The 63,857-nt window shown below is 37.4% G+C and overlaps 1 protein-coding gene, 2 long non-coding RNA genes and 1 pseudogene across 4 annotated transcripts; 1 reads left to right on the top strand and 3 right to left on the bottom strand.

The window, feature by feature from the left end:
* Nucleotides 1-19,642: 19,642 nt before the first annotated feature.
* On the top strand, nucleotides 19,643-22,436 carry LOC113275677. Of its 2 annotated transcripts, XR_003323718.1 has the most exons (4): nucleotides 19,643-20,984; nucleotides 21,362-21,801; nucleotides 21,942-22,057; nucleotides 22,146-22,436. It is a non-coding gene; the product is annotated as an uncharacterized LOC113275677 (long non-coding RNA). The 2 variants fall into 2 exon arrangements; XR_003323717.1 differs by having other exon boundaries at nucleotides 21,362-22,057.
* On the bottom strand, nucleotides 21,207-26,410 carry LOC113275676 (annotated as a pseudogene).
* A 2,007-nt stretch (nucleotides 26,411-28,417) lies between these two features.
* On the bottom strand, nucleotides 28,418-29,035 carry LOC113272597. The gene has a single exon (XM_026522410.1). It carries the CDS (start codon nucleotides 29,033-29,035, stop codon nucleotides 28,418-28,420), a length of 618 nt encoding a protein of 205 aa, XP_026378195.1.
* A 2,986-nt stretch (nucleotides 29,036-32,021) lies between these two features.
* On the bottom strand, nucleotides 32,022-32,740 carry LOC113273925. Its single transcript, XR_003322676.1, has 2 exons — nucleotides 32,643-32,740; nucleotides 32,022-32,532 (listed from the first exon to the last, which is right to left on the bottom strand). It is a non-coding gene; the product is annotated as an uncharacterized LOC113273925 (long non-coding RNA).
* Nucleotides 32,741-63,857: the final 31,117 nt, after the last annotated feature.

Genomic DNA, 63,857 nt, shown 5'->3' with positions numbered 1-63,857 from the left:
ACCCTTTCGCCAAATTCTTCAAGCCAATCTGATGTTCTTCTTTCAAGTAAATCTAGCCTGCCATTATCTTCAGAAACAATAGGAATATCAAGGCCATCACAACCCATGTCAATGGTCATACTGCAAGATCATCATACTCCTCCAGTTGATCAAACGTACCTGGTAGTTCTTCGTCGATCATCATGCCATTAGAACCCATTTCTAATGCAAACTTTCTAAATACAATGCATGCTCACAGGAAAATATCTTAAGAGAGAAAGAAATTGATGTGATTTTCAATTGAGTTGTTATAGAAATAGGTTCGTTGAGACTTGTGAAAGCAAAAGATTCCAGATTTAATTTTAAGACTAAAAATATAGCAAACTTAAATAAAGTGATATGAAAAATATGGAGAAGACTAGGGCTATGGAATCCATTATTTACCAATATCAAAGTGATTTATATTCTCTAATTATAATCATGCAAATCATGCATTCAAATTGATTCTTAATATTGCAATAGTTGATTTTTTTAGAAATAACAATTGTAGATCGAAAGTATGGGAAATCAAAACCCTAGGCTAGCATGCTCCATCAATTGAAATGACAATTGTTTAACAAAAACCATTTTATCAATTTATTTATCTAGGCAAATAAACATATAATAATTGCATAAATTAGAGATTACCGCTTGTCATTGGTGAAATAGCTTCCTCTTTCGCCCTAGAGGATGGGTTTAGCTCATCATTGTGTAAACACGCTCAAAATATTTGTTCATTGCTTCAAAAATTGTTTACAAAGATGAAATGGAGAGAAAATGATGAAAATCGGGTGTTTGCAACGTTTTTAATTGTTGCAAAACACTGTTACAGAGAACGATAAAAGGAAACTGTCGCTGTTACTGTAGATTCTAAGACCCACACCTATGTGTCGTTAACAATGTTGATAAACGACTGTCTTGGTTGGTCTGTTCTTCGTGTTCTTCAGCTGTGCAGCAACAGAAATGGTAGCTCTGCAACTCGATTTTTCTTTGCACTGTGGTCTTCTAAACTCTCCTAAACTCTCCATAATCCTTCTATGATATCCCAACACCTATTTATAACCCAACAACAACAAATTCTCACGTAATAACTTCATATAATTCTCCATTACTCGGCATTATTCTTCACGGCCAGTTTAGGAAATAATTCCGATTTTTGATCTCTACACGTGTTCTGAAGCTTCCAAATTGCCATATTTAACTCCTTCACACTCCAAATAGTTATTAGGGTCTTCCAAACACGTGCAAACTCCTCTGCTGCTCGCGCAATCTTGTGAATATCTCCTCCGGTGAGTATCTCCCTGATTTCTTCGGATCTTGGTATTCAACCCAACTGGATCGAAACCAGCACATATATAATCCCTGTCTAGCCCATTGGAGTAGACCCAATTAATTCCAGCCCTTTAGTCTCACTGTAACAATTTCAAATCCCAAACCTTATTTCTGGCAGTTGAAACTTGGTTTTCCCGCAATTTTTCAGAATTCAAACGAAGAAGGACCCTTTCGACGTTGAACAAAAGCCATGACTTTCCGTTCAGCTAGCACTAAAAAGGCGACTCCCAATACAAGTTCTCGTACAAGGTTTTAGAATAGAACTTCGATAGGCGAGAGGTGTAAGCATCGCGAGGTGTTCAGCCATCTCGGGGTACGGGAATTCCCATAGAGAACGTGAAACTGTATCGGTTACTAGTGAAGCAACTACGTCAAATGGGTCAGTTAGTTAAGAAAGTGAAACTAGATCGAGTGATCGTGGAAGTAGGTTCCATGTCTCGGAAGAAGGAGGTTAGCCCTTATCCAACATCTTGGGTGCCAGATAACCAGTGGGTGCTATAGACAAATGGGCTACACATAGACATGGGTTCCCCTTAGAAAATGTGGGGGTCCGTATAGCAATTGTCCTCCGGGGGTACTCCGTGCAACTTTTCGAGCCGAATTTTTCCATCAATATTTATTCCAAAAAATACCTACAAACACACAAAACACCATAATAAGTACGAAAACGAGTACTAACAATACGGAACATTGAGGAAAAATTAGACACATAAATGCGTCTATCAAATACCTCCAAACTTATTATTTGCTAGTCCTCGAGCAAAACTAATCTAGAAAATAAAATGACTACACTTAGCACGTGCAGCAAGTCGTTAAACCGCTAGGTGGCCCTAGCGGCGGAGTGTTGTCTCCGGCGGGTTTACCAGAGATGTACCCATAAAACCTTTACTCCAGACCCTAGCTATCTACGCAGAACCTTGGAAGGAACTAAAGAATCTCTTTGGTTGACATACTCTCATTGACTACAAGAGGAAGTACCCTGATGCGAAATTCCAATTGTTGTACACGAGTTTGCACTCAGCATACTAAAATTCATATATAAGTGACAGAGCTCTACTCAGATAGTTTCTGGACATCATAACCGGAGTCACCCAATCACATGGAAAGATTAAGAAGATGGATAAAGAGAAAAAATCGATGGTTTAAAGTGAACGGTGTTTCCCATATATGTCTGAAGGCCTCTGCCAAGATGAACCTATCCTAATGGACTGAGATACCGGTCTGACTAATATCAACACAACTGGCATATACAAGGGGACCAGTGGTCGATAAACCTAACTCTAGGTCAACACAACTGGCATATACAAGGGCACCAGTGGTCGACTTTATTGAATTTATTCCGGTTGGTCTGATGGTCTGGTCACCATTTTTTTTTTATATCTCAATCACTCTATTTCACCTAGCAATGGTAACAACTTGAATCGTGTGCCCCACCAAATCACTTAAGAAATAAAAACAGAAGGGATTAGGATTCAACGAGATATGGCGAACTACCATGTTTTTTTTAATTCTAACACCTGAACTCTGTGCTTTTATGAATAGACTCTTTAGATGTTTCCATCTAATCAGATTAGTTCGTCAACTCCTACAACCAAGATGTTCTCATCCACTTAGATTGGTTAGTGCCAATCTTAATAAGCATAAATTTCTAGGCTCTGGAGTTTATTAATTGCAACTAAAAGCTAAAAAAAAGTTTCTTCCCCACCCCCAAACTTAAATCTAACATTGTCCTTAATGTTTCTAATGAAAGAGCAATATCAAAAAGTAAAGTAACATGAGGAATCAGTAAAAAGAGAAGTCGTAAAGATAGTACATGGGTGAAGAGAGAAATCAAAAACTAATATACAACATACAATCGCCTCGATGGTCAATCAAGGGTAAACAGGGTCCTCCAGAGGGACCTCCTCAACATCACCTATAGGAAAGGGATCTAAAAAGGGTTTCAATCTCTGACCGTTAACCTTCGAAGAACTACTACCATCCGGTGTCTCGATCTCAACAGCTCCATGAGGAAAGACAGTGCGAACAATAAAAGGACCCGTACACCGAGAGCGTAACTTCCCAGGGAAAAGATGCAAGCGGGTATCATACAGAAGAACTTTTTGACCTGAAGAAAATGACTTTCTTAAAATATTATTATCATGCACAAGTTTCATTTTGTTCTTATACTCCTTAGCACTATCGTATGCATCTCTACGAATTTCTTCCAACTCATTGAGCTGGAGTTTCCTATGGGCTCCTGCCTTGTCGAGTGAAAATTTTTTAGCTGCTTAACAGCCCAATATGCTCTATGTTCTAACTCAACAAGTACGTGACATGCCTTGCCATACACAAGTCGATAAGGTGACATTCCAATGGGGGTCTTAAACGCAGTACGTTAAGCCCATAAGGCATCAGTAAGCCTAGACGACAAGTCTTTCCGATTAGGATTAACTGTTTTCTCTAATATACGTTTTATCTCCCTATTGGACACCTCTACTTGACCACTAGTCTGTGGATGATACGGGGTAGCTACCTTATGTGTAATACCATATTTCTTCATCAAAAGCCTAAAAGGTTCATTACAAAAGTGCGACCCTCCATCACTAATTATAGCACGCGGTGTACCAAAACGTGTAAGTATATTATTTTCAAGAACTCAACACAACCCTATGGTCATTGGTTTTACACGCAACCGCCTCAATCCACTTAGAGACATAGTCTACAGCGACAAGGATGTATAAGGTTACCAAAAGAATTAGGAAACGGACCCATAAAGTCAATACCCCACACATCAAAGACCTCAACAATAAAATAGGGTTCAAGGGCATCATGTTCCTACGGAAATGGTTCCTAATTTCTGGCAACGCTCACAAGTAACACAGTGACTATGGGAGTCTTTAAACAACGAAGGCCAATAGAATCCACACTGCAATATCTTAGCAGCAGTCTTCTTAGCACTAAAGTGACCCCCACAAGCATGATCATGACAAAAGGAAATAATACTGGACTGGTCACTCTCAGGTATACATCTCCTAATAATCTGGTCTGGACAATACTTAAAAAATAAGGATCATCCCAAAAGAAGTGCTTCACCTCGGCTAAAAACCTAGAACGATCTTGTTTACCCCAATGTTGGGGCATTCGACCAGTAACAAGATAGTTCACTATATTTGCATACCAAGGTTGGGTAACAAAGAACAGTTGTTCATCAGGAAAACTATCCCTAACAGGAAGGAATCATCAGGGGATCAACAACTAGCCTAGACAAGTGGTCTGCTACTACATTTTCTGCACCTTTTTGTCTCTAATGTCTGGAGAAAACTCTGCAACAAAGGATCCACTAATCAATCTAGGTTTCGTATCCTTTTGAAGAAGATATTCAAAGCAGCATGATCAGTATTATTACGATCTTAGAACCTAAGAGATAGGCTAAACTTGTCTAAGGAAACACAATGCTAACAGTTCCTTCTCGTAGTGGTATAGTTCAACTGGGCATCATTCAGAGTTTTCTAGCATAGTAAATCACATGAAGTAATTTTTTTCTCGCTGACCTAGCACAACACCAATAGCATAATCTGAAGCATCACACATGATCTCAAAGGGTAGGTTCCAGTTGGGTGCCTGGACTATGGGGGCGGTAGTGAGTAAATTCTTAAGCTTCTCAAAAGCCTCTAAACAAGCATCATCAAAGACAAACTTAACGTCTTTTGCAAGCAAATTGCAAAGAGGTCTAGAAATCAAGCTAAAATCCTTAATGAATCGACGATAAAAACCTGCATGCCCTAAGAATGACCTAATATCTCTTACGGTTTTTGGGACCTGTAAAGTTTTAATAAGGTCAACTTTGGCTATCTATCTACCTCTATACCCTTCGAAGATACGATATGCCCTAGAACAATTCCTGAACGAACCATGAAGTGACATTTCTCCCAATTAAGCACTAAATTCTTTTCCTTACACCTAGTCAAAACTAATGACAAATGATGCAAGCACTCATCGAAAGACGAACCAAACACTGAAAAATCATCCATAAAGACCTCTAAGAACCGTTCTACCATGTCAGAAAATATGCTCAGCATACAACGCTGAAAGGTCGCAGGGGCATTACATAGCCCGAAAGGCATGCGTCTATACGCAAAGGTACCAAAGGGACAGGTAAAAGTGGTTTTCTCTTGGTCTTCTGGGGCTATGAAACTGATTATAACCGCAGTATCCATCTAAAAGCAATAATGGCTACGTCCAGCTAATCTCTCTAGCATTTGGTCGATGAAGGGAAGGGGAAAGTGGTCCTTCCTAGTGACCTTGTTCAATTTCCTATAGTCAATACAGACACGCCAACCCGTGGTCACCCGGGTTGGGATTAACTCATTGTTATCATTCTGGACTACAGTAATACCGGATTTCTTGGGAACAACCTGAACGGGGCTGACCCACTTACTGTCTGAAATGGGTAGATAATGCCTGCATCTAACAGCTTAAGAACCTCGGTTCGAACTACTTCTTTCATATTAGGGTTCAGTCGACGTTGCATCTCCCTAGAAGGTTTGGTGTCACTCTCTAAATAGATGATACAATCAGTAGGACTTATACCCTTAATGTCTGCTATGGTCCACCCTAAAGCTTCCTTGTTATTCTGAAGGACGGTCACTAGCCTACTTTCCTGATCACTATCCAAGTCGGATGCTATAATCACAGGTAAAGTTTCAGATGGGCCTAAAAACACATACTTCAGGGAATCTGGTAATGGTTTAAGGTCCAACTTAGGAGGCTTTTCTAACGAAGGAACTAGGGTAGACTTAGAAACGGGTAGAGGTTCGAACTTAGGTTTCCAGCCATTACTAGTGTCTATCAAAGGGGTTGAATCTAACAAAGCATTCACCTCATTAATCACATCGTCATCATCAAAATCAATCCCAAAGTGGGCTAGGCATTTCTCTAATGGATCTTCTAACAAAGTGTTTGGTAATGACTCCTCGACTAATGTTCCTATCATGTTCACCTCTTCTATGCTTGAGTCATCTAGTTCAGAGGGTAGCTTACTAATATTAAAAATGTTCAGCTCAATAGTCATATTACCAAAAGACAAATTCATAATACCATTTCGACAGTTAATGATCGCATTGGATGTAGCTAAAAACGGGCGACCTAAAATCACTGGTATTTGGTTCTCTGGGTCAGGGACAGGTTGGGTATCTAGGATAACAAAATCCACTGGATAAATAAACTTGTCGACCTCAATAAGAACGTCCTCGATCACACCACGAGGAATTTTAACGGACCTATCAGCTAACTGAAGTGTCATCTGGGTAGGTTTCATCTCACCAAGTCCTAGCTTAAGGTACACATGGTATGGGAGTAAGTTCACACTGGCTCCTAAGTCAAGCAAAGCTTTCTCGACACGGTATTTACCTATTGTGCAAGAAATAGTAGGGGACCCTGGGTCTTTATACTTAGGAGTAGTGGTATTCTGAATAATAGAACTCACATGACTAGCTAGGAAGGCTTTCTTCTGGACACTAAGTTTTCGCTTTCGCGTACACATATCCTTAAGAAACTTGGCATAAGCGGGAATCTGCTTAATCGCATCTAACAATGGGAGGTTGATAGTAACCTGCTTAAAAACCTCCAATATATCATTAAAGTTGGACTCCCTCTTAGTTGGAACTAGCAGCTGGGGGAACGGGGCTCTGGGAACAAAGCCGGGCTCAGCAGGACCCTCATTGGTCTCTTTGGAGACTCTAGTCTCCTCATTTTCTGGCTCAGAAGGGTGAACTACAACATGTTCACTATCAGGCATGGCAACCTTATTGTCAACTTTCTTTCCACTCCTAAGGGTTGTTATAGAATTCACATGATTGTACGATTTCTCTCCTTTAGGGTTAGGATCAGTTTGACTAGGGAACCTTCCATCTTCTCTTTCACTAAGAAACTTAGCTATTTGGGACTTGAAGTTCTAATTCAAGAGACTGGGAATTATTCTTAAAATTCTGCCTGGTTTCTTCTTGAAAACCATAGTGGTTCTTTGATAACATCTCATGGTTCTTTGCTAACATAGTAAGGGTTTCTTCTAAGGTGGAGATCTTTTTCTCATTCTGAAACTGGGGTTGACCTGAAGAGTTCTTAGCATAACCAAAACCTGGGGGAGGCTGAGAATTACTAGACTGTCCTTGATTCTGACCCTTAGACCAAGAAAAATTAGGATGGTTTCTCCAACCAGGGTTGTAAGTCTCTGAGTATGGGTCAAACTTTTGACGGTTCTCAAACCTAGCATTGTTATAGACAACATGGGCTTGCTCTTCACTAACCTGACCTTCCCAAAACGAGTTATTGGGTTCTACTCCACAACTAGACACTTGAGAGGCTCTAAACCTATCATCAGGTTCAACAAGAGACCTATGTTTAGGATGATTCAATTCCAAAGCTTCTAACCTTCTAGACAAAGCAGCAAACTTAGCATCAGACCCGAAGCTTGTATCTACCACATTGGTGCTACTTCTATTGACCAAGAGTCTTTTGGGGGGTTCAACACAAGACTCCCACTGTTGGGATTTTTCAGCGACAGCTCCTAAGAAGGTAAAAGCATCATCAACACTTTTACTAGTGAACTCACCAGCGCACATAGACTCAACCATGGCTTTGGTTGAATAGTCTAAACCATCATAAATAATCTCTACGAGTTTCATCTTATCAAATCCATGGTGAGGACACTGGGATAGGAGATCATTGAATCTCTCTAAAAACCTATAAAGAGACTCCCTCTTGTTGCACACTAGCACTAATTTTCTGCCTAACAGACGCAGTTTTATGCTTAGGGTAGAATTTCATATAGAAAGCAGCAATAAGTTCCTGCCATGTTTCAATGGATTCAGATGGTAGGTTGTTCAGCCAGGTCTTGGCTTTATCTCTCAAGGAAAAGGGAAACATCTTAAGTTTCAAGACTTCATCAGTAAGGTCTTTTATTCTAATTGTCCCACAAATTTCCTCAAAGTCCCTAATATGAAAATAAGGGTTCTCATCATCTTTCCCTAAGAATATAGGGATCATCTGAAGAATACTAGGTTTTATCTCGAAATTAGCCGTAGTGGCTGGCAATTTAATGCACGAAGCTCGGGTGGACCTAGTTGGGAACATGTAATCTTTCAAAGTTGCCATCGCTGGCACAACTGAAGTACTAGGGGTATTTTCCTCACGAAGAGACAGATTCTCAAAACTGAAGTTTCCAAAAACAGGGCTCTCAAAAGAAGAGTCTTCGAGCTCCCCGCTTCCACAAGAAGAACTACTAGGTTTTTCACTAATCAATCGACCTAGATTATCTCTTTTCCAAGCCCGTTTTCTAATACCTCGGGCATACACTAGAAAAACAAATAAAAAATCCTAAAAGGAAGGGAGTTCTAAGCAAACACAAAGCAGGCTGACTCCACCAAAAAACCTAAAGATTTCTAGCAAACAAAAAGCATGATGGCTCCACTTAGATTGTTTCTAGACCAGCTTCTATTCTTCGAAAGGAATCGTTACAATTTAGCAAACCTCTGGAATCAATCCGAGTTAAATAAGTTGAATAGAGACGAGGGAAGCTCGTGGAGCTTTGATACCCAAGGCCTCACCGGCGTTACAAGGCGGCGTATTCAACTCACAGAAACCATCATGAACTTTGAAGTATGCTTAAAAGAGTAACCAATATTTTTCGAACGACTTTCCTATTAAGCTCGTTACCCTATAGGTCTCGTTCTAGTCAAATTTTAGGCTTAGGTTCGCGTTTGGTTTCGTTTTCCTAAGGCGGGCAAGAGAACGGTGATGAAATCCGAACCCTTATCTTGTATGGCCAGTCCTTGCCCTTTACTAGGAAATTAAAGCAGCCGTTTTCAATCCTCAGCATATATGCAAACGAAGGATACTCGTAAATGACAGGAGAAACTTACCTCCCGTACCAGACGGGGATGAACCGCTGAAGTCGACTCGGGCCACGACTCCTATGTCATGTACGAACCCGAGGGGCCGAGGCGATATCGTAATCGCCGTCCTTCTCTGCAAACAATTTATATTTAAACTACCCTTCCGTAGGGTTTAAAAAAAATAAAGTCCCAAAGTCCACAGTCCAAAGTCCAAAAATAAAGTGCAAAAGAAAAGATAATCTAAAAAAATTCTAAAAAAAAAAGTCTCTCTCTCTCTCTTTTTTAATTAATTTTTATTCTTCTTTTCTTTCGCTCCTTTCGCTTTGCTTTCCCAAATCTTTAAGTATTCACCAAAAGCTTTGGCAAATTTTTCTTTCGCTCCAAATTCCAAAATCTGTAAGGAAAAGACAAAAACCCAAAACGTAAAGAAGAACAAATAAAAATGAAACAAATAAAAACCTAAAAAAAAATAATCTAAAAACTCTAGCCTAAAGACAAGTCCCGTCGGCGGCGCCAAAAATTGATGTGATTTTCAATTGAGTTGTAGAATAGGTTCGTTGAGACTTGTGAAAGCAAAGATTTAGATTTAATTTTAAGACTAAAAATATAGCAAACTTAAATAAAGTGATATGAAAATATGGAGAAGACTGGGGCTATGGAATCCACTATTTACCAATATCAAAGTGTTTATATTCTCTAATTATATCATGCAAATCATGCATTCAAATTGATTCTTAATATTGCAATAGTTGATTTTTTAGAAATAACAATTATAGATCGAAAGTATGGGACATCAAAACCCTAGGCTAGCATGCTCCATCAATTGAAATGACAATTGTTTAACAAAAACCATTTTATCAATTTATTTATCTAGGCAAATAATCATATAATAATTGCATAAATTAGAGATTACCACTTTCATTGGTGAAATAGCTTCCTCCTTCGCCCCATAGGATGGGTTTAGCTCATCATTGTGTAAACACGCTCAAAATATTTGTTCATTGCTTCAAAAATTGTTTACAAAGATGAAATGGAGAGAAAATGATGAAAATCGTGTTTGCAACGTTTTTAATTTTGCAAAACACTGTTACAGAGAACGATAAAAGGAAACTGTCGCTGTTACTGTAGCTTCTAAGACCCACACCTCTGTGTCGTTAACACTGTTGATAAATGACTGTCTTGGTTGGTCTGTTCTTCGTGTTCTTCAGCTATGCAGCAACAGAAATGGTAGCTCTGCAACTCGATTTTTCTTTGGAATATGGTCTTCTAAACTCTCCCAAACTCTCTGTAATCCTTCTATGATATCCCATCACCTATTTATAACCCAACAACAACAAATTCTCACGTAATAACTTAATATAATTCTCCATCACTCGGCATTATTCTTTACGGCCAGTTTAGGAAATAATTCAGATTTTTGATCTCTACATGTGTTCTGAAGCTTCCAAATTTCCATATTTAACTCCTTCACACTCCAAATAGTTGCTAGGGTCTTCCAAACACGTGCAAACTCCTCTGCTGCTCGCGCAATCTTGTGAATATCTCCTCCGGTGAGTATCTCCCTGATTTCTTCGAATCTTGGTATTTAGCCCAACTGGATCGAAACCAACACATACATAATCTCTGTCTAGCCCATTGGAGTAGACCCAATTAATTCCAGCCCTTAAGTCTCACTGCAACAAGTTCAAATCACAAACCCTATTTCCGGCAGTTGAAATTTGGTTTTCCCGCCATTTTTCTGAATTCAAACGAAGAAGGAGGTTAGCCCTTATCCAACGTCTTGGGTGCCAGATAACCAGTGGGTGCTATAGACAAATGGGATACACATAGACGTGGGTTCCCCTTAGAAAAAGTGGGGGTCCGTATAGCAATTGTCCTCTGGGGGTACTCCGCGCAACTTTTCGAGCCGAATTTTTCCAACAATATTTATTTCCAAAAAATACCTACAAACACACAAAACACCATAATAAGTACGAAAACGAGTACTAACAATACAGAACATTGAGGAAAAATTAGACTCACAAATGCGTCTATCAGAAATACCAGCGTATTATCCAACAAATACACTTGAATTGTGTACCAAACACAGCTCTGATACCCGAATTGCCACACCTTCAAATGCCCCAGAAAAATTTCTGCGAAAGTGTAACCCGGCAGCACAGTGGTTCTATGAATCAAGCTTCACCCACCTGCACTTCAGCCTTATAATTTTGCACTAATGCAAAAATCCAACTCTACTGAGTTATTCAATGGAAGTCTTTAGCCTTCTTTCTATTCACTTAACTTCTCAAATGCACCCCATAATGCATTCAAACATTGCCATACAATATCAACAACAATCATCCAACCAAGAACACTTAGAACATGACACAGTCAACTCTTTTTATTTCATGAAAGAGAAAAAATACAAAACTTACCCACTTAGGGACTTACACAGACTTGTTCATCTTGAACCAAGCCTTAGCCTTACAAAAACTCTATTTTTTTGAGTCTTGCACTCTCCTATGTAAGCCTGCCAAATTTCCTATCCCTTAGGACTATTTATACAATAGATTTTCTTGGATAAAACCGTGCACAAACGTTGCACACGCAAGGGATAGCCATCTTTCCCATGAATCAGTTCTGTAACCGCCACTAATTGTGTTAACTGGCTAGTTTCTTTCTAAACTAGGGCTGCACATGGGCGGGTATAAGCTAAAACCAACCTCGCACCCACAGACTGCGGGTTTTTTTTTTCATAACCAACCTCGCACCCACAAACAGCGGGCGGGTTTTGTTACCCGCCCGCTACCGGTTGGGCGGGTATGGGTTTAAACGGGTTTAAACCTGCTTTATATTCAAGTATTTAGAGTAACTTCTATTCTCCTTGATTAAGTGAGAAAAAAAAAACCAAAACCCCCAAAATATTCATATCTAGGAAGTTCACAGATGAAGATTAAGTGTTGAATCTGTTGATTTTTCGATTGTTGTCGATTTCTGGTGAAGATTCGAAGTTGTTGTTGTCGATTTCTGGTGAAGATTTCTGGTAATTGTCGTTCGTAGGTGAAGAAGGAGAACTGAGGAGGAAGAAGAGGAGATGTCGAACAGAGAGAAGAGTGTAGAAAGTGAATGAGGGTTATCAGTTATCCTATCTACTAGTATTAGGGTTTCATAATGGACGACTAGGATTAGTTTTATCTAATGGTATATAATCTGCGGGTTTTTTGGGCGGGTATGGGCGGGTATTAGCTTAAACCAACCTCGCACCCACAGACAGCGTTTTTTTTTTTCATAACCAACCCCGCACCCACAACGGGCGGGTATGGATTAAAAACCCACGGATTTAGCGGGTACGGATGGGTTTGGGTATCGTGGGCGGGTCTTGTGCAGCCCTACTCTAAACTGACGCCATCACCCGACACCTGTCCTCTAGCAGTTAAGAACCTTCTCACATGCTTATAAACTACCTTTATAACCGTTCTACTTTGTCTCGCGTCATTGGCATGCTTGTGAAGCTCGTAACCAACTCCTAACCGTCACTTGAGCCGTATTGCATAACTGTTGTGCTTTACTGAATTCTGCCTTGATCCGATACTCATCCATATTAGAAACTGCATGTTTAATTCTCTAAGATAATGCACAGAAAATACTTGTACTTCAATCATCAAATCCAAATCCTTAAGCTCATCCTAGTTATTCATGCGTCATATGCTTCATTTAACCAATTTGCTTGACAATACAATGCCACTCTTGCATTACTAGATTGTTTGCGCTCTTCAAGCTTTGTCCCTGCCTTGAACTAATGCATAGACCCACTCTTGGCCTATTATACCTTCTTGCATCATTCTTGAGTTTGGTACAACTCAATTCTACGGATATGCCTAAATGTCAACATCGCATGTTGCATCTGACAACTTTGGCCATGTATTTCCAATCCCTCAATGAAGTACCATTGTGTCGTCCAATAAGCTTCATTACTTATACAAATGTATTTACATTGTATCACTAACTTTGTGCGTCATTGTCCTTGCAGGGTCTTTTCTATCTCAGCATTTGACAGTCTTCGCAGTGTCGCACCATCATGGCTGCACAGTAACTTGGCCTGCAACTCTGTAATGCACAATCATTGTGCGCCACTTACCTGGCACGTCATAGTAATCCATTATGGAGGTGAGGAAGGTTGTAGCTGGTGTTGTGTTAGGTTCGTGGGTGAATTTGGCAGGACCCCTAGAAACCTAAATACCTCTCTTTAGTCCTGAATTTGATCCCTCCAAGCATGCTAATATTTTGACAGTCCGTGACTTAACACTCTTCATCGTTTTCACATCAAACATCCATTATATAATTTCTTTCATTAATTCTTATCAATCATCCCTGATTCTATGTAACATCTTCAAACCGCCTAATGGATTAATTGTTTTTATTTCCAAATAGATTTCAGTCAGTTCTTTTCTCCATACTGTTCTAGTGCAAATATAGGTTAGGGCTTCGATTCTTAAAGTTCTTAGTAAATCCCATCCCCTGGGATCCTTACTGATTTCTTTAGGAATCCCATTCTTCCTTCATCTGCTATTATCCATTCTTTGTTCTTCCCATCTTCATATCTAGCCTTGAATCTTGTTGGTTAGTCAGTTACATCTTTAAAAACTGCCAATAACTACCGTAAACCACCTTCTCATCGGTTTTATTTTCGAACCTTTTCTACGATTAACCTAAACAACCACTTTCCAGGGTCCAAACTTAATCACCAGAATTGTTTGGTCCTAAAAGTAATCACTGCAAAAACTCCACAAATTACCACCTTAAGAGATATCCTACAAAAAAACCTGGAAGACAAACCATGCATACTATGTTTCAATCTTCACAGATGATACGTTCTTGGTAAAGTTCGAATCTCATGCAGTTTGTAATGATTATGGAAGGTATTCCTTGGATCATAAAAGAAGATCTCTATGCTCTTGAAAGATGCGTCCATGGAAAACTTCCAAGTGATTATAAGTTTGAAACCGCGGAATTTGGGATTCAAATTCATGGCCTTCCGGTTGAAAATTTATCAGCAATGTTTATCTTCGAGTATGTCTCTCAAATAGGGAAAACACGTCCCATTCCAGTGTATGAAGCAACTACTTAGGGTAAATTTTCTGGAACCAAAACTCACATCAACATCAATAAACCTCTTCCACAAGAGCTGGCTTTTCCCCTGGAAAACAATCCTGAGTATGCAGTGAGTGTTAAATATGATAGGCTTCCAAAAATTTTCCTAATTTGTGGATTAATTGGTCATTCGATGAGTTTGTCCCCAACTGAAAGATCACAAGGATTATGTCTTCAACAATTTTCCAGAACATCTACATGATCAGCCTTGGAAATGATTCAACGAAATTATTCGCCTTCAATAAATGATGCTGCTAGGAATCATTCTTCTGAAGTGCCGGTATTCAAGGATATATTTGTTGTAGAGGATTATCAAAGAACTTCTTCTTCTGCAATGACCGAATTGCTTCAACAAGGGTACATACTGCATCAAAAAATTCTTTTCACACAACTGCTCAACCAGATCTTCATCGTCTACATTCTAATATTCACAATGTGACCAACTCTTCGCAACCAAGGTTAAGATCACAAATAGTTGTTCCTGATAGTGTTGTTGTAGAAACAAGTTCACTGGATTTCTATAACATTGAAAGTGGACCATATAGAGCATCTCTTATCCAATGTTCTGAGAATCATAGGAGTGTCTTTCTCAATAGAGGCTAACAGATTATTAGTGATGGCAATGCTGCATCAACAAACTTTCAAGTTACTCTGCATTTGTTCTTGTTGCACATACTATCCAAACTATCACGGAAAATCCAGACTGCCTCAATCCTATTATGATGTGCACAAGGTTGAATGGGGTGGACATGGGTAAGAAAGTTGTTGCAAAGCCACCAGCAAATCCTTATGGCAATAACTGGAAAAACATGACATGCTCTCAAAATTAGAATAATACTCTCTCGATTGAACAACCGTTGGAAGTTAAAACTCCTAAGAGAAGACAAGATGAAGTTTATATAAGAAATAATTCTCCACATCCAAAATCTCAAAGGAAATTAGCACCATGGTTTTCTTCAAAACAATGGTACTGCGGCAAATCCTAAACAACCGCATGATAAATGCTAATCCCAGCATGGAATTGTTGGGGTCTGGGGAATCCCCCAATAATTAGAACCTTAAAATCATTGCTCAGAGGTACTAGTCTTTCCACCCCTTTTCTTTCTGAAACTAAAATGTCAGAAAAAATCTCGATCTTTGCTCAATGGGTTTTCAAAATATTACATTATTCCTTCTGTGGGACGAAGTGGTGGTTTATGGTTGTTGTGGAAGGAAGAATTCAAATAGAGATCATCTCCAAGTCTTCTAATTACATCATGTTGTTGTGAATCATGTTGGTTCTACAAACTCGTGTCACCTGTCTGCATTTATGGCCCACCAATTACTTCTCAGAGAGCTAGGTTTTGGAAAAATATGACACATTATGTTCAGAACTTTGATGGTTGTAAATATTTTATAGAACATTTTAATGCCATTTGTTTTAACAATGAGAAATTTGGAGGTCTTCCAGTATTGAATTCTAATATCTCGTACTTCAATAACTTCATTCAACAAAACCATCTAATTAATCTTGGATATAAGGGTCTGGCATACACCTGGACTAATGGCCGTAATATGGAAGGCTTAATTCGCCAACATCTGGATAGAGTTCTGGCTAATCCAGAATGGTGCATTGATTTTTCTTATGCAGGAGTTCTTCATCTCCCTAGGTTGGCAAGTGATCATGCACCAATTCTCTTGAACACATGCAGGAATGTTTCAAGATCTCCTTTTGACTACAAATTTGAGGCAATGTGGTTGTCACATCCTGAATTCTTTGATAAGGTAAGAGAATGTTGGCCTGAGGATGAAGATGAAGATGAATATGCTCAATCTAAGTTGAGAAAACTGGGAGGATTTCTTACTGCATGGAGCCGTGGAAGAATAGGTTGTGTCAAACAAAAGATTTCTTTTCTAAAAACTAAGCTGTTAAGAATTCAGTCTTGGAGACCTACAACAGCAAATATCCAAAGGGAAAAACTGGTGATGGCTGAACTTAATGAATATCTTATCATGGAAGCTACATACTGGGGCCAACATATGAAACACCAGTGGGCTAAGGATGGTGATAGAAACACGAGGCACTTTCATCTTTCTGTTCAACAAAGGAGAAGAAAAAAAAATACAATTAGTCATCTAAGGATTGAAAACCAAGGTTGGATAACTGAACAAGGTGAAAATTCTCATGCGTTGGTGAACCACTTTCAATCTCTTTTCCAACAACCTGCTATGTCAGATCCGCCTCAATTCTCGGTTCAACCTGATTCTGTTTTCGTAGTACATAATGATGCTTGTGTAGGGTTCCATCAATTGAGGAAATATGGGCAGTTGTATCTCAAATGGGCTCTTTCACCTCACCGGGGCCAGATGGTTATTCTCCCCTGTTTTACAAATAGTGTTGGTCCACTGTATGTAAATATGTAATGATGTTTACAGAGCAATCAAAAAAATATTTCTTTCTGCTTATTTGCCGGATCTTCTGAATCATACACATATAACTTTGATTCCAAAGATAAAAAAAACCCAGAATCTCCTTATGACTTTCGTCCAATCTCTTTGTGTAACGTGTTATACAAGATTGTAACTAAGATCCTCTCTAATAGACTTAAACCATATTTGGAGGATTTTATTTGTTGGTCGCAAAATGCATTTGTTCCAGGACGGAAAATTCTAGACAATATCATCGTTGCAAAGGAGTTACTACACTCAATGAATAACTCGAAGGCAATTAATGGGCACATTACTTTAAAGGTGGACATGGCTAAGGCGTATGACAAAGTAAATTGGAATTTTCTGGGAGATATGTTAGAATTCATGGGTGTTGCAGGTATGGAACATTCTCTTATAATGGCGTATGTATTGCCAACTTCTTTCTCAGTTAATTTGAATGCTTATCCTCAGGTTTTTTCAGAAGTGAAAGGGGTATTCGTCAGGGTTGTCCACTTTATCCTACTTTGTTTATAATATGTTCTCAGGGATTATCATTACTTATGCATCAGTTCGAGATCCAGGGTTTATATCAAGGTTACAAGTTGAATAGATGGGCTCCTACAGTCACTCACCTAATATTTGCAGATGATCTTTTCTTCTTCGGTGAAAATACAAGAACAAACGTGAAAAACTTGATGAAGCTTCTTGAGGAATATGCGAAGATGTCTGGTCAAATGTTAACTATGAAAAATATTCAATCCATTTTAGTAAGGGAATTCCTATATGGATGAGACAAACAACAATTCAGGATATGGGCGTACGTGAGATGACTGTTGAAGACAAATACCTTGGGATTTATCCCCTGAAGTCAGATTACAAAATCTCCAGTTTTGATTTTCTCATGGATAAAATAACTTCAAAGCTGCCGGGCTGGAGAATCCATTTCGTTAACTCAGGAGGTATAATAGTGCTATCAAAATCAACCACCTCCACAATTTCATTATATTTTATGGGGTTCTTCCTGCTACCTAAAGGCATTACTCAAGAAATTGAAAAAAAATTCAAAGATGTTTCTGGTGGGGACACTCAACTGAAGAAAGAAAACTGCATTTTATAAATTGGATCCAGATGGAGTTAAGAAAGGAATGTGGAGGTCTTGGTATTAAGAATATGGAACTGATGAATATTGCTCTTATCTGTAAACTCGCTTTGAGATTTTTGGAAAATGAGGATGCGATGTGGGTGCAGCTGTTAAGTGCCAAATATCTACAAGATAATTCTTTCTGGAAAGTGGAGAAACCATTAAAATGTACAACAACTTGGAGAAGTCTACCGGAAGTGTGCATATTCTCGAGAATAAAGTTTTCTGGCAAGTATCAGAAGGAGAAAAGATTCGTATCTGGGATGATCCATGGTTACACCAAAGTTTAGACCATCTTATCAATAAACCTGCCTCTTTGCCTGACAACATCAATAAAGTTTCTGATTTGATCTCTCCCATCCCAAGAGATTGGAATATTCCTCTTCTCAATGAATTATTCCCCCAGAAACAGTTGAGCATATAACTTTGATCTATTTAAGCTCGGAAGTGGAATCAAAAGACTCCTTAGTTTGGTCTTGTTCTCCATCAGGTAAAATCTCAACGAAGTCATGCTATCATTTTCTGATTAATAATGTTCCATCATCCTCGAGATTAAGTGAGTTTCCCTGGAAGAAGTTTTGGTCGTTTTCAAATATTCTACCAAAGATCCAAATTTTCATCTGGAAAATGATTCACAATGGAATTGCTGTCAAGAGTAATATTCACAGGTTTGTTTCTAGTGTTGAGACTTCCTGTACGTTCTGTCAACAAGAGGAAGAATCTATTTCTCATCTCCTCTTTGATTGTGCTCGTGCAAGATTAGTTTTTCAAATAGCTAATCTGAACGTGTGTTACACTTCTCCGGGGATAATATACAGCAGTTACTAAATCATTGGATGGAAGTTGATACGAATAATGAGTTCATTAAGAGGATATGTATTATGTGGAATCTATGGAAATTAAGAAATGACATGATTTTTTCTCAAGTTAATTTCTCAGAAAATTTGGTGATTAAGAGAGCATTCCAGGATGTTGATCTGTGCTCGACTGGAAAATCAGGTAATAGTAACTGTAGCCCATATGACTCTCAACCCCGTACCTGGTCTCCTCCACAACTTCACTACATTAAAATCAATGTAGATGCAGCTTTAGTGTCGAATAAGGTTGCGGCTGGAGCCATTGCTTGTGATCACATGGGAAAGTTTCTAGGTTGTGGATCATGTATTTTTGATGCTACCTCTCCTCTGTTGGCTGAATCTGTAGCCTGCAAACTTGGAATGGAATTAGGTAGGAAGCTTATGCTTGATAAAATCGTTATTGAAGGAGATGCGACCAATGTTACTGCGGCGATTATGGGCGACGTTGCTGACATCCCTTGGAATATAAAATCAGTGATTTTAAAAATTAGAGATAATGTCTCGTATTTTTCTGATGTAAGTTTTCAATCTGTTCCTAAGAGTGCTAACAATCTGACACATCTTTTGTGTCAACATGCTATGCATGAGAATGTAAATATGTGGTGGAATGCTGATTCTCCACCTCGTTGTATCCTTTCAAACCTCAATATTTTAGGTAGTCGGTAGTCTAATAAAATTTGGCTCTGTAAGAGCCTTTTAACTTCAAAAGAATAAATAAAATAAAAATACAATGGCATGTCAGTAAAACGCGCAATTACGGGCTAAAACCGGTCCATTACCAGTAAATATCGGTCACGATCCTATTATACCTGTACCCATCCCTCTGTGATAAACTGCATAGAAACTCTTTTTTTTTTTGTACAAAAAAAAAACTTCTTCATCTCGTAAAATCAAAATTACTGCCCTGATTCACAATCGACAAGATGAAATTGGGTTCTTCTTCATCTCGTAAGAAAAAATCTACAAAGACACAACTTGGAGAGGATGTATTGCTTGAAATATTTACTTTACTACCTTTCAATTCGATCTTTAAATTCAGGTGCGTCTCAAGGAGATGGGCTTCTCTTCTATCGGACTGTCGTTTCATGAACAAATGGAGTCAGGTCAATGGCTCTCAATCTTTCCCGTGGCTCGTTTATCACTCTATGGAATTTGGGATTTCATATTCAAAATCATCAGTGAATTCAGAACTCATATCAGGTAATCAACATGGGTTTTCCTTTAAGTTTTTGAATCCAAACCCCAATTTAGAAAACAACAACAGAATAGACCTGTTAGGTTGTAGTAACGGCTTCGTTTTTATGTTGTTCATCAAGTAATCTGAAATCAAATTCCAGACCAAAAGAGTATTTTGTTTGTAATCCGCTTACAGAACAATGGGTTTCACTTCCTCCAACTCCTACTATGTCCACCACCACCACCATTGCTGCTTTTACTAGTGAGTCTATTTCATCCAATACTTGTTATAAGGTTGTGCTTATACCAATGTCTGGTAAGAAGAAATTGAGGAAATTGAACATTCAAGTTTTCTCTTCTGATGTGGGTAAATGGAATGTCTATCAAGTATCACACCCTGAGCCTAGGGGTTATTTCTCTGACTTCAAGAGTTTAGTTGTCATAAATGGACAAATGTATTGGATTGACAAGAAAGATATACTATCTTGCAATCTAAACAATAACAATAGCATTCAAACCAGTGGCCAACAATGCAGGTTGATAAACTACCCTGACTTCGAGTCAGAAGATTATGATGATGAAACCAACATTTTTTGTCTAAAGGAGTACAAAGGTTCGCTATGTTTTGTTACAATTTCGACAAGCCCGAAGTATTTGTTTGTCTCGGTGTTTAAGGAGGATTGGGAGTTGCTGCACGAGGATATTGATTTGCTTGAGTTCGCAGCGGAAATGTTTAGAAGATGCAATAAGGAGGAGTATGAAGGTTTAACTGAAGATGAAAGTGAAAGTCAAAATAACTATTGCGACAAAGAAAATGGGGCTATTGAAGACGTTAAGGTTATAGGTTTTAGTCCGGTGGACGCAAATGTCATTTTGTTCGGTTTTAATGATGGAGTATGGGCCTACAACATTGAAAATACAACATCCGAAGATCTTTCATGGATACGATGCATACAGTTGGAACTCGTTATTGTGTCTACAACCCCTTTACTCTAAAGGCGATGACAACAATACTTCCATCACATTCGTGGAAAAACACATCAGGTAATGCTACTGAATCCAGTTGTTCTCTTCATTTTACAAACATAGTTAAGAGTTGAATGGTGTTCATATAGAAGGTACACGCAACCATGAGAATTGTTTTTTTCTCTTCTTTTTGTTGTTATAATATCTGGAAATCCGTTTTTGAAAAAGAACTAACATTTATAGATGACAACCTTATATAATAGACTTGTTTCAACGTGTTTGAATGGATGCCTAACGGCGTTAAGTTTGTTGCTGCAATTGTGCTGCATTAATTCATATGTACTATCTACTTGTTTTAGAGAAGTATATGATACATTGGATTTTAATATTAGAGAAAAAGGAAACATGTTTCTCCTCAACTGTTAACAAAAGACGGATTCTGACTCTTATTGCAGTTATAATGGATCAACAAGGCCAATGACAGTCCTCAGCTTTGCAAGTGCAAGTCAAATGTCATACGGAGCAGCTCAATATCCAGCCAACCAAATAATATCCTCTTGCAGGCTCTATTCACTCTCCTGGCCAGACAGCCAGATTCTCTTCCTCCCAAGCCCAGCTTGTTCATCACCAACTTGCTTATCAGCAGACCCACCAGCAGCGGTAACTTTTTTTGTAACAACTCCAGACCTTTACAAGCCAGTACCCAAGAAATTGAACACAAAGCTAACTTCAAGAACCACAGGCTTCCATTAGCAAGGATTAAAAAAATTATGAAAGCAGATGAAAATGTAAAGATGATTGCAGCAGAGACTCCAGATGAAGTTATAGCAAACACGTCAGTTATTTGGCACTTGGTCATGCTTAGCGATGTGGTGTACGCGTACCAATCACATGGGTAACCATTCTTACAGAATTTGGGTGTATGCCTACCAATCACATGAGTCTACTGTTGACATTATTTTTTCTTGGTAAACTTTTTATCGTTTAGTTTAAACATCGGATTAATCTTTCTTATAATTGATTGTGTTGCTCCAGATAGCATTCACTGAATTAGTATATCCATGTTCACTCTCTGCATATATTGGACAAGCTGGGTATCTATCCAAGTATCCAAAATAATGTGTCTGATGCATTTTACATTTCTACTTCTGGTAAGAAAAAATTAATTTAGTTTAAATTTCTTAATTGAAAGGTCAACTGAATAATTACACGATGAATAATATGTTCTGTCGGTTGCAGAAACACGTATACTTTGCATATAGCTGTACTAGCATCAATCACTACTAGTAATGATATCTGCAAATTTTCGGTCGTGAAACAGTGTGGCTATGAGTTGCTTCTTTGGGGTTCGAGTCCACACACATGAAGGCCAAGTCCACATTCCAGAAACAAACTTATTGCTGATGTTGGCATGTGTTTTGGTTATTATTGGGGGTTCAAAGAAACTACGGGAACGCTATAGTTAGTCTATTTATATCCCCGTGTTGTCTGTACAGTGGAAGTTAATAAGTAATTATGGTACCTACACTAGCTTTCTCCCGTTGGCACTTGATTTGCTTAGGTCTATTGCTGATACAATCCTCTATATATACTGCAGTCTTTACATCTTGAAGAATCCTGTGAATAATAACTAGAGTACTAGCACTTGTCTGGTGGAACACAGCCTTGGTTTTGAAACCATGGTGGAGACCCATCCACACAATAAACGTGGCGTGATTACTCCTTAAAGAAATCTAGCTAGGCTAGGTGTGAGCATTTTCCATGTGAAATCACTTTGCACTCTTTACAGGACTGCTATCCAGTCTTCTATTTTTTCTCCACCATAATACTAAAAAATGACACTCTTTACAGGTTCTCCACTATAAATTAAACAAACCGTAGAAAATCCCAGCTCTGATGATAATATATTCCCAGCTTTGACAATTACAATTTACTAATATGTTTTTTATTTTTTATTTCTGCTTTATGGCTTCTTCCTTTGCGGTTCGGCAACTTTTATTACCAAAACTCCTCTTTAAGGTGCAGTTGGAAACCCCAAATTCCAAACTAGTGCACTTGTTTCCAGTCTATTAAGATGATTTTGGGTTCTTCTTCTTCTCTTGAGACAACTCCAAACACAAAATTAACGGATGATATCTGGTTTGAAATATTTCTTCTTCTTCCTTTCATATCAATCTTTAAACTGAGGTCTGTTTCCAAGGTATGGTCTTCTCTTCTCTCAGACACTCATTTCATAAGTAAATGGATTCAATTCAATGTTTCTGGTAAACTCCCATGGTTAGTATATCATAGTATTAATCCGGCTGATATTCAGTTGAAATTTTTACTTTCACATCCAAAATCGTTGAGTCCAGAATTCATGTCAGGAAATGAACATGGATTTTCTTTCAAGTTTTTGAATCCAGAATCCAATCCAGAGAACAACAGAATTTACCTGTTAGGTTCTAGTAATGGTTTGGTTTTATGTACATCAAGTTATGCGAGACCATACTTAAGACCAAAGGACTATCATGTATGTAATCCACTTACACATTAATGGGTTTCACTTCCTCCAGCTCCTAGTTCTACCCCAATTGAGGTTGTTATTGTTTTTACTTGCGAGTCTATTTCATCTACTACTAGCTACAAGGTTGTGCTTATACCAAGATTTCGTGAGTCATCCAACAAATTTAACATTGAGATATTTTCTTCTCATGTGGGTGAATGGAATGTCTATGAAGTTTCTGGCATCAAGGATTATATTGGTCGTTACGCTTTAGTTATAAGTGGAGTATTGTACTGGACTAGAGTAAAAGGCATACTAGCTTACAATCTGAACAACAATAATGTTGTAACACGACCTTACTTGAAAGGCATCCGTTTTATGAGTTCGTACCTTTGTAAATTTCAAAAGAGAAAAAATAGTGTAGAAAGTGGTGGCCAGCAGTGTAGGTTGATAGATTTCCCTGACCTAGACTCGGAAAATTCTTACGGCGAAAGTGATATTTACTGTCTTGGAGAATATGAAGGTTTGCTTTGTTATGCTACAATTGTGTCAAGCCAGAAGACTTTGGGGGTTTGGGTGTTTGAGGAGGATTGGCGCTTGCTGCACAAAGATATTGACTTGCGTGGTCTTGTAGCAGAAGTGACTAGAAGGTTTTATGTGAATGAGTATGAAGAAGATTCAGAAGGGGAAGAAAGTGCAGCTGCCTACCGTGAAGAAGAAAATATGGTTATTAAGGAAATTGAGGTTTTAAGTTTCAGTCCGGTGGACAAAAATGTTATCTTGCTCAGGTACAAGTATGGCATTTGGGCATACAACATTCAAACTAGAGGACATGAAGAGCTCGTTGAGCCTTCTTTTGTGGCTAAGACTCATTCAGGATATCGTGTTCATAACTCGTACGATACTCGCTATAATGTCCACTGCCATTTGCTCTAAAGGCAATGCCAACAATACTTCCACCACCTTCATGGGAAAATGTTTCTTCAGTTAAATGTTCGTGCTTCAAATAAAAAAGCACGAGTTGGTCTATTAAGATGGTTTTGCTCTTTCTATAAACATATGTAAGAACTCAATGGTGTGTGTTGTTAAAGTTGTGGATACTGAACTTTCTTTTACCAAAACATAAGATATGGAATGAAGCATTTGAATTTACCAAAACCCCATTCTTTTTTTATTGAGAAAATATCAAAACTAATCACCAAGTGCCAAAGGAGGCAGAAAAAGAACAAACACTCAACCATCAGGATAGGAGGCTGATGGTGCCAAGTTAGTAGCAAAGTGAAATGTAAAATCTTTGCCTGCCGAAACCCGTACATGATTACAGACAATACATATTTGTTTTACATTTTTATATATTATTATTGGTTATTTTTAGCAGTTAGAAACCTTGCTGGATGAGTGCCTTTAACCAGCACCAGCTATAGCATCATCTGGAATGTATTTACCCCAGAACCGGTGCTTCTTCCATACACTGTTCATCTCTTCGATAGGCACATTCTTAGTCTCAGGCAAGAAGAAGAAAATGAAGAGAGTCATTATAAAGACGAAGCCACCGAAGAAAAAGAATAGGCCAAACTTCATGTGGCAAAGCATGGCGAGGAAAGCTTGGGCAATTATAAAGGTGAAGAACATGTTGACTGATACACTGATGGCTTGTCCTGCTGATCTTATCTCTAGTGGGAAGATCTCACTAGGCACCAATCAGCCCAAGGGACCCCATGACCACGAAAATGCAGCAACGTAAGCACATATCAAAATCAATACCAGATAGGAACTCGACTTCGACATGGATCCCACGCCTTCTACTCCAAATTTCATGGCGAGGACGACTCCAACAAGGATCTATTTAGGTAAGTTTATATACAAAAATGTATTAGCATCATATGCATATGTAGAATGGAAAGACAGATTGTAGCTAGCAAGATTTAAAATTACCTGGCAAATGAGCATCTGAATTCCACCTTGCAGGAATAATACTCTGCGGGCGAGTTTGTCAACTGTGCTCATAGAAACAAAGGTTGCAAACATATTGACGAGTCCAGTAATAACCGCAGACATGAGGGATGCATCATCACCAAAGCCCAAAGTTTTAGAGGACTGGCGCGTAGAACATGATGACGTTGATACCAGTTAGCTGTTGGAAGAATGGAATCAAAATAGCCATGGTCAGTTGTGGCCTGTACTGCGGCTGCAATATGTTTCTCCACGGGTGTTCAATCTTCTTTGCTGCGTTGCTTGCATCTGCAAGGTCTTGAAATTCATCCTCGACTTGTTGACTCCCACGAATTTTCTGCAGCATAACTTTAGCCTTCTCCTGATGGCCTCTTTCAAGGAGCGAGTTTGGTGTGTCTGGAAGAAAAAAGGCCCCAACAGTCATCATGATTGCAGGTACCGCTGCAAGAGCCAACGAAAGTCTCCATCCATATCCACCCTTGATCTGGTTTGTCCCGTAGTTCACAAGATTCGCAACCAATATTCCAATAGTGATAGCCAGTTGGAATCCCATATTGAGTACTCCTCTCAGTTTTGCAGGTGCCATCTCTGACAGATAAACAGGAACTGACTGATTGGCATACCCAACACCGATACCGAGTAATATGCGACCAATGATGAGCATTGCAACATTCACAGCAGCACCATTTACTGCTGAACCAATAAAAAATACGACCCCTCCCACGATCATAGAAATTCTTCTGCCGAAGATTCTCGTCGTTGCAGATGCAAAAAATGAAGCAACCAAAGCGGCTATGTACAGAGAAGAAGTAAAACTTGTTAATAACTGACTATCAAATTTGCAGTATTGATTTTCATGACTGCTGTCATCTTTCATCGTTCTGTACACTGATGGAAAGAACTTCTTAGGGAACACATCCATGGATGTTACTCCTCCTGAAATCCCCAAGTCATAACCAAAGATGAGACCACCAGTCGCGGCTACCAGACAGGTAACGAACACGAACATGGTAATCTTCCCACCGTAATCCTTTGTACTTCCTTAGATAGCCATACCTCCTGCCATTTTACCGCAATTCTAATAAGAACTTACTGATATTTCTTTGACCACCAGCACTGCAATGGCGCACAGTTAATCTCTGAATTTTGAGTGATTTTTGATTTGTGTTGTGTTGGTGTGTACTCTTATATATAATCTCAACAATCTTCTGAAATCATTCAAATTTTGTCGACGTCAGATTGTTGCATCTCTATCTATCCACAACAACATAGAAAGAAACAAATGAGCTGTATTGGATATATAGAGTCGATTATGGCAAAACAATTAAGTTGCAAGATCTTTTACAATCAATGAAATCTTCGGGTTTAAGGAGTGTTTATCCGTACAGAATAAGGACTACGGATCTGAGTAGGGAGCAAGTACATATATCCGTCGCAATTAATGTGCATTTAAGCTGCGCAAGGGATGTAATTAGAAATGAGCTGTGAGTCACTCTATCCACTTCCGCAGAAACTCACGCTATGCCTATCTTGTAATGTCACTGGCAATTTTCATAACTTTATTTTGGTAAGCAAATTACTTTTAGGCATGTATAATTTTACTTCCACAGGCCCAAACATTTGGCGGGACGCCACGTGCAAGAAAGAACTAGTTTTGGAATGCGTCTCTGCATTTTTATCAAAGCTGACACTAAAATTGGAAGAACAACCGGCCAAGAGCTGCAATCGAGCACTATCTGGGAATTAGCTTGGGAGGACTCATGCCCAAATGAGTCTCTTGTTGGGCTGAATAATCTGGATAAATGCCCAAGTGTTCACAAAGCCGGACTCGGTTAGACGAGGTGTTGTCAAATGACAACTGCAAGATGAAACTTAGCTTATATAAAGACAATTCTCTTTATTGATGTTTAGAAAATCTCTCAAAACTACACACAAGCTCTAATCTTGCTCATATGATCAACTACAACTTTGGTGATCATATATATATAGAACTATGAATTCCTTTTCCTAATCCTATTACCTTATTACATGTCTTTCCTTTTCTTAGAACTAGATGACTTCTAATTCCCTTAGGATTACATCAATTTCCTAATCTTGTCCTAACCAGCTTGTTAGTGACTTCTATGTTGAAGTTAATCCAACACTGTCACCATTTCTTTTGTTTAGCTGCAACACGAACCTCCCATCCGGCATCAATTTTTTTTCCTTGCTTCTATAATTTGATATAATTCTTTTTTTAAACGTTTAACAAAATTGATTTTTTTTCTTTCTTTTTCTGAATGTTGCGATTCAATAATCTCATTGCGCTAGAAGAAATAGGATAGCGAACCATACCACAAACATAAATGCTTCAGTTAATGTGCGTGTCAGTAACTACTAATTTAGCTGTGAGGGGACGTCCCAACTCCAACACCGGAATACCCATATTGTCTCCTGTTTTCGTCGCGACACAAAAGAAAGTCTTTAGAACCATTCAAGTCTGTTTTTGGACACTGGTTGGCGGTTGCTCTTGCAAGTTGTTGTGAGACCCACTGAGATTCGGTGCACGGGCAAGGCTGCAGTGCAGGAAGTCATTTTTGATTCGATTACTCATTAACTTTTGGCAGATGTGCTGGAACCCCACTCATCAATTTATTACTGTTAGACCCACACCCCACTCTGTTGGATCCAATCCAATTTATGTTCACAAAATTACTTATCTTCTCTTTACTATTCTTCAACGTACAGGAATGGATTTAATCACGTTTACATTCTGCCCCACCTATCTACAGGCCATCTGCGAAAGTATGTTGGTCAGTTGGTGTTTTTTTTTTGTTTGTTTAATAAGCAAACGCCTTCGAAATAATCATTCCCTCGACAGAATGTCTAAGCCATATCGGAAGAACAAACCAGTACATAGAAGAGTTGTTTGATTTTGTCCAATGGGCTCATGAGCCACAAAATTACAAATGCGTGGCTGAAAAGTAAATAAACAAGCAATAAGTTTAGAAACAAAAAACTGAATATCCTTAAAAATGGCAACCGTTTTAGAGTTCCCATCAAACACGCCAGCAGAAAATTGATTGATTAGACTCTAAGCATCGCTTTCTAGGATTAGATGCGTAAACTTTTGCTCCACAACTTTCTTTAAACCTGCCCATATTGCTCTTGCTTCGGCTTCTTCAGCAGATTGAACATGGAAGACAATGGAGGCGCAAAAGGTAGCATTATTGGTGAAGTCCTTCATGACATAGCCTGCACCGTTATCACCAGAAACAATATCGTAAGCTCCATATGTATTAGACTTTATCCATCCAGTGGGAGGGGGCATCCATCTGTCACTAATACTAGTAGGGATCATGGTGGAGATAGTGTTAATGGATTTTCTAGTAAGAAGCATGGCTTTGGCTCTCATCAGAACTGCAGTATGATTTTCCTTCACATCCTGGAAAACTAGATTATTTCTACTTTGACACAAAGACCAGAGGACGGCAACAAAGAGGCACTGATCTCTTTCAGGGAGCTTGGAAACAGGGTTGACTAACCAAAATAACATCCAATCCATGAAAGACTTAGAACTAAAGAACTGGGTGTTAACCCAAAACTGCGATAAAAACCAGACTCGACTAGCAAAGGGACAAAGAACAAGAGTATGCATAATAGATTCAGAAAGGTCTTTACATCTAGTGCAATCCGCAGATTGCGTTGGCATTCTAGTATGAAGAACAGTTCTAGCAGGTAAAGCGTTTCTAACAGCTTTCCAACAGAAAACTTGAATTCTATAGGGCACATTTATTTTCCAAATACGATTCCAAAGGGAACTACAAGGGGAAGGCCTAAGCCCTTGAAACCCAAGTAAGCAGATTTAGAGGTAAATCTACCATTTTCTGAAAGGTCCCAAGCCCTTCTATCAGGAGTGATGTTGCTGGTTATTTAATACACCTTGACGATAAAAATATGCCACAAACATGGTTCAAGAAGTACCATGGAACAATAAACAAATAGAGAGAAATTTTGAGTCTCACTTTAAGAGATCTGTATAGTTTTTGCAATGTGTTGCAACTTCACAAGGCGCGACATAATGTTACGTTAAAAAGCATGACTGCCATACTGGATACCAATTTTCATGGGGTTGTCAATCTGGCGGATCCCTGTAGCAGTCTTTGAATAGTTGGTCGGGTTCTGTATCTTTTAAATTTTTTAAAAAACTAGATATCATGGTCAGGTTAGACAAAGACTAGAACATTTTTGCGAAAATTGGCCCCAAAATCGACTGTTATCTCGGGGATATATCATAGGATTCCATTTTCTGGGAATATGTCCCAAAAGTAACGGTTTCCGTTAAGGAACCGTTAAATAGTCAATTTATCGTAAATGTGTCTAAACATTCTCTCTAATTTCTTCGAGGTTTTTTCTGTCTGAATATGTTCCTGAACCTTGTAAAGGTGTTAGTATATAGTATATATGTTTTTTAATTCGCATATGTAATCCTAAGTGTGTGCGAATATTGACTACTTAACGGTTTTGGATGGAATTTTGGACAGCTGGGGCATATTCCCAAAAACTGGAATCCTAGGACATATCCCCAAGATGACAGTCGATTTTGGGGCATATCCCCAAGTTTCCCAATAAATATCTTTTTTTTCGATGAACGGGCACCTAGCTCAGCTGGTCATCCTCGTTTCCCAAAGTTTCATGCGTTCCAGGAAGTCCCAGGTTCGAGCCCCCAATGACGTAATATTGCAGAAATTAACATGGAAGGTAAAGTTAGTTTGCCCCCCTTGTGACACAATCTCAGACCCCCCTTTGTGACACAATCTCAATTGATGTAGTACTATGTCGTTGGAACTTAACTTGTTAGGCTTCCAACTAGTTTCATCTAATAATCGTTATCCAATAATATAATGAAAGATTTGATATGAAATTGATCTTTTATTCATCGTATTTGTTGCAGTATCAATTTATATATTATTTGGTCTTACTGGATATTAAGAATTTGATAAATTTAACGAGGTTAGTAGTACAGTTAAATGTCCAAATCGGAAAATATTTTATAGTATTAGTATTCTTTTTGGTACAAATATGTTTTATAGTAACTGATGATCGGCATGTGGCTCAATGAGCCAAATGTTGATAAGGTCACTATTAGGGAAGAAAGAACACTTATAAAGTCATGCTATTTGAAGAGCCGAAGGATCAGTAGAACATCATTTTAAAGTTGGAAACCAAAATCGATGGAGTTGGTATTACATGGATATTATTTTATGTATCTTTCTTTCTTTTTGTTGGCTTACTTTTTTCCCTGTTTCATTGTTTTCAACCCTATCTCTTTGGGCGCAATAGCATGGAACCCTTTTAATGCAATGCTTTTGCATATATTGCCTAATAACAAGTAGTTTACCCAAAAGCGCTCTTGTCATGAAGCATTTATAAATCATGGGCTTGAGTCATTCTTGCATGGATATTTAGAGTCTTTTCTTCATGAACACCATTTCAAGGAATCTTTTAATTTTTTATGTTGTAGATCAGATCTGTTTGTTAAAGCTACTAGTACATGAAATCCTATCCTTGACCCATCTTTGACTATTCATTGACCACCACATGAAAATGAAATAGTGAATTGCATGAGATTTCTATTTAATCAGGTACTTACATCTCATTACATGTTTACCCAATTTTCAAAATTGGACTGTCCTAGATCTGGCCTATGTTAGTTGTCTCAATTTTAGAGTTTTCGGAAAGTAACAGGCTCTGCATAAATAGCAAAAGATATGACAGTCAAGCAATATACTTTGGAACCGAGAGATGCAAACTTTCTTTAAGTGAAACTCTTATAAAATTTCTAGTTTTTTATTATAAATTTCATAGTTTTTGTGTTGGATAGGAAATCATTTCCTATCCAAGTAGAGTATAATATTTCTAGGCATTTAAAGTCCCCTCTCGATCCACTCTTATACTTACAGTTATACTACCACAAAAGTTGTTTTTGAAGTCGGAGAAAACATGGTTTCAGGCCATGTCTATTTGAAGCCGGTCAAACTTTCAAATAGTAGAATAAAGATAAGAAAAATTTGGAAAGAGCGAGATGCAAGAGTGCAAGAGTTTTTGAAAACAAAAAGAAAAATTTGGTTAGCCTCGTCAGAAACGTTAAACTACAAGCGTTCTTTTGGGGCAAATCGGACACAAGAATGTTAGGTCTAACGGCGAATATGGTAGTAGCTTTATGGGACTCTTTATTTCGGTCTTTTTGAGCTTGTTGTTTGTTGTCTTAGATTGCCAAAAAAATTTTCGGCTCTTTCTTCTTTTTCGTTCCCGTTTGTATTTATTGGATTGAGATACCCTTCTTAAATAAATACCATTTCTTTTGAATGAATTTTCTCTTTGATTGATCAGGCAAAAAAAAAATAAAAAAGAAATTTAAGTGTTTTTCATTTGGGATTGAGATTGGCTTTTATAGTTTATACACGCAAAAGTCAAAAGTCAATAGTCAATTTGGACTTAATTTATTAGTTACAATGTAGCACCAAGATTAGTATATAACATCATGAGAGAATGAGAGATTAGTATATAACATCCTGAGAGAATGAGAGATTAATAAAGTAACACAGCCAAGAAAATAATGACAAATATAAAGAGTTAGAAATCCAGTATTTAAAAATTTAAAAATGATTAACTAAATTAAGAAAGGCCATAAGAAATGAATCTAAAGATGGAAAAATCCTTGTATTATCTACTAGAAACCCGATATATCTGAGTGGTGGTGATTACAAACATACCTAAAAAGTGAAAAAGAACAAGAACAAGAACAAGTACCCCCATCCATGTAAATATAGAAAATCCCACTGGTAGAAATTATTATTATTATTACATGAAGATGATGATGATGATGTGATGCATGATAATTCCAAAATACAAGTCCTTCATGTATGCTAATGGAATTCAAAAGGCGTAAGTTTTGTTGATGGGTGAATCAGCAATTTTAAGAGTTTTCTGAATGAGTTTCTGAGCTTTTCTACTGCTGATTTCAATCCTCATACTTCCACTCTTATCTATCTTATCATAATAATTAGCTGAAGCAGCAGCTTTATGGTTGTAGTTGTGTTTTGATGATGATGATGATGATCCTGACTTCAATCCTTTCAGTTTTGATTTTATTGTCACCACAAATCTCTCTAGTCCAATCATCTTAACTAAGAAGTACTAAAAAGCCTGCAGGTAGTTAACACAAAAACAAAACAAACAAACTAAGTGAGCAAGCAAGCAAGAAAGAAGAACTATAATCCCACATGATTAAATAGTATGGCTGTAAGAGAAAAAACCTGAATGATAAACAGTTGGAGACCCCTGGTTGTTGGAAATGGTAGGGATGCAAAGAAAGCACCAAGAGAGAGAGATGGCCAAGAAAGTTTTACTGATGATTATAATTTATAAGTCTTCCAGGGGAGGTGTGTCAAGGATTTATATGGGCATTTGCTTGATCTGATGATGTGTAATTTACGTAAATACCCCTGGTTTCGTATTCATTTTAGATGTTTGATGGCGCTACCGTGTAATCTTTTGCTAAAGAGATACCGATATTGGCTGGGGTATTAATTTGAATGATCCAACAGTTAGAATCGTTTTTTATTTTTTAATCTTATATATAGAATAGTAATCATGATATTTTCTGAAAGATTTGGCATCGGTATTTAGCAATCATGGTAATCTTGATATATCCTTTAAATTTGTCTTTCTTTTGAATGTGTCACATTAAACTGTGCCTACATGAGAACCTTGTACAACGGTTGTAATGTTGGTGAATTTATGGAGGAACAGTGTACAAAATACTGTCTTTAATGTCACTCTGGTGGCTTAGTTGTGGAGTGTGTGTTATCAAAACTGAGCGGGGGTGGTGAAGCCAAAATTCTAGATCAAACTAAAATAAAAATCTGAAAAGATTTATGTACAATATCTTAAAAGAAAATATTGAGAGGTAATTGGTATGTGAAAACAACTGATGTGAAAATGAAAAAAAAAAAAACTGATCTGATTTGCAGCCATCTGGCTCACCCAACGACAATCAAGGGAAAGTATTTTTGGTCGCACATTATTCGGGTGTTTTTTGAAAAATATGGGGTCCAGATCGTCTGTGCCACTGCTTGTGTGTGCCCTATGTGCCACACCAATAGAAACACGGTATTTTCTTTTGGATTTGTAATATCTTCTTTAACTAATTAATTATCTTTCCTAATCGATTAGTGTTGTATAAATAGAAAATCTATTTAGTTAGTCATGGTTAATGAGAGGAATGATGTGGCGTGTTTCTATTGGTATGGCACATAGGGCACACACAAGCAGTGGCACAGACGATCTCGACCCAAAAATATGAATGACGTTTTAATTAATAACTTAATTTAGATAAATTTTACATTTGTGACGTGTTTCAGCAAGTATCATCACAATCAACATAACCAACTATCGTTCGTGGTGTTACTAAATAAAAAATATACCGGCGAGTAAATTTCCAATAAATAGCAATGGAAAACTTCAGTTGCCAATGAAATCTATGACAGGAGATAGACCTCGAGGATATTCTCGGAATGGAAAGTTGGTAGATTCTAATACAAAAGATGATGGGTGCATGGTATACAAAAGGCCACACACAAAGGCGGAAGGCCAAACGAGTTCTACGTATGCATGGTGAGTAGATTGAGCACTTTTAACTTCTTGTTTTCCTTCGGGTTTTGCACTTTTTTCTTTTGTTTTTGACGCTTTTCTCTTTCGAACAAGTGCTTTTTCTTTGTACACGTATCTTACACTTACTTCATGCTATTCAGCTTCAAGTTTATGTGATGCAAAATCGAGTTTAAAAATGTCTTATTCATTAATTAACTTATCTCTTTAACTTAACCGGCTAAGGTTTTCTGTTTCTCTGCTTTTGGATTTTCCATTTGGAAATGGAACACATAATTTCCTCCTTAACGCAAGTTGATTGCATGGGCTGTTTCTTTCTCTATCTCCCAATGTATGTATATAGACATTCTCGTGATATTCCTTTGTGTTTGTAAAATTTGTGCTGACCTGCGAAAATCCATTACTTACCCACAGCCATCCCACTGTTGTTTCTACCAATAAACCTATATGTCCAGCATCTCCACGGTTTCCTTTTTGATACTGCGGTCACAAAGTACGATTCGTTTGGTTCTCATAAAGGGAGTTGAAAACAAAAATCAACAATTCTGACATATTTAACTTAATTTCCTACATTTACACCAAAAGGTTTAAAAATAAGTCAAAAGAGAGAAAAGAAAATACAACAGAACAGACGCCCCTATAATTACACGGCATAACTCCATGCGTGGAGGAGACAATGGAGATTTGAATCTCATGATATGAAACCAAACCGAAAGGGAAAAAATTACTCCTCTCCTCACGTTTATCATGTACACTTGGTTTTTATAGTCAAAGAACCAAACCGAAAGGGAAAACAAGAGGAGAGAAAAAAAATGACAGGATGAGAAAAGAAATAACAGACTCGAAAGCGACCTCAAGTCACAAAAAATACACGTCATTAAACGTTTTTCATGCTTGTGCACAAATCATGTTCCGCTTTAAATTGTAAAAAAAGTACGTGGTAAGACAATTAAATTTTCACTTTGGTTTCCAAAATGTTGACTGTAAGTTTTTGATTTATCATTCAATATATACCACAGTACGGACTAGTTCCAGTTACTATTCACGATTTCAGGACCTCAGTCATTGGTCCTCTTTTTGTATGGTTGGAACTTGGAAGTATAGATGCAGTAGCATTTTAAGACTTGGTCCCAGTTAGACGTACCGTTAGAGACCATTGAGTGTGCAAATGACACTGTAGGCTAAAAATATCTTGTTATTAATTCCGAGCTGCAGGCTCACGTTAATCAATAATAAATACAATTGTTATGTGGTCAATAAGGGAGTTTACAAAGTATAACATCATCCAATTTCGTAGCATCACTTCGTAGTCACGAGTGAGTTCTCGAACCCATCCTTGAAGTCGGATTCAATCAGAAGCATTAAGCGGTGATTAGCACTTCTGATAGGGTTTGATTTGATACCATCTTATCTGATAGTAACCTTGTAATTTGTTATTTGAATTAAGTCAAAGTTGCAACCAATGGGAGCTACGGGCTACCTCTAGAGTAGTTCAGGACCAGTTTTATTTATTATGGGGGACTAGGACTAGCTAGGCCTACGAGTATATCTAGTTAAGAATTCTAAATCAATTTGACAATGAGTGGAGCGGTCCTTCCATATTATTGTGAAAAATACTAGAATCCTCCTACTATATGGGTTCAATATATACAAGCCCCACAAAATGGATCCTCCATTATCAACTCCATACTTTCAGAAAATGCTACTACTAGGTCCAGAATATCAATTTTTCTTCGGATCTGGCCCATAATTAATTATTCCGAATTTTAATAATGGCAACATTACCCTTTAGTATATATACAAGAGGAATACAAAAAATATTTTTCATTTCTCAATTCTATTTCTCTCTCTTCTCTCTTCTCAATTCTATTTCTCTGCCGGCTGCATCGAATTCAGATCGACGAAGAAGAAGACGAATCGATCCGATTAGGTTTTAGTTGAATCTGGGTTAGGTTGATCTACAAATATGAATAAATCATTCAATCGATTTCATTTGAATCTAGGTTTTAGTTGTTTCTAAGCTGCATCAGGTTAGGTTTTCGTTGGTTCGACTGGTTTTTTATAAGATTTTGAATTGAATCTAAGTTTCAGTTGATTCGAAGTAGCAGAAATCATTTCCGATTAGGTTTTTGACCAGGTTCATCATTCTTAGTTCGATTAGGTTTTTGATTTTTATTTTGATTGATTCTGTTTAGATCTGAGAAGAAGAAGAACCTGATTGCTTTTTAATCAATCGAAGATCTTCAAAGTCGTTTTAACCTTAATTACTTACTTTTTGTGCAGATTCAATAATGGAATCAAGAAGATCTTCAACAGCAGCAGAAATGAAGTCGTCGTATGAGCAAAGATCTGCAAATCAGTAAGATTTCTCTCGTTTTTACTTGAATCAACAAGTTTTAAATCTAAGTATGCGTTTAATTATTGTTGTTTTTGTTTTTGTTGATGATTACTTGTTGTTATCAGTAATTGTAGAGGGTACTGATGTTCATCAATAGTGTTTATAGACTGTATATATCATTTGAGTAATTATGCATGTCATAATTCCTTTTAATATCGATCATATGGGTAAGGAGTCTATGCATCTACTTATTACAGAATTTTGAGAGATGAAAATGGTGTTGATTCTGACAAGGGGAACAAAGTTGAGACTGTCGACGATGAGATGAAAAGTTTAGGCGATTCAAGTGTCAGCAAGGCTGATGATATGGTTGTTAGGTAATGATTTGAATCTGTTTTATCGGATGGGTGTGGCAGGTTGTAGCATAATGATTTGAATCTGTTTGAATCTATATTATTTCGATGGAGGAACATGTATCATATGGGTGTGGCAGGTTGTAGCATAATGATTTGAATCTGTTTTATCGGATGGGTGTTATAACATGGAATTTATCTATAACTTATTCATAATAGCTTATCGTACTTATTGCAGATTACTTGGCGGACATTAAAAAGGCAGGAGCTATTTTGGACAAGTTCTACCTTCTGTTGGGGGTGACAAGTACATACTCTGCTTTATATTTGGAGATTGTTGCTCACAATCAAGGTACGTCCTTACTCTAAAGAGTTGAAATCGATGTGACAATTCCAGTTTAATCTTTTAGCTTATAGCTTATGTTCTCATGCACCTGTTGGTATTTCTGATACTCTGCATCATAAAATTATTATGATTTAAAACCAGGAATAACCAGCATTACTTGTTTCAAAGAGTGAATTTCTAAAATATACAACCCTTTCCAAAATGTGTATGATTCCCTAATTTCACGCCATGTTTCTCGTGGTTCCAGGTATCTGAAACCCATGGCAGTTTAGCTCTAGAAGCTGGGGACTTTCCGGAGTTTAATCAGGTTAGAAATTGATTTGTTTTAAGTTATTTGACCTTTTTTAGATGTGTAACTATTAGTTACACATGCTTATTTCGATGTGTAACTTTTAGGTACACAAGCTAAATGGATGTGTAGCTACTAGTTACACATGCTAATTAGATGTGTAACTTATAGATACACATGCCAATTATATTGAATAGGATACAAGGAAATTATTTTCTTGTACAATGATTAGAGGAATTTCTTTGGAAGTGATTCTCAGTTCAAATTATCAGTAGGTTTAATCCAATATTTGTGTTGTTTAAACTATAACTTTATACTATGTTATCGTGTTTATTAGCTAAGAATCTGATTGATTTTTTGGTGTGTGTGCCTGCTGTTTGATATAGATTACTAAGCATTTATATCCGTGAATCATATATTGAATTCCTTCCTTTGCTTAATGATTTGAGTCCTTAAATTCCAGTATTCTTATTTGTCTTTGTAAGTTTCCCGCTTAGAAATATATGAGTGGGTGTAATAGAAGTTAAGGATGTAACTGTTCATGAATCATGACATCCTTGAAAGCTTGGTTTGAGGATATTTACTTTTCCAAATTGGAAAGTGATTGTAGAGGATGTTGTAGTTGTTTCATTTCGATTTCTATATCTAACATAGTATACGTGCCAAGTATACAAGCCATAATACTAATGTGTAACTGCGGCTTACACATGTCATATGCATGTGTAACTGCCTATTACACATGCCTATGATATATGTAACTGTGACTTACACATGATATATGCTTAACATAGTATACATGCCAAGTATCAAGCCATAATACTGATGTGTAGCTGCGGCTTACACATGTCATATGCATGTGTAACTGCCTATTACACATGTCTATGACATATGTAACTGCGACTTATATATGATATATGCTTACAGAAGTTGCAAAATCTTCTTTGTCGATTTTACAGGTATATGGCGCTAGGCTAATTAGGAGGTGGCTAGAGAAGAAGTTGGCGACAGAGTTGTCAAAGATGCTTCTAAGAGAGGAGATTGATGAGAACTCTACCGTGTATATTGATGCAAGTCTAGATGGAGATGAACTTACTTATCGAGTGGAAAAGAATGGTGGATTGGTGAATGCCAACACTAAAATTACGCTTGATACTACTGCAAGGTTAGTCCAGCATGCCTCAGTCTATATTTTGTTTTATATTCTTCGTTTTCCCGAAAATGTTGAACCTTTAACTCATAGATTTACTGCATAAATCGGCGGTTTGAACATTATACACTTGGTAATCATGCTTATGTTCTTGCCTTTATTGGTTCATGTGCTGAATTCCAATATGGATGTGTAACTCCTAGTTACACTAGTAAGTTGCACGGGTAACTGCTAGTTTCACTACTCAGATGTATGTGAAATTTAATATACATTGTTTTTCATTTGATCTTATAAAAGCTAATTGCTTGTCGTTATATTTTAGGTCTCGCTGGAACTGGAGTTGACGCTGAATACACAAGCCAGACGCATATGTAACTCTCAATTACACTAGATAGATGCATATGTAACTCTCAATTACACTAGACAGATGCGTAAGAAGTTACACATGCTAAGAATTATTATAAATGAATATTAAAGTAATACGTGTATTTTTTTATGTGTTCTTTGTATGTCTATTTTTTGATATGTAACTTTGCATTACACATGTCATAAGGATGTGTAACTTCTGTATACACATGGCATATGTATGTGTAACTCCTGTTTACACATTCACACTATACTTTAATGATTTTGGGCCTAGATTTAATAATTTTGGGCTTAAATTTAAATTTAATTTAATTTGGGGCTTGACAATATATAAAAGGGCATGTATGTCTTTTAAAAACTCGGGGCCTAGATTTAAACTTTTTTTAATTAAGGGCCTCATATTATGGGTTATCCGTGGGTTGGGCCTTAGCCTAAGTTTCCCTATTGTATTTGAAGTTAATTAAGCGGATTATAGCAACGTGGGACTATTGTCCTTTCACACACCCCCTCACGTGTAAGGCCAGTCACTGGGCCTCACACGTGGACCTACGTACGAGTTACCAGTCCATCGGTAACAGGTGTACACAGGTGAGTGACTAACTAAATCAGGGGGAAACACCTCGGCTAGTATCGGCACTGGCCTACACCCTGGGTGTACAAGTGACAAAATCGGTTAAACACTTTGGCCAGTAATTCGGCCTATACTCGGCGTACGCAGATCTGAATGTGAGGCTTAGCTCTGATACCATGTTAAAGTCTACGGGAATCCAACTCAAAACCAATTGGAAATGAGTGGAGCGGCCCTTTCATATTATATTTTAAGTTAATTAAGCGGATTATAGCGATGTGGGACTATTGTCCTTTCACACTAACCTTTCACTATTGTTGTTGAAACTATCTGATGTTTGATTAAGGGGGTATCATACACTATCAGTCATGATTTATATGGGATGATACCATTTAGCGATCCAAGGATCGTTTAATTTTTTTGTCATATATGAAATGGTATCAGTGATCTGAATGCGCTTAGATTTGATTTTGAATTGTATACACTACCAGCCTAGTTACTTAGAAATATTCGTATACATGTACTCAGCGCAAATCATTGTCATATAAATCTGATTTTGTAAAAGGATCATAAATTTATGACTAGTGGTGGGTGGTTTAGATTGTCAAATGCATGTTTCACCCTAAACCAATATAAATCAACAAGGAGCTAGCGGAGTAAGACCATTCAGAAGGAACGATTTTTTATGGACCATGGTTTTTTTGGGGGACCATGGTCTTATTAGGCCAACCTCCCTATACTTATAAGGGGTGTCCTAAAGTTAGGTAAATACACATTTATCCTTTATTTTAGTTTAAATTAAAACTAACCTAATAACTATATAAATCTAATCATATACATCTAATCTAAATGAATCTATTAACCAAAATCAAAATCAAAAACAAAATTTGGAGGGGAGTAGAAATTTTTTAGTTTTGGAAAAAAAAAATTCTCTTCTTCTTTTCTCTTTCCTTGACGTTCCTCATTCGATTGAAAAACCCATCAATCGTTTTTAATTCGTTTTTTGATAGGGTAAATTGAGTATAAATCATCAAATGATTGGGTAAATTGAGTAGAAATCATCAAAATATGGTTTAAATGGAAGTTAAAGTGGCATGTTCGGTTAAGAATAATTTAAAAAAAAAATTGTTTTGTAACCGAACATTCTGAAACCAAGAACACGAAGAACACTTCGGTTATCACGAATTTATTTTCGTAACCGAACTCCGAGTTCGGTTGGTTCCCAAAAAATAGTTTTAACCGAACTCCTCATTGAAAACCAATATATTGTGTTCGGTTGGTTCGCAAAAAAAAGTTTTAACCGAACTCCTCATTTAAAACCAATATATTGTGTTTGGTTGGTCCGCAAAAAATTCTAAAACTAGTTAGTAACCGAACTCTACCCATAATACAAAAAAAAAAAAACAATATAACCGAACTGTGTTATTTTTCCCACTATGTTGAGTTATGATTTAACCGAACTTTGCATACTCTGTTCGGTTTATTCGCAAAAAATCTTGACAAACCGAACTCTTCACTAATTTCATACATGTGGAGTTCGGTTAGATATGTTGTTGGGTTAAAGTTTGCGAACGAACCGAACATTACTCTGTCAATCCTATAAACAAAGTTCGGTAACATGTTTGTTTACCGAACGACTAAAACCTCCATTAAAGAGCGAGTTCGGTAACCTGCGTGTTTGGAAGAAGTAACCGAACTACACTTTCAGATGAGTTCGGTAACCTGTTCTTCACATAAGGTAACCGAACAAGTCCAAATCTACTCTAAAAATTTACAGTTTTTTGAAAATTTGGAGCAATTCAACCAACATTATCTAAGTTTGAAGTATACTTGGGTACCAAAATACCCTTCCTTCGGTTGTGGTTGGTAAAATCCATCGTTTTCATGTTTTCCTTCTTCATCTTCTCTAACTTTACTCTCTCAATAATTCTACTTCTTTAAAAAAAAAAACCCATCTGATTTTTCAATCTCACTGATTATCTTTAACTTAATCATCTCACTAATCATTACCCACAATTAATCAGGAGGGTAATTTAAGTATTTATATAAATATCTAGATAAGGGGTGACCTGTATTTACTTCTAATGTCTTTACCCAAAATAAAATCATGGTCCCAAAAAAAAAGTCATGGTCCCAAAAAAAAAAAATGATTCATTCAGAAGGATATTGATTTTGTTTGGTCCAGGGCCTCACCTTTAAGTAGCTAAGAATTCCTATCAAAAAATGACGTTGCAGGTATCCACCTATTAATTTTAGCACACAAGAAAAATATCATGATAGCACTTCCGCGTAAAGCATTGTAATCTCGGCCGAACTCCTTGTTCCAAATCAAGTAATAGGCCGTGTCGTCCAGCAGGCTAGTCGAAGTTAGGAGATCCATTTGTAAGGTACTCGGACACAGATCTTAGAGTGAAACATTTTTTTTATAGCGCTGGGCCAAGCAAGTTTATCGGGTCTTTTTTCTTTTGAAGTCTGCTTAAGATCTATAGGGCACGTGTTCACTATAGCCTGCTCCCGGTTAAGAAAATAATTGTGCAAGTCAATTTATTTTGGTTTGTATGTATTGTTTATGGCTTAACAAAATACGGGATCATTTGTTTAGTCCAATTCGATTCTGGATAAGAGAAACTAAGTTAATTCTGATCTTAGTTAGACTTATCAAATAGAAGGATTTGGTTATTCCAGTCTAATCGAATGCCTTGACAAGAAATACTAGTTAACTAACCTAGTACTTGTCTTGTCTAAAGTGAAAGGTCTAAGTTATTATCTGAATAATTAGAACATGATGAGAGAAATAAAGTTAATTCTGATCTTTATTTTGGTCTTATCGAAATAAACGATTGTATGTTTACAGTCAGTTTAACAAGGGAACTAAGTATCTTAGTCAATTTGTTAAACAATTAGAAAAAATTGCTTTGGGCAATTTCATATAAATTATGAAAAAGCAGGCATTTTCATTAGCAAAGAAATATCTCGAATAGAGAGATCTAAAAAATAATCTACATCCATAAGATCAGTAGAATGAAATTGATAAACAAAAATTTAGGATTAAAGGATGATTAGGTAAACCGCCTGTTAAATACCTTGGCATGTCAATTGGTGCTGATTCCAGTAGTACTTCATTTCGGGGACCTGTTATTGAAAGTTTTTGAATAAAGTTGGTAGGTTATTCCTTATAAATCACTGCCTCTCTAGTCTTCGAGTCTAGTTTCTTTTTCTCTTTTCATCTTCCAAGTAACGTGGAAAAAAATGAATAAAATTATGAGAAATTCTTTGTTGGGCGTTTGGATGCTAAGAGAAAGATGGTTTGGGTATTTGGTCCAAAGTTTGCACTCTTTGGAAGAATGGTGGATTAGGAGTTAGAAGTTTAAGAACTACTGGTAAATCCCTTTTAGCTATATGGGTTTGGAATAATTCTAAATGTAAGATTGCATTATGGAGGAAAATTATTCAATATAAATCCAGCACTTATGCCAGTTGGGGATAGTTCTACTCGATCTTGTAGTCTTTGGGATGGTTCTTGTGATTCAACTTCATTGTACTTACAAGGTGGGAAATGGCAAAGTAATAAGATTTTGGATTGATAGATAGCTTGAAAGAGGATGTTTAAAATACTTATTTTCTATCATTTTAAAGGTCTGCAAGGATAAACATGCCTCTATAACAGACATGATTAAGGATGGATTATGGGAGTTGGTGCTGCAATTTCAAGAAAAATATTCTCAAGATGACTTCTTTGCTGATTCTTCCGAATCCCGATGTAAGAACTTTTTTCTATCAGATTCTGATAACATTCCCTCTGATGTGACATTTAATACTATGTCTGAAACTGAAATGGAACTCACCAGAACTCTAGAAAAATCTGTTGAGATTATTGATTCTCAAGGAGCTAAGATAAAGTCTCTTGAAGAAAAACATGATCAGCTCATTGATGAGCTTGAGAAGTCTCTTGGTTGAGAATGGGAACTCTATAGCATCATTGAGTCCTTCTCTAACAATATCGAAAAACTTGTTCAAAAAACTACTCTACAGCGTGAAAAGATTAGTACTCTTGAGGATATTTTTAAAGAATATTCAATTAGAGAAAAACGTTTGATCGATACTCACTCATCATATCTAAACGACCATCGTGTTGAGAAAGAGAAACTGGATGCATCTTTTCTTCTAGCCCAGGAACAGTGCAAATCCTTGAAAAAGGAAAACTCTGTTTTAATGAGGAAATCCTCTGTGCCAATCACTAATTATCAAGTGGAATTACCGTTCGTGAAGAAAAGTACTCAAAAACAAGTTTCTGCTAAGAAATGTTTACATTACTTGCAGTCTTCTAATAGGATATGAATTTAAAACAGGTTCATTCTGATGCTTCTCTTCCACGAACCTATTCCTTCTGTGGGGAAAAAGAATCACCATGTTCTGCATTGTTTTTCTAGAAAGAAACAGATTTCTGAGCTCCGAAATCTACTCTTTTTTTTTACATTCGATAGGGTAAATTGTCTGTCGACTTCTACAATGGATTTCATTCCTGCAGAAAACCAGAACTCACTCATCTCGAAATCTTTCCTGGAATTGCATGTGTTCCCTTTTCATGGTGGAAATTCTTACACCACAAATACACACATTCCCAGTAGTTATGAGAATAAAACTGGTAAGTCTAAGTCTACGAGGCGGAGATCTCACTATCCTGATCATATGGAACCAATCTCCAGAGGTCCTAGACTTAATCCTCAGAAAAATCTCTCGGACGGATTTGTTAAAAGGGTTATGACTATTTCCTCTGGAAAGAGAAATAACCAAAAAAAAGCAAGCAATACAAGGATCAAACCTTCAGATGGTTTTTACAATTCATCTGTCAATTTTCATGGTGGGATTACATCCCACTCTGCCACCTAACTCTAGGTAACTTCATCCTTGTATCTAACTTGAGAGTTGCAAGGATAATTTTTGAGAGTTTCTCAAGTCTACTGTAGGTTACCATTAGTCTTGTGTTTGATTTAACTTTTTTTTTTGTGAAGGTTGAGCCAATTCTTGACTCCCAGTAACCAATGTATTTCTTCTTTATGCTCTAATTGATTCTTTTGATTATTGAGATATATGAAATTAAGAGATATACAAAAAAGTGTATTTCCTTTTTATTGGATCCCTTTGATCCATCAACGTGCCTTTTCCAGTCCACGAACGTCTGTATCATTGCTTGGGAGTTTTTAGGGTTTCCATAATAAGGATATTCTTCTCTTGTTTATAAACATATATATTTTATATACTGTTTTTCCATCCCTGATAAAAAAAAATGGAGAACTCTTCAAGACCTCAGGAGTGGTGAATCTTGAGATGGAAGAAGACGTTAAAGGATGCGATTTAGTTCAAGAACTTGTCTTTAAAAAGATGATTGCGAGGAAAGAACACAACTCCTGGATTGGTGAATCTGTCAAGGATTTAATTCTTTTCCAGAATGACTCAAAGGTCAAATTTGCAAATCTTCAACTGCAAATAAATCATCTCATTGACGGTCAAACCAAAATCCTTGAAAATCAAAATATCTTGATTCAGAATCAGAAGAAACTTATCGTGGACTATGTCAAATCTAGGCATCTTGTCCGCATTGTTGATCGGAAAGTTAATGTTCTAACTCATGAACATGGAGTCTCTACGGTCAAAAGAATCAAGGATATCAGTGATACCTTTTATGATGGACCCTTTTAAAGGTATGATGTTATCAAAGAAACTTGATTTCTTGTTTTTGTCTAGGAAACTTCTTATGAGAATTTATTCTTGTTTTTTAAGAAGGATAACATGGGTTTGGAATAGTAATTATTGTGAGTACACATAGCTATTGCCAACGATTTTCATCTTGCAATGTTTTTAGATTTATTTATATAAATTCTAAAGTTTATTTGGAAGATGATTTTGCAGTACTAATCTTTATTGGTTTCATATATTGCAAAAATTGTTACGGGATATGTATGTTTGCGTCTGTGAACTATAATTGTCCCATATATGTCAAAAGTTAAGCCTATTGTGTCATTATGCAAATATTGATGGAAGATAAGATGAACTTTTTATTACAAAGATTAAGTCTATAATATCATTATGCAAATATTGATAAAAAAAATAGAATGAATTTTTTAATATTCCGCAGTATTGATCTTTCCCTGGTCCACTTCTATGTGAAAGTACTGTGCGGCTCCGTAAGTTCTCTTATGTTGAGCATTTCCAATTAAATTAATCATGGATTCTCTTGTGGTTAATTTAATTGAGTTTTCTAGATACAAATTCATGTATCATGGAATTTGTTAATGTCCAAAGAAATCCTTATTTTCTTCCAAAAGTAAGGTTGCTCTTGTTGTTCTTTCGGGAATGACATTTTATGGGGGAGAGATATTAATCGAACTTGTGCTTAATTGCCAAATTTTTGTGGGGAGTGCGGCTGTGGAATAATGTAGGAGTTTTCTTGTATATTTATAAACTCCTTGATGAATACACTAAGTTTCGACTATGTGAAATAATCGAAACAAAGTTGATATGTTTTATTTTAGTCATGAAGAATCTCTATGAGAATTTCATTATGATCCCACTAGTTTTCGTACCTTTGCCAATTAATGTATAGTTCACACTACAAATGCATATGGTTTACGGATCATTATGTAGGGAGGAGTGGTTTTCATGTGAGATGAAGTATTGACTAAGGGGGCGTGGTACATATCACCATAATATTGTTTTCAAAGTTATGATACAATTGGAATTTGATGTTGTGTAATAATACCATGACATTGTATAACAATACGAAAACGTCTTGTTTTTATATATTTTTATAGCTACGGATCTTCAACAACTATGATGCTGAGTTGGACACGTTCAGATCACTGGAGTACTTGAAGTGACGAATATTTCGAGTAATGTTGAAGAGCCAAGGAAATCAAGCATTTGGATGAGAAGCTACAAAGTTTATTTATTTTGTAATCCATATGTATTGATACTTTTGTCATTAAAATTGACAAAGGGGGATATTGTTAGAGCACTGCTCGGTCGAACTCGCAAGCTTTGTTATCTCAAGCTTGTTGTCAAGTTAATTTTCCAAAATTATAAGTCTTGATTTCTAGTCTACTTATAGCTAAGTTTCATATTAGGATAGTAGTGTAGTTGAGCATTAGACTTCACGGCGTTCATCGATTGAAGACGAAGAACTACTAAGGGGAGCTTGTGGAACTTCATCAAAAAAAGGTATGCGGAGACTTGAACTCATCTATCACTCAAAAGTATATCTACTATATCTCATATTTGACACAAAAGTCATGTAGCTATATAGACTTCGGTTATACACATTTGATATTTCGAGCTGAGTTTAACTCGCTTACACATTTCTCGAAATATGTGTTGGTAAGCTTTCTCTTTAACCAAGTTCATCTTATATTCTTGACGAAATTCAAAAGATTATCATGTAAAAATCGTCTGGTAACATATTACATGATTTATGTGAGACAGTCATTTGATATAGACTCGGAATGTTTCGTATTGATCATCCGATCACTTGAAAATTGCTTTGACGCTAATAGTTTTTGTGAGACAGCTATTGTCGTCTTCGAAGAATGTTTCAATGATTGAAATGGGAGTTTAGAACAATTAGCCATGACTGGATATAACACAGTATGCGTACTTGTATGCTAACTGTTGCAAGTTATTCCAAGTCTGGAAACCATAATATGCATACCCGTATGCATACTGGTTGGTTAATGAAAGTCCGGGAACTTAGTATGTGTACTCGTATGCATACTGGCGTAAATTTCATGTCCGGAAATTCAACTGAGCTTGGAGGTATGCGTACCCGTTCGCATACTTGCGAACCCAAACTAAGTCCGACCACTTAGGTATGCGTACCCGTTTGCATACTTGAGTAGGTTATGTTCTAAATCGGTTCGTTCATGAACTAATACATTTATATATTAAGGAATGCAATCTTTTGCAAACCATGGCTATAATGTTCATGAATTGATTCAAGTGAATCAAAATCGATTTTGCTTCAATTGTATCTTGTATACTTCTATGAGAATATAAACAATTGAAAAACTCTAGAACTAGTTTCATTTGAGTCATTTGAACTAGTTATGGTTAAGATGAATAAGGTTGATATGAAAGTGTTCATATGGGTAACTTCGGTTAACTATTGTTGGGACAACAAGGTGTACACATTTAGGTACGTTTACTCATATCTAAATACAGTCACTTTTCATTTATGTGTAACACGCTAAGTTCGATCTAACGGTTGAAATATATTATCTTGAGTCTAATCAAGTTTTCATCTAACGGTGAATATTGAATGCTTTGTTACCAAGGTAACATTGATTGCAAACCCTGATCTGAAGACTATATAAGGGAGAACTCTAGCAACTGGGAAACCTAATCCCCATACCTCCTATGTGATACTAGTTGCAACTAAAGTCGATTCTCCTTTAACCTTAGGTTTTTTCCAAAACCCTGTAGGCTGACGACTTGAAGACCTCATTGGGATTGTGAAGTCCCAAATATTTTCTCTGTAGTTGCGTGTTCTGATCTTACTGTATTCTATCTTATTGAGTACTATCTTCTCTAAGATTTGCTCGAGATTTAATCTCTGATATGTAAGATAAAAATTAGTCACAAACATCTTCGTCTCATCGTTTGTGATTCCACAATATCTTGTTTCGCTACCATACGATTAAGATTATTGTGAGGTGATTGATATTACTAGGTTGTTCTTAGGGAATATAAATCCAGTGTATCAATTGGTTCCTGTTTCACCTTGATTTATCAAAAGACTAAACAAAACTCATAAGTATTTATGTGGGAGACAGATTTATCTATTCAATAGACTTTTCTGTATGAGACATATTGGTTTATCAAGTCTTTGACTTTGGATCGTAGCAACTCTTAGTTATGGGTGAGATCAGCTAAGGGAATCAAGTGCACAGAGTCCTGCTGGGATTCAGAGGCGTAAGGAACGCGATTGTACCTTGATCAGTGTGAGATTGGTTAGGGATCATCTACGAAGTTAACTTGTAGTAGGCTAGTGTCCGTAGGGGCTTAATACAGTGTGGTGTTCAAATCCGGACTAGGTCCCGGGGTTTTTCTGCATTTTCGGTTTCCTCGTTAACAAAATTTCTGGTGTCTGCGTTATTTCTTTTCCGTATTATATTTGTTTATATAATTGAAATATCACAGGTTGTGTAAGTTCAATCAATTGTAAATCCAACCTTTGGTTGTTGATTGAATTTATTTACACTTGGATATTGGTTTTTGATGCCGTCCAAATTGTTTCTTATAATAATCAAGCTCATGGATTTCTATTTGTTTGATTTGCTGATTACATTAAGAAACATAAATATAACTCTTGGATATATTCCTTGATTTAGCTCGCTTTATTAGTTGGTGCTCTCAGAATTATATTGGAGTTTGTCCATACAGATTTCCTAAACGAAATATTGGGTGAGGTTGTTAGACCCAGGATTTTTCATTTACAAGTGTGGGTTTAGAGCAAGGTAGTCAATATCACGTATCGGTCTCGTATCGTCCGGGTCCGATACACCTACACAAAACATAATATCGGTTTTTATCGGTGATACATCATTTAATATATAATTTCAAATAATTATAAAACCATAATAAAAAAATAATAAGAATCATATATATATATATATATATATATCTCAAATTTCAAAAATACAAGGTGGTTTATTAGCCAATGTTGTGATTGTTGTCCCATTATGCCGGTAAATCTTTTTTATTATCCTTCATGTGTATCTTTATATTTCTCTGCCTTGCAATCGATATATGGTTTCCATCTTATATCCTACCATATAGTCATTGATTTTATATTATAAATATATTAGGGCTTTTTACCTTTTCCAGTTGACATTGTCTTGTCTGTAAAGACTAGATGCATGTTAATGAAAAATTTATTCACGAAACCGATATTATCGGTGTACAAGTAAAACCAATATATCGGTATGTACAGGCCTGTACAACCGATAATATCATTTCGTCTTTGTATCGCCGATATTTTCGATATCGTATAGGTATTTTCCGATAACCGATAAAAACCTGTAATATCGGCATGTACAACCGATATTGACTACCTTGATTCAGAGGAAAGGTGTTAGCTTGGTTCATTACTAGCAGTTATAGAAGGTCTAAAATCCGTCAGATCGTTTTACATGAGTTGATGATGAAATTCGAAGTCAGGTTGAGATGTACAGTTTCTTTTACTATTATATCCTTGCATTTTTTGTTGCTCTTTTTGCAGTAGATTTTAGGACAACGTCCACCTTGCCTTAAAAATGGTTGTCTTATAACTTTATTTTTGTTTACAAGTTTCCTTTTATTGAGAATTATTACCGACTATGTAAAAATTCCATCTATTTATGGGAAGAAAGGAGATGCTTCAGAAAAATATGTCACCGGGGCCAAGTAAAAGAATGTTGGAAAACCAGTACGTGGCCTAAGTGTCGCATCACCAAAAACAGTTATTGTGTTAGCAACCAATTAATATCTCAAGTTCACATCTCTTCATGAAAATAAGCGTCTTTTAAAATCATAATTCTCACATCGATTGACTCTTGATTAGAGTTATATTAGGAGACTTAAATGGTCCCTATACTAACTAACTAACTAACTATATATATATATAATTAATTAATTAAATTCTGTAACCATCATAACAAAGAAATTTAAGGATTATCTAGTAAGAGTATAAAAGCCATATATTGTAATAACATCACCTTGTTTCATTACTTTTTATTTTGCAAAATCAGCCTGGAAACTTTGCTCAGACGCTACTTCTCTATGTGTCAGGTCTTTACAAGCCAAATATTTTCCAGATGATCATGTCTTCAATATTGGAAAAAAAGTAAGACTACATGGTCTTAGAGGAGTATTTCTTCAGAATTGGACTTCATACAAAATTACAACTCTAGGAGTGTAGGGAACAATATTAACATCTTAGGTGGATTCCGGAGTTAGATGCACCCCATATTCCAAAACATGTTGTTACAAATCATCAGCAATACATATATGTCTATCATATTTTCTCAATTAACTCTGGTATCTGTGATATTATAGATGGGAAAAACGGTTCGCTGGTTTTTAGTGAATGAAGAGACGACCGAATGATCGAAGACTCCTCAATCGAGCAAACTGCCTAACCTCAAACAGAAACACTGCACATGAGTGCTTTTAAGTTCGAGAGATCAATCTGTAAGACTCCGGCCTAAACCAAGTCAATGGCCGTTCCAGAGTCAATTCGGTCACAAAGAGGGAAGAGGGTTGATCTGTATGAGGGAAGCTGAGAAGTGTGTGAGATCAATGGTTATTTTTGAATGTGTTGTGGGTTTCTGCAAATGATGAATAAGTCTGAGTGATTGAAAGAGTGTTTCTCACACGATGATTCTTGGTTAGACGATGGATTTTCTGTTCAATATCTCGTGGATTTTATGTGTTTTTTTTTCTTCGTTCTTTTCAAAAATGGACTCATAGACTTATTTATATTTCCGTAAAGTGTAAACACCTTGATCTCCAGTAAGTGTGACGGTTGATCGAGTGAAAGAGTGGGAAAGTGGGAAATCGTGGTTTCACCAGTTCCTTGTACGTGAGAGGGTTGGTTGATTGTACACCCACTACTTTGCTAACTCCCTCAACTGCTTGCACGACTTACTCACATTTCTCATCGTGGATGAACACATCTGATGTAGGCTGCCAGACCAAAACCCTAATGGATATCCCCTATGTGACGTGATTGATTGTCTCACGAACGTGGATTTGTCTAGTCGGTCGTTTGATTTGATTAGACGATGGATCTAAGTTTTGTTTAGTGGAGCATGATAGTCGAATGCTCTATGACTCATGAATTGAACATGTCTCTTGGGACGTGGTTCTCTGAAGAAGTGATGTTGATGGTCTGAGCAAATATTGCTCCAGCAATTGATCGATAAATTACTGAATATTAGTATATGAATCGAGCGTCTGAGCCAGTATTGCTCATTCGATAATGAATATTGATAGCTGGATCAATATTTGAGCGAGTATTGCTCGTTCATTGAATTTCTGAATATTGATAGTTGGATCGAGCAATTGAGCAAGTATTGCTCATTCAGTGAATTACTGAATATTGATAGTTGGATCAATATTCGAGTAATTGAGCAAGTATTGCTCATTCGATAAATTACTGAATATTGATAGTTGGATCAATATTCGAGAAATTGACTCATTCGATGGATTATTGGTAGTGTAACCAAATAATAATTAATTAAAACATTGGCAGGACCGAATATTATATAATTAACGTAGATGTTGATTGATGGATCAATCATAAAATTATTAGTGTTTGAATTGCTCAGAATTGTGGTTCAGCGAGCGTTTGTTCGAAACTCTAATTTTCGATCAATTGATGAATTATTGAAAATAGGATATTGAGTAAAGGAGGGACCGACCACATGGGATGATGGACGACCATGTGGTTCCCAAGTGATTGAGTGAGCGTGCTCCAGGGTCCTTTGTTGACCGGTTGGTGAAAGAATGATCAAATGCTAATGTTGACCATTTATTAGAATAGTGCTAGAGTGAGCGTTAGGCAGTAAAACCTAATTGTGGAGAGATGAGGGACCAACCAAGGAGGCATGAGACCGACCCTTGGTCGTTTGAGCGAGTCCCAAGTTGGTTGAAGAGAGTTTGAACCCAATTTGGGAAATTACTAGCAAATTAGGTCAAAACCGTGAGAGTGTGGGACCGGATCCTTGCAAGCCTTAGGGACGGCCTTGGTCGGACAAGGCAGCATGCCCGTGTCACCGTCCCGAGAGTTTTGGTATTTTATGACGATCGTTCGAGCAACGTTTTGGATTTTCAGAAGAGTTTGATCTTGACTGAACTCTTAATTTTGCTCGAATGAGTAAGAAGAACTTTGCTCATGCGATAGATAATTTTAAAATATTATTATAATAATATTTTAATTTTGACGTGGGAAGCCTGCGGTCGGTCGACCGTTTGACCTTTTGGCTCCTTCATGGTTTGAGCAATATTTGAGAAAATATTGAAAAACTAGGGTTTTCGGTCAAACGATGGAGTTCCATGAGATTACGGAAATAATATTATAAGAAAATAAGGAATTGTGAGGTGTGGGACCGGCCATGACTATGGAATGGCCGGCCCGCTAGGTGGCCCGGTCCCGTGGCACCTTTTCCTTTTTTTTGTTGGATGAAAGCATGGAAACCCAAAAGTTTCTCACAAACGAGGGAGTTTGCTCAAGTGAGGGAAACCCTGTGAGATGAGAGAGGAAATAAAAAACATTAGTGAAAATAAAATAAGGGAGGGATTGTCCACGACACGACCGGTCGGCCGGCCCGCGCCTTTCCTTATTTTATTAATTATTTTTTTATTTCCATGGGTCGCTCGTTCATCCATACTTCGATGGTTCGTTCGTGTGTTTGGGTGCTCGTTTGTGCATTATTCGTCGAGTACACACGCACCATTTTCTCAGGACTTACTCGATGACGGTCAGACGTCTGGTTGTTGAGTATTTATTACTAATTTATGAAATTCAATGGAGAGTGATTCATGAAACTGAGTAATAAAGGTGAATTGTTATTTATTATCAACCCATAGGATCAGCTGTGGATTCGACTATGGATTCGGAATAATAAAATTATCTATTACCATTCTATGGGACCGACCGTGGATTCGACCATGGAGTCAGAGTAATGAGATAAAATATATTATCTTCTAGGAATTCAGTGGTGAATGTCACGGTGGAATTAATCTATTGTAGAATTGAGATATGAGATAGTTGAAGCATCATACTCGTTCTGAAAGGTGCATAGTCAGGGAACAACGTGCAGCGTTGTTAACGTCCTGAAGGCGTTTTGCCCTCACAACAAAAAATTATGTATGGAGAACCACCTGAATCTATACACAGTCTCTCTATATAGTCAGGGAACATCGAGTGAGTGTCGCCGACGTCCTGAAGGAGTTTTTCCTTCTCAACAAACAATTATGTATGGAGGACTTTGGCAGGCCTTGAAAGGTGTATAAAAATGAGCGCAATGAAAACGGGCCTACAGTAATACCGCAAGTGCACGGTCGTCGGTTGTAGCTCGTGCAAGTACGGGTCGATCCACAGAGATCGGGTGTGTTTTGGAGTGTTTAGCTAATTGGGTTCCTAGATTTGCTTTGGGCTTAGAAGCCTTTTGGCTTAAATTGGGCTTGAGTACTAATGGGTTTGAATGCCCTTTGAATGAATTGGGCTTAGTGGGTTTGTTAAAAATAAAATGAACTGAGCTTGGGCTCAGTTATCTTTGAAGTGCAAATGGGCTTTGGTTCTGGAAACTGGTTTGAGCGTTGGGCTTAACAATTCACTTGTGAGTTGGGCTTAGTAGTGAACTAGGCTTTGGCCTTAACTGGGCTTCAGAGGCTTTTGGGAGTGAACTGAGCTTTGGGCTCAGTTGGTTGGGCCTTTAGCCTTTGGTTTCACTGAATTGGACTTGGGCTCAGGAGTGAAGTGAGCCTTGGAGAGCAAAGCAAGCAGCAGGAGTGCAAGAGAGGCAGCAGCAGCTGAAGAAGCTACAGCAGCAACAGAAAATGCACAGCAGTGCAGTAGCAACAGAGCTGTAGCAGCAGTGCAGTAAATGCAAAGCAGAAATGCAACAGAGTTGCAGGTCAAACAAGTAGTAAAGAAAGTGCAAAACAGAAATGCAAGTAGTAATGCAGCAGTGCAGGTAAAGCAAATGAGAAGTGAAAGTAAAACAAATGAAAGAAAACAAGAAAGCAAAGTTAAACAGTAGAAGATGGAATTGTGGATGAGAATGAAGGTTGATGGCAAACTAGGGCATTGATTCCACCTCTTAACCTAGACTAAGTCGGATATTCCAATTGCAACCAAATTATCCTCCCAAGGTACTAGCTATCTGATTAGAGCATAACTAGTCTGAGGTTTGGACCATAATCAATTAACATGGGCTGCTGCACTTTCAATCACAGGGGTATCCTAACTACAATGTATGCCTGACATACAATGTGAGAGCAAAGTGATGAGAGGCCAAAATTGTAGTCTCCTACACAGTGGCATTAAGGTTTCATCTTCACCCTAGTGGTGAATTAGAACATGCTAACACCTAGAACTAAACAGGAACAATTACAAATGAACAGGAGCATTAAACTAACAACACATCAACAATTACACAACATCAAACACAACACAGTGAACAAGAAGAAAAATATGCAAATGATGAAAACTGACAATGAAATTAAAATCAAACCTAACCCAATTAGGGGGAAACTTGGCTAGTCCAAGAACAAGTTTTAACATCCTACATCACTTCCCTTTTATAGCTTACAAAATATCCAAACAATAAAATTAGGGTTTCCCCCAAATTACAAATTAGGGTTTTCACCCAATTAAAAATTACCCACTGATTTGATGTCTCTGACCCAGGTTTTCTTCTTGTCTTCTGCTTCCTCTCCTGCGCTTCTTGTCGTCTCTGAAATACTAGCTCGAGACGTTTTACAAATCCCACACCCTAGGGTTCAGAGGAAGAGGTGTGAGTTATGTAAAATGTCTAGGCTAGTAGAGGGATGGGTTTTGGGGGAAGGACGGAGCTGATGGAGGTGGTGGCAGTGATAGGAATGGTTGCGGCAGAGGAGACAGAGGAGGAGGTGGTGTTGCAGAGCTCTGCAACTTTTTTGGAAGAAGGGGAAGAAGAGCTCGAGAGAAGAATGGGAGAAGGGTCTGTTTGTTTGGGGTGTAGGTGTTCGGTCGCTAGGGTGTGAGGCGGGATCATCTGAAGTTGATGAGCAGCGAGGATATCCGTTGGATAATCAGTTACTAATTGAATCGAACGGCACGATGTAAACAAGCTCTGAGAGACCGTTGGATTAGGTGATACAACGAAGCTGACGGCTCCAGATGGGGTTAGGTGCTGTAGTGTAAGGCGGAGATATCAAACTTTGATGAACAGCAAGGGAGCAACCGTTGGATTCAACTACCATCTAATCGGAAGGCTTGGAATTTCAGCGCTCTGGTGCTTGGCAGAGACTTCAGATTTTGATGATCTATGAAGGAGCGACCATCGGATGATGAGATGGATCCAATCTAACGGCTGAGAATGGAGGCGGGTATGGATATAGAAAATGGGTTTGGGTAAGGGTTTTGGACCTTGGGTATGCCAAGCCCATATCTTCTTTAAGAACAATTCTTCCTTCTTGAGCCCATTCCTAGCTTTTTGGACTTGTGCGCACCATTCTTTGCGGCTTCCTTGCGTAATTTCTTCCGGCTTTTCACCACTCTTCAGCTCTTTTCCGCTCCGCAAGTCATCCAGACTTTATTTATTACCTAAAAATGCAAAATTAAGTAAGAAAAATATTTATTCTTGAAAACAATGAAAATACAGAATATGGGATAAAATGTAGAATTAATGCACAAAAGATGAATAAATGCCAACAAAAAGGGATAAAATATATACAATATTTGGCACTCATCAAATACCCCCAAACCTGAATTTTACTTGTCCTCAAGTAAAACAAAACTAAGGAAATCCTACCTATACCACTGTCGCTGGTCTCTCGAATGCATTTAGCGTATGCACTAAGCCTTTTAAACCACTAAGTGTCCCTAGTGGACGAGTTGAAGTCTCGTGAAGGTTTACCAGAGGTGTGCCTACAAAACCTAAGGACAAAATATAAGCTCAGATTCCATCAAATGTGACATGTGCAAAACAGTTAAGCTCACAGCAAAATGGAGATGTCAATCTAGCTATCGAAGCACAATCCTAGCACTGATAACAAATAAGGACATGTGATAAGAGTGTAAAGTGTATCTACACATGTGTAAAGAAAGATCTGAAGTCATGACTACTAATCACCAAGAGATAGTTTCTCAGGCTAAGAACTGAGGTCGAAATCTAGCTAGCTGTCCGGACTTTACGAGAATTGTGAATGAGTTGGAGGTATTTCACAATTGCTCGCGTTGTACATCAATGGCATACACCCTCCTTGCTTATTACAACGAAACACAAAAGAACTCTTTACATGACTCTTATTTACATTGACAAATCTCTTTTATTTTTGGAACAAGAGATGATGGAATTGATAAATACTTGATTTTTTTGGTTTTTTGTTTTTTTTTTTTTTTTTTTTTTTTCTGAATATATACATCGTTTTTTTTTTTTTTTTTTTTTTTTTTTTTTTTTTTTTTTTTGAATAAGGAAACACTTTTGATACATACAAAAAGAAACAAAAGATTACATGACACTTTGCAAGAGGTAGCCCTTTTTGATGCACCCAGTTAAATTCGATGGTTGTTTTCTTAATGTAACCTCCACCTTCTATCCCAACCAACCAAAGAACAAGCTAGTCAAGTTTCGTTCAGTATTCTAAAGTGATTGGCAATCGTAACTTCCTATCCAACACCTTGAAGATCGAGGCCATACATGTATTGGTAGATCGTGCGCGTGCAAATTTCTTATCACTATGTGAATTGTGCTAGAATCAGGGTGCCTAAATATCTAGACTAAGACTCCTAATAAAAATACATATTTGCACAAGAGTCAACATTTCAAGGTAAATGAGCTCCATTTTTATGATTTTTTAATTTTTTAATTTTTTTAATTTTTTTTGAATTTTTTCGATTTTTTCAAAAGAAGAAGGAGTTCGTTTTCAATTATAGCATATTATCATGGTATCTACTCTATACCCCCAAACCTAAACTAAACATTGTCCTCAATGTTTCAAAATATGGAAAGAATTAAAATGCAACATATGGAAAGGGACATGCTGAGTAGAGTAAAAGGAGAGAGAATACCCGATTTCGGCGAAAGCAGAATTAAAACTCCGTTATTCAAGGCAAAAATCCAACATATTTCAGCCGAGATCATATTGGATTAGCAAAATATATACAAAAGGAACAAAAGGGTTTTTAAAATTTTATCTACTGGATTATATACAAAAAATTCACCATACACTAACAATCTAAAGAGTTGAGGATCAACCCAAAAGACGAAGTGTAGACATTTCAACAGCTTCACACAATAATAACAGGAAAGAAACGCAAGTGAAACTGTGAAACAAAATGAGCTACCCCCAAACCTGGATTTTACAGAAGATTATTTTGAAAACAAAATCGCGCAGTTTTGGGGGTTCATCATGCACAAGGTCTAGCTCAAAATGAACTGTGCTAGGGACGGGCAAACATGCTATTTCCAACTGTGGTTCCTCAAATGTATTATATTTGGAAGCAAAATAGTCCAAGAGGACTTGGGAAGCACACAGTTCCAAACCTAGGTTGGGCATTCTCAGAAAATTGGTTTTATAATATTGGTACAAACCAAATCTAGGTTGGGTGGAAGGCCATCAGATTGTGACTTAGGTAGAAGAATAGGCATATCATTATCAATCAAATCAAATCTTCTAACTCATCTACACATGTCACATCATGCTCACAATCATCACTCACATTGGCAAGTTCACACTTAGAATCATCAACATCATCAACAGATTCATTCTCATGCATCGGCAAATCAGGAGAAATATCACAATGTGACCTAGGTAGAGAATCAGACACATCAAATATATTTTCATGCATATTAGTGTCTACAGAAGATTCAACTATTCCTATGTCATGCTCATCTTCACAGAATAATTGTACGAATCCCATGTCAATATCAAAATCATATGAATTACAATGAGTATTAGAAAAAACAACATTCATGAAGGTCGAGGGCGAGAAGCCATATGTTATTGAACCAACAGGTTCCACAATATTTTCATGTTCTTCTAACACATCATATATCATCATAATCATCATCATGGTAGCATGCATATTGGTCCTCATTAAAAGTGGTGGTGTCGTTAGTCGATTCATGTTCCTCTAAATTAGGTTCATATTCAACATATTTATATGAATGGGACTAGACACTTCATTAGGGACAACATACATTTCCTCATGAATTTCCTCCTTTTGTAGGTGAAGCAAAATCTGATCTAAATATGCCTGAATTCGTGATGTAGATCTATCGAAGTTTTGCTCACTGAGTCTGAAAGCTTCTGTGGTGGAGTCTAAATTCATGGGAGTACAAAATTCTTCATGTTCAAATTGTGGTGATTGGTACATGTGTGCATGGTCATTAGGGTTTATAAAATATTGATCGCAACCCTCAAAGGATTGATTATGGTCCCAATGATACCATTCTCACAATTTATGGGCATTTCATACATTGGATTTCTCTAGATTGCCTAAAATTATGCAAAATATGACAATGCTCAACAGGGTGGTCTAAACTACCACATGCGGGACATGCATAGATTTCAGGTTGCCTAAGAAAATTAGATGTGACAGATTCCTCATGTGATTGCATTTCTAAAGCTGTGATTCGAGCTTCTATTTGATCCATAAGTGATGATTGGGTGAGTGAGGCACTAGCAAAATGTTCATTTTCACGTGTGGCGAATGATGCATGTATGAATAGTCATTAGGGTTCATGTATTGCGGCTCGGGACTTTGAAAATGTCCATAATAATTCCTATGACTATTGACATCATGGTCGGGAAGGTTCATAACGTGGCAGTTGCCCATAAGCAAGTTCTCTAAGAGTTTTATTTCCATCCAGGAGCAGACCAATATCCAGACATGATTGGCTCAAAAGCTAAGTAACTATGTTACAAAGCTCAGAATTTGGTTTTTAAAGGGTTTGGATTTTTGGGAAAAATTTGGTTTTGGTGGGAGACATTTTTTTTTTTTTGGCAAGTTTGGTTTTAATGGGATATTTTAGAAAAAATTTGGTTGTCAAAATGGGAGCAAGTAAAATTTGGTTTTTGAATGGGAGAAAAGTTTTGGTTTTTGAAATTAGGAGCAAATTTTTTTTTTTTTTTTTTTTTTTTTTTTTTTTAAAAAAGAAAATAAAATTTGGTTTTTTGAAATGGGAGCAAGCCCACTGTGCAAGCCTCTAATGAAATGGAAGGAAGGCTGCGGCCCACAATCGGTTATCAGCTGGGTTTAAACCCAGAGTCCAAAATACAAGTCCAATGGAAAAATTTAAACAAGCCCCACAAATAAATACAAGCCCACAAATTAAACAACAAGCCCAAAAATAAATTATTACAAACCCAATAGAAAATAAAAAGCCCAAAAATTGGGTTAATATTACAAGCCCACAATTAAAAAAATTGGAAGCCCACATTGGGTTCTTAAATGGGTTACCTTTTAGCACAGCCCAGCTGCTCTGATATTGTTGCAAAAACCCAGTTGGGTTTTGGTTCTTTTCCTTGGTGGCGTCCCAGCAGAGGAAAACAGGTTCAGAACAGCAGGTCCAACAGCAAATGAAGTGAAGCAGATGCAGATGCAAATGCTATGAAATGAAATACAAAATAGCTAAAGAAAAACACAAGAAAAACACAGCACCAATCCCCGGCAGCGGCGCCAAAAACTTGGCAGGCCTTGAAAGGTGTATAAAAATGAGCGCAATGAAAACGGGCCTACAGTAATACCGCAAGTGCACGGTCGTCGGTTGTAGCTCGTGCAAGTACGGGTCGATCCACAGAGATCGGGTGTGTTTTGGAGTGTTTAGCTAATTGGGTTCCTAGATTTGCTTTGGGCTTAGAAGCCTTTTGGCTTAAATTGGGCTTGAGTACTAATGGGTTTGAATGCCCTTTGAATGAATTGGGCTTAGTGGGTTTGTTAAAAATAAAATGAACTGAGCTTGGGCTCAGTTATCTTTGAAGTGCAAATGGGCTTTGGTTCTGGAAACTGGTTTGAGCGTTGGGCTTAACAATTCACTTGTGAGTTGGGCTTAGTAGTGAACTAGGCTTTGGCCTTAACTGGGCTTCAGAGGCTTTTGGGAGTGAACTGAGCTTTGGGCTCAGTTGGTTGGGCCTTTAGCCTTTGGTTTCACTGAATTGGACTTGGGCTCAGGAGTGAAGTGAGCCTTGGAGAGCAAAGCAAGCAGCAGGAGTGCAAGAGAGGCAGCAGCAGCTGAAGAAGCTACAGCAGCAACAGAAAATGCACAGCAGTGCAGTAGCAACAGAGCTGTAGCAGCAGTGCAGTAAATGCAAAGCAGAAATGCAACAGAGTTGCAGGTCAAACAAGTAGTAAAGAAAGTGCAAAACAGAAATGCAAGTAGTAATGCAGCAGTGCAGGTAAAGCAAATGAGAAGTGAAAGTAAAACAAATGAAAGAAAACAAGAAAGCAAAGTTAAACAGTAGAAGATGGAATTGTGGATGAGAATGAAGGTTGATGGCAAACTAGGGCATTGATTCCACCTCTTAACCTAGACTAAGTCGGATATTCCAATTGCAACCAAATTATCCTCCCAAGGTACTAGCTATCTGATTAGAGCATAACTAGTCTGAGGTTTGGACCATAATCAATTAACATGGGCTGCTGCACTTTCAATCACAGGGGTATCCTAACTACAATGTATGCCTGACATACAATGTGAGAGCAAAGTGATGAGAGGCCAACAATTGTCTCCTACACAGTGGCATTAAGGTTTCATCTTCACCCTAGTGGTGAATTAGAACATGCTAACACCTAGAACTAAACAGGAACAATTACAAATGAACAGGAGCATTAAACTAACAACACATCAACAATTACACAACATCAAACACAACACAGTGAACAAGAAGAAAAATATGCAAATGATGAAAACTGACAATGAAATTAAAATCAAACCTAACCCAATTAGGGGGAAACTTGGCTAGTCCAAGAACAAGTTTTAACATCCTACATCACTTCCCTTTTATAGCTTACAAAATATCCAAACAATAAAATTAGGGTTTCCCCCAAATTACAAATTAGGGTTTTCACCCAATTAAAAATTACCCACTGATTTTGATGTCTCTGACCCAGGTTTTCTTCTTGTCTTCTGCTTCCTCTCCTGCGCTTCTTGTCGTCTCTGAAATACTAGCTCGAGACGTTTTACAAATCCCACACCCTAGGGTTCAGAGGAAGAGGTGTGAGTTATGTAAAATGTCTAGGCTAGTAGAGGGATGGGTTTTGGGGGAAGGACGGAGCTGATGGAGGTGGTGGCAGTGATAGGAATGGTTGCGGCAGAGGAGACAGAGGAGGAGGTGGTGTTGCAGAGCTCTGCAACTTTTTTGGGAAGAAGGGGAAGAAGAGCTCGAGAGAAGAATGGGAGAAGGGTCTGTTTGTTTGGGGTGTAGGTGTTCGGTCGCTAGGGTGTGAGGCGAGATCATCTGAAGTTGATGAGCAGCGAGGATATCCGTTGGATAATCAGTTACTAATTGAATCGAACGGCACGATGTAAACAAGCTCTGAGAGACCGTTGGATTAGGTGATACAACGAAGCTGACGGCTCCAGATGGGGTTAGGTGCTGTAGTGTAAGGCGGAGATATCAAACTTTGATGAACAGCAAGGGAGCAACCGTTGGATTCAACTACCATCTAATCGGAAGGCTTGGAATTTCAGCGCTCTGGTGCTTGGCAGAGACTTCAGATTTTGATGATCTATGAAGGAGCGACCATCGGATGATGAGATGGATCCAATCTAACGGCTGAGAATGGAGGCGGGTATGGATATAGAAAATGGGTTTGGGTAAGGGTTTTGGACCTTGGGTATGCCAAGCCCATATCTTCTTTAAGAACAATTCTTCCTTCTTGAGCCCATTCCTAGCTTTTTGGACTTGTGCGCACCATTCTTTGCGGCTTCCTTGCGTAATTTCTTCCGGCTTTTCACCACTCTTCAGCTCTTTTCCGCTCCGCAAGTCATCCAGACTTTATTTATTACCTAAAAATGCAAAATTAAGTAAGAAAAATATTTATTCTTGAAAACAATGAAAATACAGAATATGGGATAAAATGTAGAATTAATGCACAAAAGATGAATAAATGCCAACAAAAAGGGATAAAATATATACAATATTTGGCACTCATCAGACTTCCCAATCGTTCTTCTATGTAGAGGCAAGTCTCTCTATGTAGTCAAGGAACAGCGAGTGACGCCGACGTCCTGAAGGTGTTTTGCCCTCTCAACAAACAATTATGTATGGAGGACCGCCCAATCTTTCTTCTACATAGAGAGGCACGATGAAATGCGCAACATCGAACACTCAGCAAGTGGGAGGCCTTTCGAGAATCATATTCATCGTGGCTCTGAGAGGTACTCGATCGGAGATCGTAAAAACGGTTCACGAATCATAAAATACATGAATCGTCACATGCGTTCCTGAAGCCGGGTCTGAAACACGCGATATCATGATTTTACGAATTTAGCCCTTGCTGAAAATCCACCATCAACAAATATTAATCTCGTCTTCAATCTCTTTGAACCTTCTACAACAAGATTCATTCGAAATATCTATGTGGACTAGATTTATGAGGATAAACTTATTTGGACCTTGGTGAGAAATCACAGGTTTTCAGTGAAGTTTGCTTACATCAAAATATTTGAAGAGCTACATCATAGTAACACAGTGGGAAACTGAAAAGGCGAGGGTACCCAATTATACCTCAAGCTAAAAATTTTCCTACCTATAAGTCCTTTCTATGAAAGTGATTGTCTATAGACTGAGTCGAGACAATACAACTAATCGGTTCACACTTCTTGTGATCATCTATGGATACGAGATCGAGACAATACAACAACGAAGTATGTTTACTTGATAAAAAGGTTCAGACTTAACCAAACACAATAGGATTACTTATCAAGTAAATAGGAATTAACATTTGTGTAATTTACTTTAAATTATAATAACAAACAATTATAATTTCGGAAAATGAAAGTAAATGACACAACAAGATTTTGTCAACGAGGAAACCGCAACTACAGAAAAACCCCGGGACCTTGTCCAGAATTGAATACTCTCAGGGTTAAGCCACTATACAAGATAAACCAACTTCGTATAGTTGAGACCAAGCAACTAAACCTATATTTCATCTAGTTCCGTCTGTATTCCAACGCCTCCGACCTGTAATAAGTCACCTACTTGGAACAATTCCTTTGTTTCGTATTCCAAAAAGTAAAGGAACGACAAATCTGTTTGGTATCAACTCTCTTCAACCAAGTGATATGAGTTGGAAAAAGGCTCTTCTGTTTATCTTAACATAAACTCCTTTGTCAGGTTCCAAGATCTATCTTATGTTCAATCACCAAAAGGTAATCGTTAAGATTTTGCAGTCAATACCTTTAATCCCAAGGAAATGTATTGATGTTAATCTACACAACTATTCTATAAAAATACCACAAGGATAAATCGATTATAGTTGGATCCTTTATTACCGAAACAAGTATTGTGCACACCACATATTTATATAACCAAGTCAGAAATCTTCTATCTCTTCTTTGTCTTTAAATCTTCTTAGATCTTCAATAAACACCTGCACACAACTACTTGAATCTCTTGTAATCAATCATACACAGAACGGAGTCTGTTAACAATGGATTATCACAAGATCGTCTTTAGATCTAACAACAGTCTAAAGATACCT

Source organism: Papaver somniferum, chromosome 4 (genome assembly GCF_003573695.1).
Source record: "Papaver somniferum cultivar HN1 chromosome 4, ASM357369v1, whole genome shotgun sequence".
Classification (NCBI taxonomy): Eukaryota; Viridiplantae; Streptophyta; class Magnoliopsida; order Ranunculales; family Papaveraceae; genus Papaver; species Papaver somniferum.
This window is presented reverse-complemented; position numbering and strand designations above follow the sequence as displayed.

Excerpts from the sequence above, each read along its gene's own strand:
- LOC113272597 (XM_026522410.1), bottom strand. The coding sequence starts at position 29,035 with ATGCCAACGCAATCTGCGGATTGCACTAGATGTAAAGACCTTTCTGAA.